At 45.8% G+C, this 53,836-nt stretch overlaps 2 protein-coding genes across 3 annotated transcripts; both read left to right on the forward strand.

Annotated features, from left to right (window-relative positions):
• The first annotated feature begins 1,646 nt into the window (after positions 1-1,646).
• LOC119458488 (neprilysin-1) lies at positions 1,647-17,547 on the forward strand. The gene is made up of 4 exons (XM_037720330.1): positions 1,647-2,594; positions 14,069-14,218; positions 15,800-16,088; positions 17,234-17,547. Exons 1-4 carry the CDS (start codon positions 1,647-1,649, stop codon positions 17,545-17,547), a joined length of 1,701 nt encoding a protein of 566 aa, XP_037576258.1.
• A 3,608-nt stretch (positions 17,548-21,155) lies between these two features.
• On the forward strand, positions 21,156-49,856 carry LOC119457756 (endothelial zinc finger protein induced by tumor necrosis factor alpha). Of its 2 annotated transcripts, XR_007466328.1 has the most exons (3): positions 21,156-21,522; positions 46,874-47,690; positions 47,849-49,856. XR_007466328.1 is itself a non-coding variant. In XM_049665243.1 (2 exons), exons 1-2 carry the CDS (start codon positions 21,189-21,191, stop codon positions 47,194-47,196), a joined length of 657 nt encoding a protein of 218 aa, XP_049521200.1. In that variant the 5' UTR covers positions 21,156-21,188; the 3' UTR covers positions 47,197-49,856. The 2 variants fall into 2 exon arrangements, 1 of the variants encoding a protein (XP_049521200.1); XM_049665243.1 differs by having other exon boundaries at positions 46,874-49,856.
• The last annotated feature ends 3,980 nt before the right edge of the window (positions 49,857-53,836 follow it).

A 53,836-nucleotide genomic window follows, 5' to 3' on the forward strand; every position in this document is an offset into this window, starting at 1 on the left:
AATTACGAATTGTAGCCGTGGAGTTCGCAAGGCCGATCCACTTGGAACGAATTCTCGGGATGACACCAGTTTCAAGATATTAATTCCCGAACTTTGCAGAGAAATGCATTGGCGTTCCAGTTAATTTTGTGCTTCAACGCATAAAACGACGTTTTGTTAAGAAATTAACTGGAACGCCAATGCATTTCTCCGCAATGTTCGGGAATGAATATCTCGAAACTGGTGTCATCCCAGGAGTTTGTTCCAAGTGGATCGGCCTTGCGAACTCCATAGCTACCCTTTGTAAATTGCAATATGGGACATCAGGTAATTAGTTAAAAATTTAATTAGTGAATTTTTGTTAATTATTCGATTATGCATTTCAATTTCTTGTGCAAGTAATGTCCGCCTCTTCGAGTAGACCAGCTCATGAACTAGAATTGTGCTTCCTGCCACAGGCAACCTTTAAGAATTTCTGAAAGTGTTCGCTGAAACACCCTGTATATATATATATATATATATATATATATTTATGAAGGAAGTAGATCCAGTTTTTTGTTCAACCGCTGGGGTGGCTTAGCGGCTATGGTGTTTCGCTGCTAAGCATCAGGTCGCGGGATCAAATCCCGGCCGCAGCTGCCGCATTTCGATGGGGGCGAAATGCGAAATCGCCCGTGTCACGTGCAATTGGGGCACGTTAAAGATCCCCTGGTGGTCAAAATTAATCCGGAGTCCCCTACTACGGCGTGCCTCATAATCAAATCGTGGTTTCGGCACGTAAAACCCCGAATTCATTCATTCATTCAGATCCGGTGTATAACAAATTGAAATTGCCAGCGCTCGTAGAAAAGCGAAAACAAACATTCAATTTCGACGTTTTGGCAGGCCGGGGTCCGGCCTTCATGGCCTGCACTTTATATATATATATATATTCAAAATTAAGCTTTACGGAATTTTTAGAAATCACCTGTGGCAGGTAGCATAATTCTTATCGTTAAGCTCGGTTATTCGAAGAGGCAGACATTAGTAACACGAGAGATCGAAACACATATTCAACTAATTAACAAACATGGCTGATGCACTTAGTTAATTACTTTACGACACATATTGTAATTTACGAATTGTAGCCGGTGAGTTTGCAACACGCATTCACTTGAAAATGAATTTCCAGGATGACACCAGTTTCGAACTATTATTTCCCAAAATGTGGGAGGAAATACATGGGCGTTCCAGCTACTTTTGTGCTTCAATGTATAAAACAGCATATTGGTAAAAAAGTAAGTGGAACAGTGCATTTTTACGGCGAGTTTGATGGCGCATATATCCAAACTGGTGTCATTCTGGAAATTCATTCCAAGTGAATTCGCCTGACAAGCTCACAGGCTACAATTCGTAAATTGCAATATGTGTCGCAAAGTAATTAACTAAGCAGTTAATTAGTGAGTTTTGTTAATTAGTTGAATATGTGTTTCGATTTTTCGTGCTATCAATGTCCGCCTCATCGAATAACCCAGCTCAATGATAAGAATTATGCTACCTGCCGCAGGTGATTTCAAAAAATTCCGTAAAACTTAAAAATTAACACCCTGTATAATAGACAACGCACAGTGATCTGAATTCTGTCGCAGCACGTCCTTCAGGCAGAGGTGGTGCGCGAATCCTTCACTATGCTGTTGAAACTAGACGTTCCCGCCATCAACCAACGGGCATCGCACAAAGCTGCAAAGCTGCTGCAAACTTGCCTGGCCGTAGCTCAGACCAGCCGCAGCCCGGTGGAGCCGCTCATTCGCTTCCTGCGTCACGTCGGCCTCCTGTGGCCTCTTCCGTCGCCCGTTGTCGTGCTCGACCTTGTGCTCGAAATGTCCCTCTACTGGGGCATTCCAGTATGGAGCGCCTTTCGCGTGGACACTTTCAACCGAGACATCCGTCACAGGCCACTCATCGTCTTCGGCGAAGCGCGCGAGTTCGACGAGTGGCTCGACCGGAAGCGCGCCATGCTCCAGACGGCGCAGTACGAACCATACTTATCTTCCTACTTGCGACTACTTGGTCTACCTGGCGACCGCATGAACGACACGATAGTAGCTATCGCGTTCGCCGACGGCCTGGTCGAACAAAGCCTGGTTCCGCTTCTGGGCGGCGAAGAGGGCGACGACCTCATAATTATGGCCAGCTTGATCGGGGGCTCAAACTTGACGGACGCTTTGAACCGGGTAGCCTACTGGATCAAAGAGAACTACACAGCAGACGACGTTCTCCGCGTGCATAACATTCAGCTCTTATTGGCGATCTTGCGGCTCACGGCGATGACACCGGCGGGTGTGCTCTCATTGAGTTTTGGATGGAACGTGGCTCGACAGCTGGGCCAGTACGTGTCTCGCGAACTGGCCATGGTGCAGTACTTCGCATTCGAGGCGGCAGACAAGAGCCTGCAGCAGGACTGCTTAGATTTCGTGTGGTCTTTCATGACTATCAGTGTAGGCACACCCTACGTGGTGCACACTGCTTCTACGGAACTCCGTCAAAGTGTTGCCGGCCTCATCAGGCAGCTTCGAGACAGCCTCGAGAGCATCATCCGTGGCAGTGCTGTGCTGACGCGAGACCACCACGAGAATGTCAGTTTTCGCCTGCATAGCATGAAAACGGTACGACCAATTTTTTTTATCTTTTTGCCAGTTGTTAGAACTATAGCGTCACCACTGAATTCTTGACTGACTGTAGAATCAACAATATGCATTTACGTAACCAATGTATTTATCATGTGTATGCCCAGGTAATAATTACAGTGACCGGCAGTGCAATAGTACCCGTTTATAGCTGCGTGGTTGGTTACATAATGTGAAACTCACCACTTTATTAAGCTATCTTACAGTCAGTCATCTATACAAACGTTACGCGCACGTAGGCCATCCAGTTAGTGTGGATGACTGGCATTTATAGTATTCGAACACACGTAGCATATTGATTTCCCCTTATGCCTGCGAGAGGAGTGCTTTGCAGCAGGCCAAAGACACCATGACGGGAGGCGCTTATTTCGCGGAGCGACGCTTGTGAATCAATGCAGGCGTATCTCCCGGCTTAATTGCTCTTGCGGCAATGCTTAGCCAGCCTACTTCTTTTGCAGCAGCCGCCACTCACCGGGATATCTTCACTTTTTCCTCAAAGGAGCGAACCCAAAAGTGCTGGCATGTCCTGCAGCCAAAGCGGATAGGGCACAGCACGCACATATGACACAACATAGGTGCTGTCACATGGGTGGCATACTTTTGCGCTGTCAAAGTGCGTCGCCGTACTAACTTGTGCGACTGGAATCGTGCTTTCAAAGTAGACAGGTGAGGTGCAACTCATTCAAGTCAGGAATTAGACCGTTGATTAGGGCGCGTCAGGATTAAAATTTTGATGTTTATGTTTTAACCGAAGTACATCGAAACCATCCCCAGGCTAAACAGTTAAAAAAGTAAAAAAAAAAAGAGGGGGGGGAGGGAATTTGTGAAACAACATACAACAACAACGACAGGATTCTGCTCTATACTCCTTTTGGAATTCAAATACATCATTCTAATGACCGTAAGGCAGCGTTGCTAAACGACCGCCGTGTATTTAAATGCCGAAAAGCGACAAATATCTCTTCTCTCCTTTTACACCTATTTACACAGATGGTTTCTCTGTTTTCTCTCTAATCCACACCACTTTCTTTGTCTCTTAATGTAACGCCTACCATTTCTCGTTCCACCATTCGTTGCGCGGTACTTAACTTCTTAAGGTTCTTATTTACCTTAAAGTTTCCTCCCATATGCTAGTACTGGTAAAATTAGATGACTGTACACTTTTATTTACAGGGATTATGGTACGAAGCCGGTCATGGCTATGGGAGTACCTGTCATATGCGCTCCGTACCCATTTTATTCGTCTAAAGTTCCTCATCATCATCCTGGTTTCCTATGACTAAGTGCTCTAGATAAATGTACTCTTGCGCAGCTTGTGGATGCTGACTGCCAATGATGACCTCTTGTCCTACTGTTAGCCTATCGAATATTGTCTTTCTGCACAATATTACTCAGGCCTACCCTTAGACTTTGCCGATTAAGGTTGTAGCTGTAAACAATCTCCAGCGTTGCTGAACAGGACAAAGTTATTCTGCAAATTGCAGATTGTTCAAATGTTCTCAGTTGATCCTTACACACCTAGTCGTTGTTTCACTGTTTAAATATTTCTTCCAATCATGCAGTGAATAGCGTGTGAGAGATTGCGTCTCCTTGCCTGGCACTCTTAGTCGGTATGTTTACGCTTTAGAGCGCAGCACTAAGGCGCCCGTTCCTGCGTTTCGCATCGGCGTCGTCCCTAGGCGTTACCGAGCGAACGAGCACAGTGAAGGATGAAAGAGCGAACGTGGAGCGCAGCGGGGGATAAAAGACGTTGATAGCGAAGAGAACGCGAGGAGGAAAGCGGTGGAGGAGGGCATGGCGAAAGCGTGAGAAAAAAAGCGTAGTGCCGCGCGAAACTGGTTCTGCGGCGACGACCTCTTGGAGATGGCGCCAGAGTAGCGAGCCGTAGTCTGTTCACCGATGGCATGCGGCGAGCGCGTCCACCGATACCATATATGGACACAAAGCGTTGCATGAGCGGATGTTTGTCTTCGGCGGGTGCTATAAATCGTGGCCACGAGGCATCCACGCGCTGCCTCGCACGATCTCCCGGCTAGCGAGGCAGTCGCGTCACACTTCGCTCCGTTTGCGATGTGCCGCACGAGACAGATTGTCTGCGCCAGCTAATATATCGCGAAATGAAAACACGTATAGAGCTGCACTCAAATTTTGCATTAGGGAGTATCGTAATCCTCGGTTAGTTTTTTTATTGTGAAAAATTATGGTAGCTGTCAAATTTTTGTTGATATTTCCTAAGATATATAGACGTATGCTTCCTCGATATCTTGAATATTCGTAGGTTCCTTCGTTTTTGGGTTTTATATATTTTGAAATTCAGGGGTAAAAATCGGGTAAATTTAATGAGGCAAACGGGGGAGAAGCCGGAGGTTTTGTTGTATATGACAGGAAACAGGGGGAAATCGAATGTTATGCTGTCTGGTGGTTCAAAGTCCGGGGCTTTTCTGGTAAGTTTTACAAATGATTAACACAATCAGTTCGCTCCTTTTGGACACAAATGTTCTATTTGAACAAGCGATTTCACAAGAACATGTAATGGAAAAGAGAGGTGCTCGCAAATCATGTGAAAAACTCATCGCCACAAATCCTCGTTGTCAGGCATTATGTTACATTTAAAATAAACCGCATTAACAAAAACAACAAATGAAGACGCGCTTGGCGATCCCTCTTTTACGCTATTCTCTGCACTTTTTTTAACAGAGGAATAAAGTACTAGTAGTGCACAGGGCCGTGCTTCGGAAGGGATCTCGGGCCTTGCTTATCTTACAAGTCCTTGCTGACGTACATTATAGTATGCATGCATTGTGAGCATTTCTGTGTTCATCCTAGGACCCGGCAGGCCTTTCGTCCTTGTGTGCTGTCATCTTTTTTTACTGGTTCCCAATATAAGCTCTTGAAACAAAATTAATGAAATATCAAGTAGGCGAATCAGCCACCCTTCTTTGAACGTAACGTAGCCAGGGAAACACCTTCTCAACGTCACAGCTGCTGTTCACAATGCGGAGCAACGTCATCGCTGCGTTAATTCGCTTACTAGCGCATTGCTGCGGTTTACATGTATGCGACGTGTGGGAAATGCGATGCAATGTCCCAATGTCGCATTCTTGTAAACGTGGCTACTAAAAAAGCAACAAGCTTGCGTTCACTCAAAGCCGGCAGGTGCTGAATATATTGTTACGGAAGGATAAAAGAGAAAAGAAGAAGATCGGAGACCCTGACCACTGCATGTTGTTGCTGGCCAGCCATCTTAGCCACATTAACTCTGCTTGTATATATATATTGTAAATACATTCTGTCTATACTCCCAACATCCCCGTAACATTTTTGTGGAGGTACTGGGTACCACGGCTGGAAACGGAGCTCCGCAGTGGACATCGCATCATCGTCCCCACCATGACTGACGGTGAGCGCGCGGGATCAACGTCGTTGCCGCCTCCAACGTCACCGTCGCCAGCTCCGTCGCTGTCCCTATTGGTTGTGGTTGTGCAACCCAAGGATCCCGGAACTTTCTGCGGGACCGATGGCGCCGACGTTGAAGAGTGGTTGGCTATGTACGAACGTGTGAGTGGACTCAACAGATGGGAGCCTACGCTTAGGCTAGCTAACCTGTTGTTGTACCTAAGAAGCACGGCAAATGTGTGGTACGAAAACCACGAAGAGGAGCTAACCAGCTGGGACCTATGCAAAGAGAAGTTAAAAGAGTTGTTTAGCAAACCAGCCGGCCGTAAAATTGCCGCAAAGCAGGAACTGGCCCCCCGTGCCTAATCCCTCACGGAGCCCTATGTCTCGTACATCCAGGATGTGCTGGCGCTTTGTCGTAAAGCTGATCGCGACATGACAGAAGCTGAGAAGGTCGCGCACGTGCTTAAGGGAATTGAAGACGACGCCTTTAATCTGCTCATGTGCAAAAGCTGCTCTACAGTAGATGCTATCATCAAAGAGTGCCGACAATTCGAGCAGGCCAAAAGCCGACGCGTCCTGCAACCATTCGCCAGACTTCCCAATATTGCCACTACGTCGTCGTGTGAAAATCACCCTGCACAGCAGCATGCGTCGCCATCAGAGGACGTAATGCGAATCGTTCGACGTTAACTGGAAGTGATGGCGCCCGCAGCTTTCTGTTCGCGTAGCCCTGATGCTACCCCTCTTTCAGTTCTCCTCGTACAAGCCATCGTTCGCCAGGAACTTTGAGTTGGTCTACATTCTGTCTGTGCTGTCGCCAACCCCAGAGTCAACGAACGCCCTTCTACAATTTTCGCTCCACCCCTACGCTCCTCTCCGGGCCAAGTTCACATGATTCCCGACCTCCTCCCATTTCTCTCCAGCCCTATCGACTTGCCCTCCGCGTGTTTCCGCCTTTACAACTCGGTCTATCTCGCGCAAACGGCGTCCTTATCCGACCAGTCCAGACGGGCTCTTTTCTTTCTCCCACGCGTCTACGTCTCCTTCGCACATTCGTGGAAGAGCCACCTCCGCGATGTCACAGGTGCGGCGGTCATCCCAATGGCTCTCACATACTGTGGTCCTGCCCCCCCCCCCCCCCCACACACACACACACGCATTCACCAACCTATCCCCTACTCCTACGGCTGCTTGGTTGACTTGCGCAGCATCATTGCTGACTCAGCGGTACCTGGCAACCTTCATCGCTGAAGCGATGAAAGGCGTGCCCGGTGAGACCCTGGACTGAGGGTTCTCCACAACTGCTACTCTTACTTTTTATTTAATAAAGTGTATCATCATCATCTCCGCGTTATCGCAACCCGACTGAGTGGAGAACTGCGGACCGCCAGTCGATATGTTTTACCTGTCGCTGCATTAGGCATGTCGCCCGATACTGTCGCAACTCGTGGCCAGGCCTCTACACCTCGCACGCCGACCACCTGAGCCGTTTTGATGGAAATGCCCGCCGTGTGACGAATATCGCGCCGAGTTTAACAGCGCCGACAACTCTGCCAGGAACACGTGGTACAGTCGCCCACCATCGCCGCGTGGACACCAGTCTCGTTCATCGCAAACACGTCACTCATCTTCCCGTTCGCCGCAGCCACGTCGCCTTTTGTCCTCTGTGGCTTTCGGCCGCACCCTTTCGGAAAACTAAGAAACGCAGCCCTCGGATGTGGTGCTGCATTGACTACTACTGCAGCAAATCCTCTGTCTGTGCCCACTAAGACAAGTGTAATTGATGTTCAAGTAGACGGCGCACCTTTCCAAGCACGCGTCGACACTGGAGCCCACGTATCGGTGATGAGTGCTAGCCTACGTAGACGTTTAAAGAAGGTCCTCAGCCCAGCAGCTGCACAAGTGCTTCGTGTGGCCGACGGTGGCGTGTTGGTTGTTCTTGGCATGTGTACTGCGCGTTTAAGTATAGCCGGCAACCCTACTTCTGTTCTCTTTGCTGTGATCGACAACTGCCCTCACGACGTTATCCTTGGGTTGGATTTTTTATCCAATCATTCTGCTCTCATCGTCTGCGCAACCGGTGTCCTTCAGTTGGAACTGCTTCAACTCGCCGATGCTCCGAGCACCGCCCCACCGCGCCTGTGCTCGCTTCAAGATGTGCGTCTGTCAACTCAGGCAGTCACTGACATCGCTTTGACCGCACAGCCACAGGTTCCTGACGGTGAATATGTGATTAGCCCCATCGTGGACGTGCTTTTGAACCGGAACGTTGCTGTTCTGCATACGCTGGTCACGGTTACCAATAACGATGTCGTTCTTCCGCTTCTGAATTTCAGTCTGTGCCCTCAAGTGCTTCCGGCTGGCATGTTCTTGGCCAGCGTTTTTAGTACTTCCGAATTTGACATTGAGAGTCTGAATGCCAAGAGTGGTTTATTAGCACCAATTGCAGCTCCCTGCTCTGGTTCCTTCACGGATGACTTCGCGAAAATGATTGCGCCTGACCTCACCTCTGATCAGGCCCAGGCCATACGTCTCCTGCTCGAATCGTACAGTGGCATCTTTGATTTCGGCGACAGGCTTTTAGGCCAAACATCTGTTGTTCACCACCGTATAAACACTGGAGACACGAATCCTACACGTCGGCGCCCCTATCGTGTATCGCATGCTGAACGTAGAGTCATACAATCAGAAGTGGACAAAACGCTCCGCAAAGGGGTCATCGAACCATCAGCCAGTCGTTGGGCTTCGCCTGTCGTCCTTGTGAAGAAAAAATATGGTACCTGGCCTTATATTCCCAGACGTTTACACCCCCAACTGCCGGTGCTGTGGCACTCACCCGGCTACGCTTTCGCATTTGCTGTGGGAGTGCCCAGCACAGTACACACACATTAACACCACGACCCTCTCGTCGAGGTTGCGTGAGGCTCTGCGGAGCTCCGCCCTCGACGACCAAACCTGGGAGACCCAGCACGCCCGTGAGGCAAGCTCTCGACGTCCCATCAAGGGAGGCTTAGGCCCGGCCATCATAAAGTGCTGGTTCTACAATAAAAGTTTATTCCTCCCTCCTCCTCGATCCTTTTCTTTGCGTTTTTGCGTCGACTATCGCCACTTAAAATTACCTGAAAAGACGTATACCCACTACCGCGCATCGATGACGCCTTGGACTGCTTGCATGGAGCTAAATACTTCTCGTCCATTGATCTTCGATGCGGCTACTGGCTGTAAACCTGTTGATGAAATGGACCGCGAGAAGACTGCCTTCATAACACCTGATGGTTTATATCAGTCCAAAGTGATGCCCTCTGGCCTATGCAATGCTCCTGCGACATTTGAACGAATGATGGACTCTCTTCTGCGAGGCTACAAATGGGTCACCTGTCTTTGTTATCTTGACGACGTTATTGTTTTTTCTCCCACGTTCAGCAGCCACGTACCTTCGCCGACTCGCTGCAATTTTTGCGGTCTTCCGAAAAGCCGGCCTTCAACTGAACTCTACGAAATGTCAATTTGGGCGCCGTCAGATTACCGTGTTGGGACATCTCGTTAACGCATCCGGTGTACAACCAGATCCGGAAAAGTTCGCGCCGTTCGCAGTTTCCTTATGCCACGTTCTGATTCTGACGTGCGCTGCTTCGTCGGCCTGTGTTCTTACTTTCGCCGTTTCGTCAAAACTTCGCCGACATTGCTCGGCCTTTAACAGATCTAAAGAAGAACACGCCATTCTCATGGGGCCCGGAGCAGGCTCACGCGTTTTCCACTCTCATCGGGTTTCTGACCACCCCTCCCTTACTTGCCCACTTTGATCCATCTGCACCCACCGAAGTCCACACTGACGCAAGCGGCCATGGCATCGGCGCTTGCGTCATACTTTTTTTTATAAATGCCGGTTTTCGCTTGAGTACGTACGTGTTAGGCGAAAACGAGGCATATACCACATTGTATTAATAATACTAATAATAATATGTATTGACCACTTGCCCACAAAGGGTCGGCAGCGTTCATTAATTTCGTAGCCCTACATTTATCATTGCCTTTTACGAAAGCGCCAACTTCGGGGAGAAATCGAGTTTAACACGATTTTCATAAATTTTGTTCGGGGTGGAAATATTGCGAATTATCGGGTTTTACTCGAAAGCGAAGGATCCCTAAAAATACGCAATGCCTTCGTGACTGCCAGTATCTCTTTTGAATCGACGCCATTAAGTGATATATGAATGCCGTATAAAGAGGTTAGTTATATTCCACGGGCTTCTCAATGGATCACATTCGAATGTGATCCATTACAGAATATTCTTTTCCAATTGATTGAAGTGAATAGTTGCCCTCATTTTATTCAAAATTACCTTAGTGAATATTTTGTGCAATAATGAAAGAAGCTAATGGGCCTAAAGTTCATTTTTTAACGTCTCCCTTCATGTGAATTATTATTTTGGCATTCCTTGAAGTCTGTGGTACGCATGACGTCATGAAGCGTTGTGTATAAAACGGTCGCAAGCTTTTAGAGTACCCTGCCATCTTTTATCAGATAGACTCTTATATTTCCTCCTGCCACTTTTACCTTCTACATACCTTGCAATGCCCTTCTAACTTCACCCCAAGTTACTTCGGAGTGTCTGTTTATTCTTTGCAGTTACGTCTAAGCGGGGTCACGAGGTTGCTTTTGGTACTTCACCGTCATAGGATGACTCTGCTGCCCTTATTATATCATCGAAATTGCTAGTGGCATTTCCCTGCTTGTCTTTTACTGAACACATCTTGTTCCTTTCAATATCAAGTTTCCTTCTGGCTGATTTCATGCTTCCCCCATTCGGTGATTTTTCAATCTTTCTAATGTCATTGTTTCGAATATCACTTGGTTTCCTCTTGCTGATATTTCAAGTTCAACCAGTTTGATCTGGCCTCTGGGGTTGGTCACTTTTATGCTCTATCATTTCTTTATAAGAGTCTGTTACTTGGGAGAGGTTGCCCTTTTGCTGTCTTGATGCCGCACGTCTGATTGCGACAGCAGCCTCTGCGAATTATTCTCGTTCATATTCCATTCATTACTTTTGTGTAATAGTCATCCTCATCTTCAAAAGCCTCACATTTGTTCTCCAGCACCATCATGAATTCATCCGCCTTTGCCCAGACTGTTACGAAGTTGGCATACATTCCTTTCTAACTTTCACTTTTCTTTCTTCAAATTGAGGGCAATCCTGGACCTTACTAACGTGTGGTCACTGTCCTTTGAAACGCGCGCCACAAAACGTGCGCCTCGTCTTAATGTCATTTGAAGGTTTAACAATCTTCATGAATATGAGATTCTTGAACGACATATCCTTCTTTATTTCACTACTATCGGAATAGCGCGTAAGTATGCGCAACTTGACCACCATGGTAGACTAGTGACTATGGCGTTGTGATACTGAGCTCGAGGCCTCGGCGGCCGCATTTCGATGGGAGAAGAATGCAGAAACGCTCGTGTTCTTAGATTTAGGTGCGCGTTAAAGAGCCCTAGAGACCAAAATTAATCCAGAGTCTCTCACTATGGCGTGCCGCATAATCAGATCTTGGCTTTGGCACGTAAAACCCCAGAATTAAATTAAAAACCGGTAGGTACAGCCTTTGTCAAAAAAAGCCGGCAGATCCCACGCCCTGTGCGGGGAGCGTATACCAAGTTAACGAAACGACCATGAGAGCAGCAAAACGTAGACGGCTGTTTCATGACCTACACGACACGCATTTCATGACATTCATGTCACGAGTCCTCAAGAGTCCCTTTAGCTACACTTAAGAGACCTTAAGGCGAAAGCCTTATTCATGCTCATGACTATGACTTCGACCATCAACCTTTAGCCTTTTCCTTCACCTAGTACCACAACGGAACCCATTCCATTGGTTTTTGAGTGTTAATCTTTTTTCACGGAGTCATTCTCATTTTTGCTGAGTCATGGTCATGACGATGGCTTTTACCACAATCCTTTAGTGTTTCCTTCACTTGGTGAAGGAAACACTTTCGAACCCATTTCGAACCCATTTTGAACCCATTTCAGTGGTTTTTGAGTATTAATCTTTTTTCGCTGAGTCATTGACGTTTTTGCTGAGTCATGCTCATGACTATTTCTACCATCATCTTTTAGTGTTTCCCTTAGTGCCCACGTCCGAACCCATTCCAGTGGTTTTTGAGTGTTCATCTTTTTCTCTGGGTCATTGTCATGACCTACATAACATGCATGTTATGACATTTATGTCATGACTTATCATTTATGTTCGTCATATACTCGTGTCATAGTATGACAATTTTGGTACATACCAAGTTAAGGAAACGACCATGAGAGCACAAAGACGTAGGCGGCTAGATAGATAGATAGATAGATAGATAGATAGATAGATAGATAGATAGATAGATAGATAGATAGATAGATAGATAGATAGATAGATAGATAGATAGATAGATAGATAGATAGATAGATAGATAGATAGATAGATAGATAGATAGATAGATAGATAGATAGATAGATAGATAGATAGATAGATACTGTCAAAGTAGCAAATGTTCGCCAAGAAATGCTTCGCATTTAACAGCGCATGACCGCAGCTGAGTCCTGAACGACCAGCCGTCCTCTTGCCGCGCACCTTCTTGAAAAGCTCTGGAGAAGGTGGCAAGCCCATGTCCTCACCATGGAGAACTTTCAAGGGCCGGTAGTTGCACGGTTGCGACACGACATAGTCACCCAGACCATACATTGCATTCATTAGAAAGTTGTTCTTCAGAGACGTGAATTGTACTTATGTTGGTTAATGAGGACTGTATTTTTTTTTTCTCACAGAAGTGCGAAATCTGGGCCCGTATTCACAAAACCATTCTGTGGTCACTTGTAAGTGCCGTTTGCGACTAGTCACTGCCACTGTGGTATCGTTATCACGCCGGTACTTACCATGAGTGGAGGATGCCCCAACACCGTCCAGTCACGAAACGTTTGTACGCAAGCGAAGTTTTGTGAACACGGACCCAGTTTATGAACAGAACGTTATTATCCTATTTTAATGCGAAAGCATTATATGGCTCATGAGGCGAAAAATCCGACTGTGCTTGTCGGCGTTGGCGTGACCACCGATGGTCCAAAAAAGTCATCAAATCCTCAACCTTTGGTGGGAGTCGAACTCACGACCTTTGATGTTAAGACGAAGTTAATTAAGGTACAATTAATTAATATGTAGCTAATTAGGGTACTCGAACCCACGACCTTTAGTGTTAATTAAGGCGAAGTTAATTAAGGCACAGTGAATTAAGTAGAGTTAATTAAGGCACTCGAACCCACGACCTGTGTTGGGAGTCGAAACCTCGACCTTTGTTTCGTGGGAGTGGAACCCATGGCCTTGCGTTGTGGCACAATGTCTAAGTATCGCGCGGTGATCTCAGTGCTTTCGCATTCATCCACGCAGTGATAATTAAGTGCCGCCCCTTGAATTTTTTAAATACATTTATAGTGGAGTCATCTATGAAGAAAGTCTGGTTTTCATCGTTCACGCTAATCAAACTTGCACTTCATTAATTTTGCTATGCGCTAGTTGTGATGTTGTTTGTTCATATAATCACCATCTTTTTAGAGTTAAGTTCAAGTAAAATTAGTTTTTTGGCAGGAACAATACAAAGCCACCGTTTAAGGAGACAAAGATTTGAGACTTGGACGTTTTACTAGGTCTGAGCCCCCGGACGAGAGGCGCAGCCTGCAGCGGTAAATTTGGCTGAATATTTGTTGCAGAAAAGAAGATAAAGAAGTTAAAGGTACGCAGAACAGATGCTACTATTAAAATACTGCAACTGCATGAGATGAACCATAAAAAAAACACCAACTAATGTAAAAAACAACGTCCGATCAATACCGCAGTTACAAGACACTATGACCGCAAAAAAAAAAGGAAATCTTAAAAATATCGTAAGCGTGCCTGGCAACAGCTCGGCATGGTTGTTGAGTGTGGGTAATTCAAGAAAGGCAGGCGCCATTCTGGTACTCGCTGCGCTCTTGCTTCGCTGACTGCAGGTGCTCTTCTGGCCCGAAGGCGTCCGGGGCGAACGTGACGTGAACAGGCTTTTTGGAGACGTGCCCGATTTGCGGATGCCTGCGTTTCTGGACAACTGGTTCCTGGCCCGTCGAGCGATGCGGAACTTCACCTTGACCGCCGCGGCGGAGGTGTCCACATTCCCTCGAAAAGCTCTATGGCCGGCGCCATGTTCGCGAGAGAGCTGTAGGGGCGGGTGATGGTAGAACTGAAGATTTGAAGCACGACGAGGAGCCTGCACGAGCCCGAAAAGTGCGCTCAAGTCGCACTTCAGCCGCTCATACTAAGGAGCATGCCCCATGCATTGCGACACCTCCAGAGCTTTCATATAGCTTGACAGCGCACACTTATTTATTCTATGTCATCAAGAGAAATGAACGACGAAACTACACACGCATCGCTGAGTTCTATGATTTCGTGCATGAATTTTTCACCGCGTTCTATCATTATTACTTCTATCTGGAACTCAAGACAGCAACTTACCACAGGAGCTGCTATTTACCACAGGAGCTGCTACTTGTCTTACCACAGGAGCTGCTATTTCAACTTTTTATTTTATATGCAGCATATCTCATCAAATTCGACGCAGTTGATACCAAGCCGAGCAATTTCTTCATTCACACGTATTTACGTGGGAACGAAGAAATTGCTCGGCTTGGCATCAACTGCGTCGAGTTTTATGAGATACATGCTGCATATAAAATAAAAAGTTGAAATCTACCGACTGTAGGAAGTGAATTTCTAATTGAGGGCATGACTTTTAAAGAAAAATTCGTAAAAGAAGAATCATTCCATCTTAAAGCTTAAAGGATTATTTCATCATACTTTAAGAAAACCTCGAGTATCAAGTTTCCAACTCTGTAACGCAGCAATAAAGAGATATCACAATTCTGTAAACTTCACCTAATAAAACATATAAAGCGCACAAAATTGATGTGTTATAGACTTCTCTGTAATATACTACTGATTGGTGAGCAGGACTTTTGCAAAAACCTTGTAAACATTGTAACAATTTTACTTGAGGGTTAAACTTTTAGATCGATTTGGGGTCCGCTTCAGACGATTTAACAAATGTAGTTTACTTAACTGCGATATATATTGTTCGTACCGAGCTATGGATTTATAAACTTCGTGCTCCAGTTCTTTTAAGTTATTGTGGTCAATTTTGTATAAATATACTCTGGCCCTAAGTCGAAATTTCGCTTCCTACAGTGGCCAGAATTAAGCATTTTCTCTTAAATGCAACAGATTTTATTCCAATCACTTCAGGGTTTGACTAATGAGAGTTATTCGGCCTTTCATTTCTACTTGAATATGAAAACCGAAGTTGGCCCCGACGTAAAGCTTTTATCTTAACCTTGGCTCTACTAGCAACAGAAAAAAAAAAAAGTTCAGTGAGTCGATAAGCGCACATTATTACAGAATAGCTTAAACGAAACGGATGCCTAAGGATAGGGACAAGACAAGGACGCCTTGTCTTGTACCTATCCTTGATGCATTCGTTTCTTCCCTAAACATTCTTTGCGCAACACTTATTTTGGCACAAATAATTATGTCGCTTATTTTTTTGGAGGATTGCCATAGTTTCCGCGCACGCGCGGCACTCGTCGACAGGCTATGCAGCGACGCTGTATAGCTTGTTGACACACGTGACCATATGTGGTATACGGGACTGCGGCCGCCAGCCACAATGCGCATATGACGACTCGCAGGTATACCACTTCCCATTGCTGAGCACCGCGCCGCTTTACGACGCCGGCAACAACGTGATCGCGGTGCCAGTGGGCGCCGCCGCCTTCCCCATGTACTCGCCGGCGCTCGTGCCGGCCACCAACTTCGGTGGCCTGGCGCGCACCCTGTCTGCCACGCTAGCCGGTGCCCTCTTCTGGGAGCGCCACCCGTGGGTGCGGGGCGCTGCGCTCTCGCTGTACCGGCGCCGGCTGGACTGCCTCGTGGCCATGTACCACACGTACCAGGGACGCGCCCTCCTGAGAGCACAAGGCAAGCCACCGAATCCTTGCCGTTCCCAACAGCGCCTAGCCAGCGCTATCACGGCACGCTGTGTCTTGCTGCCAGCTGCGAAGTACTGTATGGATGTAGCAAGACGCTGTTCCAACTACTCATCTTTGGAGTACTTACAAATGTTGAAAGACCGTCTACGCCTTGTCAGCTGCCATTATACCGACGTGGCATTTATCTGATCCCATTTTAACGCGATAGCGTTAAGGGCCCTGTGTCGCACAAAATCCGGTGTCGGTGCCGACCGTCGTTTGGCGAAAAATTATTCTGAACCACAACCACGCAGGCCCTCCGTAGACACTAAATACTTTTTACCACTAAAGTTGCTCACACCTTGTCTTACATTCTTTACAATGTTATTCCTCGGAATTTTGAGAATGACAGACCACATACAACTTTCATGGAACAAAACACCGACAGCGCATGCCTTTTATGTTAAATCTAATTCTCAGACTGAAATATTAAAAGTGCGAAACAATAACAGAAGATCGGTCCACGCAAGAGGCCGCGTTTCTACCAGGAAGCGTGCCTTCGTGCATAGCGTTCACCGCCAACGTTTCCCGGTAAACATTACGGTTACATGAGCTGCAGTTGCCGGGAAGCGCGAGAAGCGCTGTCAAGGATCTTTGAATGCTATCGCGTTCCACTAAAAGCGAAGCTTAAACGTCCTCCAAATTTTTTTTTCACCGTTGTAGATACGTAATGTGCTATTCCATATGACCAACTTGAATCTCCTGTCCGGTATCTCAATGAGCTAGTCACTCATAGCCAGAAGTTAATCGCAATACTCGCGGACAATTTTCTGCGGCAATGAAGGGGAATCCATGGGGGAGGAACTTCTGCACGGGTGCTACTGCACCAAGTGCTATATACTGCGCCAAGTAGTCAGGCAGCGTCTGACAGCGCTTTTGGTTGCTTGTCACAGATACTGAAGGGGGAGGGGGGGGGGGGATTAGCGTAGCTTCCAGGATTGAAGGTCTAGCCCTAAAGCAAAAGAGAACGCACACACAAAACAATAATAAACTCAAATTTAGCACTCAGTGGTCTACTTTGTTTTATTCTGCTTTTGTAAATAAGAAGTTTATGTTTTCTCTTCCCCAAATTAAATATCTCGCTGCTCTGCGCAGGGCGCTCCCACGCCATCGATGGCGTGGACGAGTTGGCAGTGTTCGCCGCCTCTTGGAGCCTGGCGCCGTTGCACCGTGCATACCGCGCCGCCGCCGCGCACTCCCCACGCAACACCCTAGGTGGAGAGCGCAGGCTCGACTCGGAACAGCTGTTTTTTGCGAGTTTCTGCTACACGCAGTGCTCGCGCGAAGACTCGCTCGACAGTCGGCTCCAGTGCAACGTGCCTCTCCGAAACTTCCCGGCCTTCGCCAGCGCCTTCCGCTGCTCTAGGGACTCCTACATGAATCCGCACCACCGCTGCCTCATGTGGTAGACTATGGAACGCCGGCCACTCGTGTTCTGCAGTCTTCGCGACACTGTTTTTCCCCCACTTAATGTCACGTTTAGTAGAAGCGCACGTTGTTAGATATCGCAGGTAGCTGCAGGAAATCTCCCGCGGAAGCATATCCTGTTGCAATTATTTCCTTAATACGTTAGACTAATTGGGCCATGCGTCAGGCTGTGCGTTGTTTGTTGGAGCAGATAAGAAGTGTTCTTTTGGTTTTAATGATACTGTTACGGTTTTTGAAAGTAAAACATGAATGACCAAACTTCTTACGTGATCCGTTGATGTGATGAAGCGCACACTATCATGAAGAATGCATTCTTATGGAAATATATTTATGCTTCTATTTCCATCTCCTTAAGTACAATCAGGTGCCTTATTTCCAATCCTGTCCCCTCACCAGTGCATTTAAATCATGGAACCACTAGATGATTTGTGCCTTCAGCATAACGCACCTTCAGCATAACGCAGGTGAACGCATCTGACCCCTTGCCAGTCCACCACTGTACCAAGAGCACTGCTGACAATGGCCCGATTTCTGAATTATACCTCGCTTCGAGAATACAACTCGTATTTTAATATAGGAAGACTCCGCTCGGGAAAATACTTATATACTGTTAGTGTGAGTCATAGTTTGATTCCACGCACTGGCATATCGATTCACCTCTTGTGCAAATTCATGTTCGTTTTCTTTTGTATGCGACCACATAAAGGCATGTTAGCACAACCGACGTCCTAAGTGTGAATAAATGGCTCATTGTCTGTAATACAAATTTCACGTTTCGTGCTATAGCTAAGCAGCGCTAGCATCATTGCCTGGCACATGTCACACACGTCTCGCCTACTCAAGAATGCTGACTGACCTATTCAGCGGCGCATTATCTTGGGAAGAAGGTTACGGCGTTAAAGGCGAGCAATTAGCCCCCTTCTCCAAGTTGCGTCTGGATGGGGATATAAATAGTGTGCGTAGGAGAAACCCCTCTACGCTACACGTCTTAACTGGCAGACCTTGCAGATAAGCTTGGGGAAGGGGAGGGCGGCTGGACGCGATAGCCGAGCTTCGCAATTTTTATCGCTTCCTGTCCGGATGAAGGATAAGGAGTTCGCGTGAAATGTGGTGATTTAATCATTGCACGCTGCTTGTAAATTCCGGGTCGTTGGTCCTGATCACGAAAAATATTTCGTTTCTCTTGCCTTTGCTGGCGTTTGTTTTATTGCCGAGTCTATATTAGTGCTTATGTGAATGCAGAAGTACGGACAAAATAGGCAGAAGCTTAAAATTTCAATTTCGATGGAGCGAGAAGCCTAGAGAGGTCGTACCCATGTCGATAAAACAACGGCGTCCGCTGTCGTAAATGCCGGACAGGCATGCATGGATAAAAAAGGAAAACATGCGTACGGGCTGTTCCGTGAGTGTCTCCTACGTCCTCATCGCGAATCTAAATCTGCTTGCATTTTATCAAGACTAAACGTCAGAGGAAACGTAGTGTGTGGCCATTTCACTTGAGCGTGAACGCGGCGAGTATGGTGCATTCTCAGCACACAAATCTTTGCCGTTAAAAATGATTGCGGCAACTCTCAATTCTGCCAACCAGGCGCCTATTTCATTCGTTGACAGGGATCGAGCTTCCTTATCGGGGCTGTTTCTCGCCTTCACGCGTTCCGTTGACACTCGAGTAGACTTTCTGTCAAAGTTTTGCAGCTCACTCAGCGCTCCAAAGTCGATGCTGGTAAGCAAATATTTCGTTCGGCAACAGTTTTGAAGACTACATGGATCCAGGTGCTATTGTACCACTTCAAAACTGATGCCACTATCACACTCCATGGACAGTGTGATAGTGGCATTATTGGCATGTAAGTTCCTGCTGTGAGAATACTGAAATGGGTCTGTCAGCTACCGCGTTGTCATGAAAGGCGTAAGATACCGTGCAGTGTAACGGCAGAGAACATTGATTTAATGGACCGGCGTGCCGCCAATGCACTAGCACGCGCGAGCCCTTCATGATGAGCAAGATGACATGGTGATGAGTGGGCATCTGCTAAAAGTACGAGAAGTACTTTCAACTAGGTCGGTGTGGTAGCGCATACACAGTAACTGTCGACAGTTTCTCCCAAGCGTTCCTGCTACCGTGCGGACCACACTTATCGCGCGTGGTCAACGAAGTGTGATTAGCACTGTTACAAACTAGCAGTAAATACGGATACTAAGCAGGGCACATGCACGACTACGAAGGTATACATGAGCGCCGGTTCGCAAATTCTTGGTCGCCACGAAAAACGTTTATTCGTCGCCGCCTAAGCACGTAGCCAAATATCGAGGCGGGCACGCGGAAGTATGACGACATTCCTCGATTGTGCGACCCGGTGGCGTTTCTTTTTTGATATTCCTAAATTCCCCATTCCAAAACTTAGGTGGGCGGGTGTACGTATTTGAAGACTATTTTAGCACTTTCATCACCTTTATAGTACAAAAGATAGGACAATTAAGAACCGAAGAGACAGCGAGGGGTATAACACGTTTCTAAGCTATAAGTCAGAAACGTACTGGGACTCTCGCCCTCTTCATTCCCAGCTTGGCAGAAGTGAAAGTACGGAATATATTACGAAGTAGATCCCTCGTGCAGAAGAGGAAGAAAAACCTCCTCCTACACTTTTTAGCTGTAGAGCTAACAGTGATATTTAGTCTGTGGTTCTTTGTTATGCTCTACAAAAGTATACTTGAATTGTTGGTGGCATCGTGTGAACAATATACTGCAAATTAAAGTCGCGTCATCATTTACGTACTGCATTGTGCGGCTGTTTGCCTTTCAGAAACTTTGAGGAGAAAGAGTAAACGTATGCACCATACAACGTACATCACATATCAGTTTGATGCTGCACGTGGCGGATTATCGTAGAAACCGCATGACGAAAAAATAAATAAATGAAGAAGTCGGTAAGACTAGCACTCGTCTTGTCGAGCCCTTCGTTGCGTCCGTGTTATTAAGGTGCATACAAACCCACCCAACTTTCCATGCTTGTGAAAATAGCCCATAGCGACTCGAAAAATCGTCGCAACTCTTAGCAACAATCGTAAGATTGTCGACAGCGTCGACACTCGCCACCTCGTTTCTATTGTATACGGTAACGACTCTCGAAACCTCAGTCCACCAAGCGTACATATGCAGCAAATCGCCAAAAGCGTCCTTTACAGCGAATCGCCGATATGCACGTAGAAGGAGCGGTTATTATTTCGTGCAGGGATCATCTTGTCCAGGCAAGCCGCCAGGAAGTGGTCGACATTTGACGTGCGATCACTCCGCACGTGACCACGACCTCTCCGCGCGAGGGGTTGCTGCCAATCAATCCGATGCCGATATGCGCGCAAGTGAAAACATAGACAAAACACCGGGCTGTCAGTGGGGGAGCGACAGCGAGGCCTCTTGTTTCACGTGGGGATGCCACTCGAGCTGCGAGATAGCCGCCGTCTCGCTTATTGTTCTCTTATCGAGCCTGAAAGCGCTCGTTAAAGAAGAAAGAGACTCTATCGGCGCTAGTGGGCTCGGCTTCACGCCCCGAAATAAGCCTTCATAAAGCATAATCTGGGAAGGGGTTGTCGCTCGCGGCACATCGCTCGGGCCGCGGCGCCGATGGGACGGTGCGTACTGTCCATGGAAGTAGGGGGCCTCCCGCACGGCTCGACCGCCCTCGGGCAGCGCGCCCCTGCGGAGGACGTGGTCTTCTGGAGGCCCTTCGCGCCAGCCGCCGGCCTGCACGGCGGCGCGGATTCGTGCCTCGACGGAAGCGCCGCCGACGAGGCGCCGCGGCCACCTGACGCTTGCCGCCGCCGCCCGCCCGTGGGCCTGGCTCCGTCGCCCAATTCGGCGTTCCGTCCCGTCAGGGTCAAGCGCCTCCAGTGTTCCTACTGTGGCGTCTCCTTCCTCAACAACGGGGAGCTCGTGGGCCACCTCCGGGTGCACACAGGTACCCGCGCGCAGATGGCGCGCTAGCGGCGCTTCCGCGCGTGCTGCACACGAATGTGGCGAGGACGGGTGTTTGTCGCCTATACAAGTGGTCCTGCTTTAGCGTCCAGTTTACCGCAGTAGCCTCATCGCGATCAAGCGTGCAGACATGCGCTTGTGACGCGAACACGCGGTTCTTGTCGATAACGCCAAACCAGTCTCGAAACGTGTCGCTTCCCAAGCTTTGGCGGGGCGCCAGAACGTGTGCCTGCTGTATCGGTCGCGCTCGGCGACCATGCGCCATGCACTCGCCGGCACGACCTCCATTTCGGCATTTGCGTATAGCGTGAAGGAGTGAGAGTGAGGTGTACGTGACTTGTCCGTCTGGTAATGATTGACTTAATTGTAATCGTGGACCCTGCATGAAAAGCTCGATCATTCAAGCTTTTCACTCAAGCTCACTCAAACGGACGTTGTAATTCATCTCAAAAGCTGCCATTATAACACAGAACCATTATAAAGTTCTTTAGCGCTGTCCGCGGGCGTTTAGAAAAGACGGTGTGCTCGGCTTACTTGCATGCATTCGGTTATAGGCATGATACCACGCAGGGTTAGAAGTATGCACGACGTACGCTAGGCATCGACTTCCTTTCCTGTAATTTTGATCAATGCCGCATGCCGGCGTTCTGTGAGAGTACATGATGTTACACCTAAGCTCTTTGTTTAAGCACGAAATTCACGTTTCAGTGTATCTACGAGTAATTTCTACCGTAGTGTGGATACACAATATTTGAAGAGTTCGCACATGGCATGTCAGAAGAGATTTCCGCTGCTTCTTTGCGCACAGATTCAGTAGAAACTGCTCTCGAATAGAACACCTTAGAGAGCTGAACGGCATACCTGCGGTTATTGCCTCAAATACGACTGAGAGAAAACAATGCCTTTTTCTAGTTATTTTCCCATACACCGCTTTCTGGAGCGTAGGCAAATTTAGCGGTGTACCACAGGAGAGTGTTTTCTCCCTTATTATTTAACTTCGCCTTGGCTAGTCTCTCAGAAATAGTAAACCATCGGACACCAGTAAAGATGTATATATATATATATATATATATATATATATATATATATATATATATATATATATATGCCGATGATATCTGCATATGAGTCTCCGGTTACCAGCATCGTCGCGTCACACGAATAGCCCAAGGAGCAGTAAATGCCATTCAGGGCCACTTGGCAACGCTTGGTCTATCACTATCAGCAGAGAAATCATTATTCATACTATTTCCTAGAATTAAAAGAAAATCTACACGCTTTAAGCTGAATTTAGACGGATATCAGATTCGACAAGTCATCAACGTCCGATTTCTTGGCATTACCTTAGACCACGCGCGGCGCTGTTGACCATTTTGTGTTGACTATCGTCACAGAGTCTACTTGTGCTCAAGCTAGTCGCTGGCATACGCTGGGGCAACCACCCGACGTTGGTTACCAGTCGGATCCTATACCAGCTACATCTGATGTCCCCCTCAGATAGTCAATACGACCGCGTAGAAGCCATTCACAGAAAAGATCTTCGACTGTGCCTAAGAGTCCCTCAGCCGGTTTCGAACAAAAAAGCGATCTACGAAGCTGATTCACGTACTTTGCCACTTCAGGCTTCTCAGACTCTCAGGGCCCATATACTACGTTTAAGTGAGTCTTCGCCCGGCAAAGCCCTCTAAGACTTAAAGGTAAGAGGCCGCGCTCACATTTTTATGCACCCGTGAACACGCTTCGAGTCTTAGGATTTCGCTGCTCGAGGCAGAGTGAAAAGATAAACGTGCCCTGGAAATTCGAAGATATTACATGCAAATGAAAGGCACCACGATCTGGAGATTCATCTGCAGAAGTCAAGTCACTAGTTCTGGAGCATTTGACCACGACTTATCTGAATCACCTACAAGTATACACAGATGGGTCTGTAAAAGTAGACTAAGACCATTGCGCAGCTGCGTTCTATATTCCCTATCTGAGAATTACGTGGTCTCTCCGTCTGGACTGTATAGTCTTGTCGACAGTTGTGGAAGGCGTGGCAATAGCGGCTGCTCTACGCAAACTCAAGACTTTGCCTCCACAGAATGCGGTTCTTCTTACGGACTCAAAGGCTACGTTACAACAACTCTATCGTGGTCTACCGTCCATCAAGTTCCCGCGCAAATCACTAGCCCTCGTGAAATAACTCGGCAAGAATAACTGTATATAAACACCCATCACATTCTGTCACCACGTTTGAAAATTGCAAGAGCATAAGGGACAGCGTTCAGAGTTTTCATTTTATTGCACAAAGTTTTTTTTTTCTTTCTCTCTATATGCAGAACAAAGTGAAGCAAGTTCTTAATCTACAAGTATTGATAGAACAAAGTTCAGACGTTTTCAAAACTAAGTACAATATCACTTTGCACGAGAAAAAAAAAAAAAAAAAAAACTAAGCACAATAGACACGGAGCAGCCATATACCTGAAACAACACAATTAAAATACAACTTATATATGCCTCTAGATGACCATTAACCATGACTATAGTACAGCGAAGTTAGGAAATTTGCAGGCGCAAGTTGACATCAGCTAGCGCAAGACAGGGGTAATTGGAGATCACAGGGAGAGGCCTTCGTCCTGCAATAGACATAAATATAGGCTGATGATGATGATGATGATGATGATGATGATGATGATGATGATGATGATGATGATGATGATGATGATAGTACAGCGCGCAACTCTGAGCGCCGGCAGTTGCATAGACGAAAACACACGAACGTGTATTGCGTTTACCGCGACGTCAAGATTTCTCCGTTCCGTGCAGGTCGCAGTGTAGCACTGTCGTCTGCGCGCTGAACATCAAAATCGGGCCTAAATATTAGGGCCACGTAGCGTCCACCTCCGCAAAGAGAAACGATTTCTTAAAGCGATTACCACAGTGCATGGGACCAGCGCATTTTCTTTACAGGATGAGTGCCTGTCTGTAAGAGGGGAGGGGGGTGTTGGTCCGGAATAATTTTTTCTTTTTTGAGAGGGGGACGTCGGGATCCTCCTCGGGGGGTTAGGGGGGTGTTGGATCTGTGTATATAAATCCCTGATTGTAATGATAATTATATAAATGATAGGGATGAAGGCCATAAAAAGCGTTTACAATATGCTTGATAGCTGTTATACAATGAGTGAGTTTGTGTCATCAGGTAAGCAAATGCAATACCTCCGTTGTCATTCACAGATTACCCGCAAGAAGTTTTCAAACGCCAGAGCCAGTATTCACAAACAGCCCGGTTTAATTGTTCGTAAAATCAAATTTCCGCCAATCCTGATGCTGGACATCCTAGTAGCAAAGGTGGCCGTCCAATGGCATTGACCACTTACAAAAAAAAAAAAAAAAAAGCTTTGCGAATTGGGCAACGAATTATTTCCACACACCATGATTGGGTTCAGAAGACATCCCTCCACGCAAGACGCCCTTCTGCAACTAAAACACCAACTCATAGACAATCCGGGGCGCTCGACGAGAGCCATCCTCGGGCTGGACCTGAAGAAGGCCTTCGATAGCGTTCGCCACGATGCCATATTACGACAAATAGACAAGCTAAATCTCGGAATGCGAACGACAACTACGTCCGAGACTTCCTCACGGGAAGAACAGCTCGCATGCGAGTGGGACAACTAGACTCAGATCAAATCAACATCGGGAGATCGGGCACCCCGCAGGGCTCGGTGATCTTGCCGATGCTCTTCAACCTCGTCCTGCTGGGGTTACCCGACCGATTGCTGCAAATCGAAGGACTGCACCACACGCTATACGCGGATGATATTACGATCTGGACGACAACGGGAAGCGACGGAGCGATCGAGCAACGTTTACAGCAGGCCATCCAGTGCGTGGAAAACTACCTGGTGGGCACGGGACTCGCCTGCTCGGCCGAAAAATCCGAACTGCTGCTATATAGACCAGTCAGAATGGGGCGCCCACCTAAAGGCTACACCTCCCCGAAAAAGGAAGAGATCCATTTAAGAACATCAAACGGCCTACCCATCCCGATGGTAGACAAGATGCGGGTACCAGGATTGATGATAGAACACAAGGGAGGCAATGGCGAAGCACTTCGCAAGATAACGGCAAAGGCCACCAGCACGATGCAGCTCATCCGACGCATCTCCAACAAACACGCGGGCATGCGCGAAGGCAACGTCATACGACTCATACAAGCCTTCGTTATTTATCAAATAACGTACACGGCAGCGTTTCACAACTGGACGGCTGCGGAAAGAAACAAGCTCAACGCCCTCATACGCAAGGCGTACAAATGTGCGTTGGGACTTGCGCCCGGAGTGAGCACCACCAAGCTCCTAGAACTAGGCTTGCACAACACGCTCGAGGAACTCGCGGAGGCGCAACAAGTGTCCCAACTCGAGCGCCTCTCCAAGACCCGCCCGGGCAGGCACGTGCTCGAAAAGCTCGGCATGACATACCACCCGCAGCACGGCATCAAAGTGGCAATTCCAAGAACCATACGCGAGCAACTATACGTGCCCCCATTGCCTCGCAACATGCACCCCCAACACCACACGGGGAGACGTAAAGCCAGGGCACAACACATGAACCAAAGTTACTCCAACGACAAGGAGGCAGTCTTCACCGACGCAGCCCGTTATCGAGACACGAAGAGTCTCGTGGCGGCAGTTACTAGCCACCGAGGTAACCACCTCACGAGCGTAACCGTGAACACGGCATATGCCGAAGCGGCAGAGGAAGCGGCCATAGCACTGGCCCTCACACAAACCAAGGCTACATACGTGATCTGTGATTCGCAAACGGCAATTCGCAATTTTGCAAATGGGCGCATATCGCAAGAGGCGTATCACATACTCAAGCGACATCCCATACACCAGGGAGAGGCCGACGTCGATAACCGAAGGCACTTGCTATGGATCCCGGCACACACTGGACTGAGCACCCCCAACGAAGCGGCTCACCGCGTTGCTGGAGGCCTCACTCACCGAGCATCATCGGAGGAAGAGCCCCCGCGGGGTACTGCAAACGTCTGGGCGTGGGAGGATCGTTTGACCAGGTTCCACGACATCACGACACACTCAGTGACCAGTTACAGAGACGCGTATACCCATTCCCTCACGCTAGGTTAGACAGGGCGCAAGCAGTATACTACAGGCAATTACAAACTGATTCTTACATAAACCCCAGACTCATGCACGCCATGTATCCAGACATGTACACTACAAACAGATGCACATCCTGTGACGAGGTTGCCATACTTAATCACATGTTATGGGAATGTCAGGACATAACAAACAATTCGGGCAGTGCCGACACCTCCGTCTCTTCCCCCGCCAGCCTCCGCTCGCGTTGGAAGACCGCACTGCTCAGCTCGAACCTGACAGTACAACTCTGGGCCGTCCAGCGAGCCGAGGAAGCCGTTTCGAGACAAGGTCTTGGAACCGCGTCCGCGACGGGTGCCCAGACCCACTAAAAAGACGCCGGACTCAAATCTGATTGATTTGATAACAAAGTTTACGTTCTTCTTCTTGCGAATTGGGCCCCAGATTTTCAAGATAAGAATTATTGAGGAATTCCTGAGCATCTTGCGGTTTGTATGGGCACCGCCCTGTTTGAGTACTGGAGAGATAACTTGCAACATACAGTTGAGGACAAGAATATAGCCAAGACACAATGGTAGCCGTTATGTGCTGCCTAATTTATATTTTAAAGTGTCTGGCCAGGAGACAGCGGTTAAGATAATAAAGTGAACAACTGGTAGTAGTGATCCAAGTGCAATTATCGAGGAAGATTACTGACAGCAGGTCCGAATCATGAAAGAGAAGGCAGAACAAGAATGATGATTATGGTTGAAATTTACCGGACTAATGCAATACGACTGAGCTGTGTAGACAAGCCGTAGAACGACCTTTGTTTAGCTTTTCATTGACTCTACCGAGAGCGCTTCTCACAGCCCCAGCACCACAATCTTGTGCGCAAGGTGTACGTACGTTACAACACCGCCCTTTCCTCCAGCGCGCACATCTAGCGAATTTTCAGTGTCGCTGTCTGGTGTCTTCGGAAGAGAATGATAAAAGATGACAGACGAAAATTTTGAAAATCACTTGTTAGGGAAATGGATTGAATTGATTATTTACGTGCACAAAAACAGCATACAGAAGCCTTCTAATTTCGCGCACAATAACGAAAAAGACAAAAAGAGATCATAAACAAAACATATATAACTTAGAAGAATAATTCAGTAGCATATTTAAAAATAACGGTATCATTTATGAAAATGTCAGCACTGTCATTGAAGCCAAACAATGTCTGAAAGGCTGCAGAGGGCACATTGAACGAGACAGGCCAGATAGTTATATTTAATGTATTTGTGCAATGTTAATAAAAGTTGGAAGGAACGTAACGGGAAAGTTATCGATTACATTTTAGTAATCGCTCATAAATTAATTCCGTGGGCCAGTAAATGGTCTTTGTAATCGATGACATTTTTTTGAATTAAATAACTGTAATTGTAATCGGTTCCTTTTTTTTTCTGCAACGTGTACGTCTCTGCTTGAAATGGCCTCCCACCATAAACTGCTTTGTAAACTCAGCAATGTAGGAATAAGCCCGCAAGTACTCGGTTGGATTGAAACATGTTTGTCACATCGTCAGCTATCCATTAGAGTAAAGAATAGTGTATCGAGTAATCGGGAAGTATATTCAGGGGTACCGCCGCTCTTGTTTCCGCTATACATAGATGACATTTATTCAGTTGTCAAACGACCTAGTAAAGTTAAGCTTTTTGCCGGCGATTGTTTAACTTATTGCTCTGTTATGCCGAGAGGATCAGGTTAAAATTAGCCAGTGCCTTCAGTCATTAAGCTCGTGGTGTAGCAAATAGGGGATGGAAATTAATTATAAGAAATCTACTTACACTCATATAACAAAAAAGCAGGCTCCGCTTTTGTTCGAGTATAATATTGTGGACAAAATTCTGGTTAAGGTGACATAGTTTCAAGTACATTATGCGTAACAATCACGAATGCACTAAATTGGCGTCAGCATGTAGATAATGTCTGTTCGTCAGCTTATCAGAAATTGTATTTTCTTAGGAGGAAATTACCGAACGCGACGAGAGAAGAGAAGCTTATAACACTGACATTCGTCCGGTCCTAGAATATGCTAGCGCAGTTTGAAGCTCGCATCAGAACGTTTTAAAGACGAATCGGGAACGTATTCAGCGAATTTCAGTACGCTTTATATGCTCGAAGTGTAGGCGCACTGACTCGGTTACTGGCACGTTAAGGGCTTGTGACTTGGAGACGTTAGAAATAAGAAGGCAGAAGTGTCGACTGACAATGTTTTCTCAAATATTGCAAGGCAAGGTTAAGATAAATTAATACACACATATACATAGCAGCAGCTTCAAAAGCGATGCTTTCGAACAACCCGCGCGAGGCCGTACTGATTTGTCTCGCTTTTCTTTTTTTTTTTTTTCCTAAGACCATAAACCTAATAATAATAGCTTACCGGAGGATGTTGTGCAGAAAAACGACGTATGTGATATTGAACTCTGCCTAGATAAGTATTTCGATACGTGTGCTTTCGGTTGTTAGTTGATGGTGAGATTTATGTTTATTTATGTAAATTCCATTTATTGTACCCTCCCTGTAACGACCCTCAACAGAGGGTTAGTAGGACTAAATAAATAAACAAATAAATAAATAAAAACCGTAGTTGAGAGTAGCGCTTGCCTGCGTACGGTTGTTCCGTTGACCGTTTATGCTCTAGCCAAGAATATATGGGTAACCTTGTTAATCCCTGACGTTCACTGTATTATCAAAAGTACGCAACTGGTCAGTAAAAAAGAAAAAAAAAGAAATGTACGCCCATTATACTGATCGATAACTGTGACAATGGCTGGGTGGCAGTGACCGTGGACTACTCGCATGTGAGCGACTGTAATACCCAAGGTTGCCCTTGCAATCTAGCTGGTTTATCGCAACGATCACTAACACCAGCCACACATTTGCAAATTAGTTCGAGTGCCCTGTCACCGGATTGTTCGTAAACAGATGGTGTGCTCCTCACAAATAAAATACTATGTTGAACCTGGAAAAACAACTGTCCTATAGTTTGCACTCCGCCAAGATAGCTCGGCGCGTGGGGGCATCTACGTTTCACTCGCACGAAACAGCATTCGGACCTAGCGTGAATTACTAAAGTTGACTTTGTATGTGTTCGCAGTAGTGGTAACACGCTATACATAGTAGCATTCTTGATTGTTTAAATATGTCATGTTTTGTATTAACTCAATTAAACATAGCATATGCTTTTTTCCTTCGCATAGCGTCTATTTACCGAGGCGATAAGCTGGCCTAGTCGCCGAGTAGGTTAAACCAGTGTTAACATGTCATGTTCACAGGTAGTTCGGTGTTAGCTGCGACATCACGAAGGAATAGTTTAATCCTGAAGGTCAACCGGCCGTATACAAGGTGATCATTTTTAAGTTTTATAGAAATTTGAAAATTGCCTGTGGCAGGTAATATAATACTTGTCCTCGAGCTGGATTATTCAGAGAGGCAGACATTACTTGCATGAGAAATCGAAACACCTATTCAAATAATCAGCAAAAATTCACTATCTTTTGCATTAATTACTTGACGGCACATATTGCAATTTACGAATTGTAGCCGGTGAGCTTGCAAGACGTATCCACTTGAAATGAATTTCCGCAATGATACCAGTTTCCAGATATTATTTCCCAAAGTGTGGCACGAAATACATGGACGTTCCCGTTACTTTTGTGCTTCAATGTATAAAAGGCATTTTGTTAGAAAAATAAGTGGAACAACAGTGCATTTTTACGGCAAGTTTGATGGCGCATATCTCCAAACTGGCGTCATTCTGAAAGTTCATTCCAAGTGGATACGCCTTGCAAGCTAACCGGCTACAATTCGTAAATTGCAATATGTGCCATCGAGTAATTAATGCAAAAGATCATTAGTGAATTTTTGCTGATTATTTGAATATGTGTTTCGATTTCTCGTGCGAGTAATGTCTGCCTCTCTGAATAATCCAGCTCAAGGTCTAGAATTATATTATCTGGAACAATCTATATTAAAAAATTCCATAACACTTAAAAATGATCACCCTGTTTATATAGTCTCTTTAATAACGCATATCGTTGTAGAACTGTAAGTTCTACGACATGCTGTCGAGCTTCGCGACAGGCTGAATTGAAGATTGCCCTACATGGCAATTTTTGCTTCACTAGACCTCTGGAATTTGATGTCACTAAAAGCACTCAGTCGACCAGTTTTTTGCCGAATAATTGCGACTCGTTGAGACATCAGTTGCTTCAAACTTACAATTTATTCTGTATCTCATCACCGGCTGACGTTACACTATGGGCTTTTCACGAGTATACATTCTAGGAACCATAGCCCGTATTCACAGAAGCTTTTTTACGCCAGAACTGTACGTGGGAGCATATGTCAACCAATCATTACTTTGGACATATTAAGGCGGCCGGCCAATAGAAAACAGCACTTAGGAATGAAAACTTTTGTGAATTCGGCTCCATATTTGTGCGCATCTAAATCATGACATAAAATAAAAGTTAGCTTTGTCAGGTCAGAGTTGGAACCGGAAGGCAGTTGGCGTTAGCATATCACAAGGCGTTAGCATATGTATACGTATACGAGTGTGCACGTGTTGGACTCTCCAGACGAACTTCTGTCAGGATTTTCTGGCGGCGATATTGGCTTCTTATTTGACACCAAAACATGACGCTAGTCGTGCAGCAGTTTTTTGCTAAGAAGTCGTACCACCAAGCGCTCATTCGCTATTCTCACTTTATCCGGCTCCTCTACTTAGCTTTGAGAGGCTACTGACACTTCACATTTCTGACACTTCAGGTAAACGCAGGCTATCATCGCAATAAATCGATTCAACTAGAGTTGCGAGGACCTGTACACATCATTTTAAGTGCATTGGCTTCAACGGATAATAAAATATGAGTCGATAACGCATAATTTCCAAAACATGACCTCATATTCTCTGGTTACCTGCGGCGATGGCTCATATGGCTATGGTTTTTTGCTGCTGAGCTCGAGGTCGCGGGTTCGGTAACATTTTTTTACTATTAATTACACTTTGTTAACTATAATACATTTTGCGCATTGAGCTTCTATTTTTTTTTAACGCAGTCTGCTTTATTTTATTTTTTTTATTTGCATGTACACTTCGGTATTCTGTGATGACTAACGTTAAGCTGATGAGGATCACTGTTACATTTTAGGAAGGGCGGCGAGGTCAGACATACTGCAGATAACTTTGGCTTGCGTTGCACGGAAAGCAACGTAACAAATTCTGCAACTCGTACACAGCATTGACATTGCTGAAGCCCTCGCTTGGACACTTTCACTGCAGTCAATTTGGCGTTGGCCAAGCGCCTTCCGTGGCCCGCCCCGTGTCAGCTGCTCGTCATGACGTCGCATACTTATGGCCGTGCGCAGACCTTGACCGGTTTCCAGCGGCGCAGAAATCGGCAACCCGCGTAGAAGGTCGCAAAATGGGAGCTGCACGCCAGTTATCCAGGTCACCATGTTCGCCCTTTGTATCAGGCCGACTCCGGGTCGAAGGGTCTGCAACTTACATGCCTCTGCATTCTAGAGGCAGTATTATACTGGTTTCAGGCTGTAGAAAGCAGACCGAGGCGTTGGGCGTCGCTGTAATGCGGTCGTTCCGCAGGAGCGCGGCTCCTTTCGCCAGCGTTGCGCATACAATCCCAGTTGTACGAAATGGCTCTATTTTAAACACCCCTTGTCCTGCGCACTTAAGGTTAGTCTGTCGCTGCTGTGGTCCTTGAGAACCAATAAGACGGTTGATCTTCGGTCCAGTGTCAGGCTAACGACTAGTAACGCTGCAGCTTATAGGATAATACGACAGCCTCTGGTGGCGAGAAAGGCAGGAGCGTTCGAAGTGCAACCTGAGAGTGCGGCAGGCTTGCTCCCATGGGCAGCACTTGGGAGCATATCAGTCAGCTGCGAATTTCCCTCGCCGTTACACCAGCAGTACGACGTTCTACACATCTGCCACCATAGACGGGAGTGGTGCTGCATGGTTATAATGCGTTATATAACGTTATAAAAAAGAGTTGTAATTTCTGCGTAAATGGGGTGACGAGAAAGGAATACCAGAGCTTTAAAACAATGTTCTAAAAAGTTAGTGCGATTCGAACCAACACCTATAGGTTGCGTGGAAACTCGTTATTTTAACTACTGTAAATAGGCCGTCAAATCGGCAAGAGGTGGGTTAATGTCCCAAAGCAACAATGAGGCTATGTGAGACGCCGTAAGGGAGAAATGCAGCCGCCGTAGATGGGAATCGAACTCGCGATCTCGCACTCGACAGTATACGCGTAGTGAGCCGCCTACAGAGGTGCCACTGATAGCCACCTATAGCGGGCGCTTTTGAAAGTACGCTTGGGATGCAGTAGCAGACAACAACACATTGCACAAAAGGATGGCCGAAGTTCGCGGCTGCGATTTCACCTTTTTTCGGGTGCCCTACCACTTCTTCAACGGGGACACCTGCAGGAAAGGCGCAGGTCTCCATGACAGCGCACATGTAAGCGATGTTAACGGAGTTTGGGACCAGTCTGCAAACGTGCCGGGTGCGTCCCGCAGACAAGCGCAATGAAGCCCAGTTTTATACGAAGTGGAGCTCGTGTTAAGTAGCCGTTTCGTTTTGTTGAAGAATGGGATATATCAATAGTTTTTTTTTTAACTTCTACCCTTGCTGCGATACTGTTTCTGTACCTCGTTAACAGGCTCACGCCGTTGGTACAGGCGTATACGTATATCTCAAACGACTCCGCGCGGCGCGATGCCGGCACCCATTGTATTGATCTCGCTATCGATTAATACACATGACATCGCCGAGTAAGTGCCATCAAAGTCGCCTCAAGAAGAGTAATTATGAATTTGTTAATGTGAATATGTACACTAGTCGACGAAGTCATCAAATGCACGGGTGAATAAAAGCGTGAGTTAGCGCTGCACCGCCGATGCACTTCCGCTGCAGTTCTCGCAATCTGAAATTGCCTCAGTGGCCTGCTTGGAAACGTGAAAAGCTAAAGCCTTACGAACTTCTCAGTATCTTTTTCTTTTGTTACGGAAGAAAGAAGCCACGCGATATATTTAAAGGTGAAGCAACGCGGCCAAGGTAGATAGATGGGCGCTGGCGGCAAGGCCGCGGGTTTAGTCCTTTGCGGCATAGGCATTGCACTCCCACGCCTCAAAAGATAAGAAAGAATTCAATTGAGTGCAAAATGCGCACGTAGAAAGGCACTCTGCGTGGTAAGTCTGCTCAGACAGCATTAAGGTGTAACGACTTCACAAACATGACGCGAAATTTTCAGCGAAAGTCGAACAGCAATACCATATGCAGCAGCTAACAGCAATCCTCTCTCTGAGCTGCGTCTTTTCTAACACATTTCCCAAGCAACCAATATATCGAAGATGTTCTTGGGCAAAACAAATAAATCTACGGAAGGAGCACTTGCCTGTTATCATTCCGATAACACACAGCGTGATTTAAGCGCCTTACAAGCAAGGAGAGGCGGAAACCTATGCATTCAAAAAAAGTTTACAACAATGTTGCATGAAGCAACTAGAAACAGTACACCGTGCGCAAAGCCACGCATAAAATAGATCCAAAAATTATAACTGGGTGACAGGCGGTGAGCCGGTTTAACGGGCCGAAGAAAACCAACAAGATCAGTCCTTGCAAGCCGCAGCAGCTTAAACACTCAATACGATGTAATGTACTTGTACAATCGTGCACCCTAGTAAAAGCGACACGCACAGAAGCGGCAAACGGTCAAGGCGGCAAGCGATATTCAGAGCCTAAACGAAATGCCTTTAACCCGCATACTGCACTGAGGACAAACCGAACCAAAGCATGAGTAGGCTGTGATCAACTTCATCGGTTACCCGTGTAAACATGATCGAGTGCAACAAACGCCGAGATGGCAAAAGGAAGCGTGATCAAAAATTTCCTGCCGAACGGAGGCGATCCATTGCTGCCGTTGCCCCCGCTCAAGAGGCCTTGCTAGAATGATTAGAATCACGTCGCCGGCAAGCTTTTGCAGGTATTTGAGCACCCCACTACGCATAGTTCTTCGACATGCCTTAAGCTTTGGCTACTACACACATGCGACGGGTGCTGCTTATTTCGCTCCGAAAACGTGAATCAAATAGAGAAGGACGAGCTATGATGCAGAAAATTACGGCGGCGGGCTGCCTTCATTCGTACAACAAGATCTTCAACAAGATCTTCAACAAGATCTATTTCCTTTGCTGTCCATTGTGAGCAAGGCACTCGTGCGCACCCCGAAAAATTGTCCTTCTAACTTTTTTTTTTTTTTTTTTTGGCGAGTGTTCCTTTTATTTCCCCACAATTCTAAATGTGCTTGCGAAAAAGTAAAAACTGGTGGTCACATTGCCATGACCTAATTCGCCAATAACATTCCAGCCGACTACGAAGACGGCGAGAAGAACGCAACGGCAAATAAACTAAACAAGTGGTGGAAGACTGTACTTGTCGGACGACGGGCTCTCGTCGTCTGCACTTTGTGGCTGGATGACACTGCGGCGATCGCGTGCGCGTGACTCATTACACGGGCCAGCTCTAGTTGGTATTTTACAAATGTTCGCCCTGTTCTCGGCCGCCCTCTCACTGCCGAAAGCAGAGCCAACTATCGCGTCACGCGTTGTTGTTAAGTAACATCGTCACGGTGTTGGTGTTTTCCGCCGCTGTCAGTATTCGCTTAAAACCATTCAACAATGCATGCTAGTAAACTTTTCATTTCCTACAGGTAATGTTCTCCGTGGTGCCATGCGTTTCTTTGCGCTTTACCTTCTCCGTGCATGCAGTAACACAGTCGAACCCCGGTATATCGAATCTTAAGAGGATCACAAAAAAAGTTCGATATATAGGTATTTCGATATATAAAACAAAAATTGTATACAAAAATTTTCAAGGGGATTTTACTGCTGTTCGTTATACACAATAATTCGTTATATGTAGGCTCGATATATCCGGGTTTGACAGTACTCGATAGCTGATCTCCGCGGCAAGGCAGACTGCAATGGTATTCCTTGTCTGAGGAAGGAGACCCTGCATGGAATAGTTACTTGAAGTTTTGTGAGTCGCCTTCGGTTTTTATTTCTGACTACTTTTTATTTTCTTTGGCACGTAGCCGCTTAACTCACTTTTGTCACTGTTTCAAACAAACGCTCAGCAGTAGCTCATGAAACTATGAGCCTGAACAGGTTTTATTGCTATCCACTGCATGCTACACATAGCAACGTATAGCGTAGACTACCACTGGTGTTGTCTGATGCCTATAGAACGACGCACGCGATAATCTTTGCACTCAGTTAAGCGCATTACTGGTGGTTCGCCTGCACCATAGATGCCTCCATGGCAGGGGCAATCAGCGTCTGTACTTTCCGGAAGCATACGACGAACGTCCATGTTCTCGGCTAGGAGAGGCTTAATGGTTAGTAAGCATGCAAGTAGATCTGTCGTTGCCGTTGATTCAACCTCCGCTGTGACAACGCAACAAAGAAGCAAACTTTATCGTTTCTAATTTCTCGTTATAAGTTGCCGGAAAACTTGTCAAGCTCCTGCGCTGATATGTACACATGCACATGGCATTTCATCAACAGTGTCGTCGTATGTCCACCGTAATGACACCGGACGAAGCACCGACGTTGTCTTGGTTCCTCACTTACGAGCGGGACCCCCCCCCCCCCCCCCCTAGAAACAAAAAAATATATATAATTGGCAAAAAGAAATAATTTGGCAGCACGTTACTCTCCCGTAACGCGGGAAGGCAAAAGTCCCGCTGCACATGTGGTAATGCATTAAGTTATACGATCGGGGTCATACTTGCAAGACACAACGAGGCGCAGTGTGAAGTAAACGTATGGCGCTGTAGGTCGACCTTCTTAACGACACATACGAGCACCCAATGCACTACCTAAAGTTCTTTCCTTCTTTCTTTGTCCTTTCGTTCTTTCTTTCCTTCTTACTTTCTTTCTTTCTTTGTTCTTTCGTTCGTTCTTTCTTTCCTTCTTTGTTCTTTCGTTCTTTCTTTCTTTGTTTTTCGTTCGCTCGTTCCTTCTTTCGCTCTTTCTTCTGTTCCTTATTCGTTCTATCCTTTTTTCGTTCCTTCATTAATATTCACCCATTGCAACTTTGCTTGCTTACGTGGGTATAAGCCATTCCTGATGATAATTTCGCATCATAATTTTTCGGGTATGAGCCATTGCTGATGATGATTGTTTGTTTCACTCGTCGTCTTTCTTTTCTTTTTTTTTTTGTGTGTCACTGGACTACTCGCCGCATTTTTCAGGTACGAGCCATTGCAACGAGCCAAGGATTTCACCTTAAAATAGCATTTTCATTTATGAAAAAAAAAAATCACCTAGTTCCCTTCAAAATAATTCCTATTGGAGTCGATACACTTGTCCGAACTGAGAGTCTAAATTAGAGCACTGCACGGGTTCGGGCTTACCCGAAAGCCCGAGCCCGGCCCGGCCCGTGGGCCGGGCCGTGCCGGGTAGAACAGTTTTTTCACGGGCTCGGGCCGGGCTCGGGCACGGCGTGGGCTTTTTGACCCGGGCCCAGGCGGGGCTCGGGTTTTTTGACGCGGGCCCGGGCCGGGCTCGGGCTTTCTGGTGGTGTGCATGTAACGTGCAGCGAGTTATTCTCGGGCGTCTCAACTCTGCAAAACATTATTTTCGGTCTCGGGCCGGGTTCGGGCCGGTTTCGAATCGGGCTCGGGCCGGGCTCGGGCCTAAGGTAAAGGGGTGGCGGGCCGGGCCGGGCGGGTAACGTAGATTATTTCCGGGCCCGGGCCGGGCCCGGGTATCGCCATAAAAGTTTTGATCGGGCTCGGGCGGGCCGCCCAACGTAAAAACGGGCCCGGGCCGGGCCCGGGCTGAAAATATCGGCCCGTGCAGTGCTCTAGTCTAAATACCACATCACAGAAAAAGCAGTAGGAGCGGGTGCGCTGTCGTGATGGAGAAACCAATTACACGAGCTCCACACTCTTGAGCGTTTCCCTGGCGCATTTTCGAGCAATACCTCGAATTAAAATTTCTAATTGGCAGTCTGTCCAGGAGGAACACATTCTCGCTGCACAATTCCGCAAACACCGATTTAAAATAGAATAAAAAAAGAGAGGAACGGTGGCCATCGTTTTCAGACAAGCGCACTTTTGCCGTTTTTTTTCGTTTTTTTTTTTATTTCAATCGTGGGGAAGAAGGCGTCTTCAATTGGCTCGAAACCTGTTTGGTTTCGGAATCATACTCACCACCAGCTTTCGCCACCTGTGATGATTTTATAAAGAAAATGTTGGTCACTTTGCATGTGAGTTTTCATATCCTGACACAAAATCAAACAAGTGTTCCTCGTTTTTTTTTTTTTTTCTCCTTATCTTTCTTTCTGTCATTTGTGAGCACGCGAGGAACGAAGTTCGTCGCACCTCGTCTGATGCCGAAGTCGACACTCAAAATTCAACTCATACCAGCAGCTTCTCAAATCTTGTGATTTGCGTAGCGGCGACTCTCGTTGATATTTTGCCGAACGTTTACGACTGCCTCGTATAGGTACGGCTGATTGAAGGTCGGCCGAAATGAGCATGCATGGTCTTTAACGCTCCTTTCTCCCCTGGGAACTACCCAAGAGAGAGAGAGAAAAAAAACAAGAGGTGAAGGGCAGAGAGGTTAACCAGATTAACTGCCCGGTGGGCTAATCTGGACTGGGGTACGGGCCAAGGGCAGAAACGATGAGGAGAAAAGAACCGCAAATACTTGTGTGCGGCGCAGTGCCTCCTCACTAAACGTCGTTCGAAGCATTTCAAGTGTTTGTGTGGTAGTTTTTTTTTTTTTTTAAGGAATCAAAATATCAAGGAGATTCACTGTCGGTTACGAACAGACGTCATGATTTCGAAAGACTAGCTTGACAACAGCTGGGAAAACTGTCACCACAAACCCTGAAGACATTCTACGGTGGCGTCGGTTTGGTTACTGACTTCGAAGTGTCAGCCTGCACCACCTAGCCAGAGAACACAGCAACACAATAACGAAGAACTCCTTAAAAACCGCCCAGCTTTTCTTTAACTTTTTTTTTCGAGGGGCTGGGGAGGGTGGTGTCTTACACGCGTGGATCAATCGCGTAATATTTCCCTAGTGAAAGTTCTGGCAAAAAGCTTCGGTTTCTATGACACGCAACAAGTGTCCATTTTTTATATTGTCGCATCTTGTCACGAACCTCTTCCTGCTATTTTGTGCTTTGTGCAATGCGTAGCCTTCACCTGTTCGTGATATTTAACACATTTTTCATACTAGCCAATGAAATTTGTGATACTGATTTTGTAGCTCCATGCTAACATCTTAATTTTAGTGTTCATTATTTGTTCGCTGTTATACTTTTTAATGCATTATCCACTTGCGGTTTGGGACCTTGGGAGCTCCTTCTGTATATTCTCCCAAGTACCACAACTTCTGTATTCACAATAAATATTGATTGATTCAAATAAATAAATAAAATTAGAAAGACATTCCAAGTGGTTTCACGGCCCGTTTAATACACCGAGCTCAAGCTCATGAACATAGTGTTGAATATATTTAAAGTCTTAGCTATGGGATCCTTTCATCTGGTTTTCATTTATCCGTAATTGGCTCTTGAGAATTTCATTGTTAGTCGGATTCATCGGATACTGCTTTCGTCATTGCACCAGGAAGCTTTTAATTCCTTGAATATGTGCCCGTCTTGCGCTAAAACGCTGCTACTTCACAGTGACGCGACTTCAGAATTGCACAACTTCCAACCACAATAGTTTATGCTTATCTTTCACATTTATCTGAATTTCAATTTTCAATTCAAATTACTGACAACACACACACACACACACACACACACACACACACACACACACACACACACACACACACACACACACACACACACACACACACACACACACACACACACACACACACACCACACACACACACACACACACACACACACACACACACACACACACACACACACACATACACACACACACACACACACACACACACACACACACACATACATACATACATACATATATATATATATATATATATATATATATATATATATATATATATATATATATAGAGAGAGAGAGAGAGAGAGAGAGATGAGAAGCACAATTTCGCGGTTATCTTCGGTTTATTTACCCAAGAGTTTCGGTCGGTGGACCGACCTTTTTCAAGGCATGCAGGGAATTCTCGCAACCTTGAAAACCGCGAAGTTGTGCTTCTCATCTTTCTAAATACGCTTGGCCCATTGAAAAATCCAATTACTATATATATATATATATATATATATATATATATATATATATATATATATATAGTATCTGTGTGTATGTTTATACATGTACGCAAAGATAATTACACAAATATACGTATAAACACCTGTATATATCTGCATGCACGAAAAAAAAAAGAAATCCTTACGTTCTTATGGGTAATAAGCTCGAAACAAGAAAAGCCCTTTCCATTAGATATACAGGACGAACAGAAGAACGGTGTACATAATGTAAGCGCTGTTAGTTCATAATTTTCATTGTATACAAACACCCTAATCTCAGACATCATCTTATTTCGCGTGGTCTGGCTAGGAGCTGCCGAATAAAAGCGTCGGTTTTACAAAACCGGCTCTTATTTCCACTTGCTGCAAGCTTCTTGAGCACATTATTCATAAACACATGGTTCAGTACCTAACCTGTCATAATCTGCTTTCCGAAAACCAGCACGGCTTTCGAACCGGTTTTTCTACTGTCACGCAGCTCATTCAATTTACGCACGACATAGCTTCTGCACTCAACAATCGCGATCAAATGGATGCAATTTTTATTGACTATTCGAAGGCTTTTGACTTAGTCTGCCATAAAAAGCTTCTGTGTAAACTGCGTGCAATATTCTATGGGTCTAAATTACTAGACTGGATTACTGACTACTTACAATTAAGAACTCAGTTCGTCACTTTTAATCGCTCACAGTCATCATCAGTCACAGTCACGTCAGGTGTGCCTCAGGGTTCGGTGCTTGGACCTCTGTTATTTGTAATTTACATTAATGATGTAGTAAATGTTACTAGTAACACCGCCGTCAAGTTGCGTCTGTATGCTGATGACTGCGTCCTATACCGCACTGTTACCAATGCTAATGATCAACAGGAATTAAACAATGTTTTTTCATTGTTCTGCGAATGGAGTAACACTTGGCAAATGAAAATTAATTTCACTAAAACAGTCGCAATGACCTTTGGTAACAAAAAGAAACCGCTACATTTCTCTTACAATGCTAATGGTAGTCACTTGTCCCACGTTAATGACTTCAAATACCTGGGTGTGATCTTTTCACATAACTTAAAATGGCATGCTCACATTAATCACATCTCTGGAAAAGCACTTAGGAAACTCGGTTACCTTAAACGAACCTTAAAACATGCAACAAAGGAATGTAAACTAACTGCCTACAAATCGCTAGTTCGCCCGATGCTGGAATACGCGTCAACTGTTTGGTCCCCTCACTGTGCTTGTGACATTGACCTTTTGGAATCAGTTCAGAAAAAGGCAATCAGATTCATCTGTGGTCGTTATGATAGAGACTTTTCACCTTCATCACATGCTCGCATCTTATCATTGCAGACTTTGAAACATAGGCGCACACGTGAAAGAATCATCTTGCTTCACAAGATTATTCACACGTCATCCGGTATTCAGGCTCCCTTCTCTTTTAAATCTCCTAGCGCACGCGCAACCCGTCATAGCCATGCACTAAACATTGTTCCTTTCAGGACACATATTGACTGTTTTAAATTTTCTTTTTTTCCGCACACAATTGAAATATGGAACAACTTGGATGGTTCACTACGCGCATTGCCTTTTGCAGAGTTCATTGAGCAATTACCTAACCTTATCGCCTGTTAGTTTGTTTGTATAATCTTAGTGTTTGTTCGTTTGTTTGTACTAAAATCTTGTACCCACTCCTGCTATGTCTGCTATGTCTCGAAATAGAGACAGCAGTATTTGTAAATAAATAAAAAATAAAATAAAAAAGTAGTGGAGGTGCGGAAATAAGATGGATGAAAATTTATGAAATTTATGGAAATTTGAAATCTCAGAGCGTTTTGCTATGCAGGTAGCATTATAAAGCACGAAAAGCAGTAGGCTGTGCAGTAAGAATTCAAAACATAATTGAAATTCATTAAAAATTAACATATTACATAATCGTCTGCGCGAAGGATTATATCTCTACTCACACAATTATCAAGAATTGTCAATTAGACACATCTGTAGATTGTATGCTAACGTTTTCTTAAAATAATTGGTTCTATGGTGCATCAACAATCACCTTTCACGCCTCCGTGCTATAGTCGAGTGTTAGAACGTTCTACAAGATTGGATACGCTTTTTAGAAATTGTGCAGTCTTTCTGTCCGCAAAATTAAACTTCTGGAGCAGGCGGCGCGCGCATGCGTAAAAGTGCTCAGTAATAATTATTTGGTGTTGCTTAAATAGTTATTTTACTGTGTGTAAATAATCCACGTGACTTACACAGCAAATAGCTTTCATTTTTATAAGCAATAGCCTGCTAAGGTTGCCTATTGTCCTTGTGCCCCAGATAGATGAACAAAAAAATGTATGTGATCGAAAAGATGAATGATAAAGTTGAAAGAAAATTTGAGAGGGGAACATGTACCGACACCGGAACGATATGCCAAGAGCGGACTTTTTAATAACTATATCTTTTATTAACCATTTTCTTTACCCGCCGTGCCCGAGGGCGCGGCAGCCGCATTTTGATGAGGGCGAAATGCAAAAACGCCCGTGTCCCGTGCATTGGGGGCATGTTAAAGAACCGCAGGTGGTCAGAATTATACAGGAGTCCCCCACTACGGCGTGCCTCATAATCATATCATGGTTTTAGCATGTAAAACCCCAGAATTAAAAAAATATATATTTAATTTATTGTCTCCTTGGTGATAATATTTCTGTATATTGACATCTTTCGGATCAAGCTCTATTTCATAAAATTACCTTTGTGTGCATTTTGTAGTTTTTTTTTCTCTTTGTCTTTCTTATTTTCCCTGCATGTGTGTGTGTGCGTGTGAGTGTTTGTGTGCGTGCGTGTGCGTGCGCGTGCGTGTGTGTGTATGTGTGTGTGTTCGATGGGGAACGGTGAACCCTGCCAAGTTTTCTTCGTTCCAACGTTATTTCCAGGCACAGAACTGCCACTCTGGCTTTTCCGTGTCCTTCGTGGTTTTGAATATCTTTCGGTGTCATCGTTTTTTCTCGGCGGATCTTTTTCTGCTGTTGACGTCGCGCAGCCTGCATTCCCTCGGAAGCACCGTGTAAACGTTTGCCTTGACGCGCAGGCGGGACGGCTCGATTCACCGGTAATGTCAACGCAGTGTGCAGCAAGGCCCACCTGTTGGCATTCTCTGCCATGGTTACGCACTCGGCACACGTTCGGCGATCAGTATTGTGAACACGCATCGAGGCGATCAATACGGCCGTGGGCTCTATTTTACTCCCACTCCGATAAAGGCGGCATTTGCGTGTGCACGAAGCAAGAGAGTGGAGACCGTGCGTCATTGTTTGCCTTGATCAGGACTATAACGGATATGATTGACTGATTGTCAAGAAGCTATAAAAAAAGGGGGAGCTTGTAATTTATCTTAACTTTTATGTCTCCTAGGTTTTTTTTTTTTTTTTTTTTTTCACCTCAGTGATGCTATGACGGTGGCTTTCAGCTGCAGCTGTTCACATGGAGCCTTGAGAGGATCGGTTGGAGTAATGGCATCTTCACATGACCGCAAAAATAAGTTTAGTGAAAAAAAACAACGTGTTTTACTCCTTCAATGTAACAACATTTCGCTGGACGCCTAACGGAGGTTGAAAGCCGTGCTTAAATGTACGATCCTGAAGGCACCTCTCCGTATTATCGTGGATGAATGTTTGCCGACCACGATTGTCACGATGAAAATTAGACATTGCTGATATGTAGGCGCACGGCTTAAAATAGGGAGGTGCCACCCTTTGAGACATTAAAAAAAATTCAGGCCGCGGCTCTCAACTTCGAGCTGCGTTTGCTAGGTTGCCCTTGGTTGTTTTCGTGACAACCGTGACCCAGAAACGTCTGTCCGCTGTGGGACATGGTGCCTAGCATAGTAATTTCTGTGTCGTCGCATTTGGATATCAGCCAGCAAGCACGGTACAACGCCCGCACTTTGTGACTATGCTGCTCGGAACATCCGAAAATATTTTGCAGTTTCCTGTATTTACCTTTATCGCAGCTAGATTTCCTTGACGACTCGGATTCCACCAGTTATCTCGTGCCTGAAGTTTCTCTCCTAGCTCCGTACAAATTTCCTGGAATTATCCTGCGTCTGATTTCTTTTGCCCTGTATTTATAAGTGCCAACTTACTGAGCCTTGCTGTTTCGAGGCGCTTGCACTCTTAACCATTTCCAACTGCGTTGCTCATAGTATTTTGCGCAGTGGCACCATCATGAAAGTCACTTTTATATTTAGGCACACTTCAACGAGTTATTTTTTAAGCAGCAGCTGCAACACCTCCATCAACGGTGGCTTCTGATATACTTGAATGGGCTCAGAATTACGTGACATCGCTATGTATCCGCATAAGGTGGGATCTGATAGGCGAGCACGCACCAACAAAAGCCAGAACACAGTATCAACTGTGTATCACAGTATCAATGTGTATCACAGTATCACAGTATCAAACACAGTATCAACTGCATGAGGTATAACCGAAATGTGTGCAATGGACATTGAAAGGACTCGGACGCAGCTTGTATATATTTCCCGCTTTCCAACGCTCATTTACTCCTCGTCAACTCAGCGCCAGTGAGCAGCTCCGCATATATTGTTAATCTAAGTCCATCGATTGTTAAAATCGAAACTGGAGAGTATATCCACGGCGACGATATCTGCGTCCGGCAATCGGCGGCGCGCTGGAGAGGAGGCGCGTTCCCCGAACCTCGAGGTCCTTCGTGTAGAAAAAAAGAACGAAAAAGAAAAAAATGAAACAAGGTGATTAGGGGAGAAGGTGCGTCTGCCATTGCATACGCGGAAATTCAGAGCACTTGCATCGTGGTGGCGAGCGATAATATTGTGCAGTTCGCTTCCTTATCTACGGCGACAAAGCGGGAATCCTCTCGCCTTCGCTGCCGGTCTTTCTTCTTTTTATTCGAGTCCTGATCAGCCTATCTCTGCCGTCCCAACGCTTTCACTGCGGCCTTCGTGCCCAGCTGTTTAGAAGTGCTTGTCGCGTGCTGCGCAGATTGTAGTGGAACAGCCTCTAGTTTTGACGCGCAATCTCATCTGCGCTTAATAAATAAATAAATAAATAAGTTCTCGCATCGTACGAGAAACCAGAAAAGTGTTTTGCACACTCCCAACTTGGTGAATTGGACGTTAATATACTGGCGCATAGTAGTTCAGTGACGCGCGCACCTCTTGCCATAATTTTAATATAGGGTGTCTCAGCTAACGTTAGCCAGTCTATTCAAGGGGAAAAAAAGGTTATAACTACACGGTGCAAGAGACAATTTTAAGACCTACGGTGTTCAGTTGTCAGAGGTCCGACGACTGAACACCGTAGTTCTTAATTATAATTGTATCTTGCCCCATTAAAGGGAAAATGAGACTTCCACCCAATCGTAGCAATTGCTACAAAGGAAACCCATACAGGTTCCTCGAAAGCAAAGCCTTGCAGTTGAAGAAAAATTCATACTCGAACCCGGGACCACCGCCTTTCCGGGGCAGCCACTCTACCATCTGAGCTAACCAGGCGGCTATAGCAGATGGCAGGGCGAAGTCGAATTTATCAACTCGAATTAAAGGCAAGTGTTTGACGTAATAGTTTAGCGGAAACCCGCTAGGTGGAGAGAAGTAATTAAAGGGAAAATGAAACATCCACCCAATCGTAGCATTTGCTACAAAGGGTGGATGTCTCATTTTCTTTCGAGGAAGCGGTATGGGTTTCCTTTGTAGCAATTGCTAGGATTGGGTAGATGTCTCATTTTTGCTTTAATTGCTTCTGTCCACCTAGCGGGTTTCCGCTGAACTATTATGTCATCTTGCACCATGTTTTTCAATAATATTTTTTCTTTGAATAGCTTGGCTAACGTTAGCTGGGACACACATACATTATTATGTTCTGTAACATGAAGAGGTGAGCAATTCTAGTTATTTTTCGCACACTGATATCACTCGGATGTCGATCCTTCACGTTCCTGGCTTTGTCATTTTGTCGTTTGCCACGACGATGTTCTCACGTGGTCACCGCAACGAAAAATAAACCTCTTGAAGATCTTGCTATTCGGACATATTTCTCCGCTATTGCTACCTTTTTCCTGTAATACCAACAAATGTGAGCGCACTAGTTCCGCAGAAGGTTTGCTTGCTCAGAACTCTAGCTTGAGGAAGAGTTCTCATTTCAGTTTTACAATAGCATGAACGGTGCACAGCAGTGCTCATATTTTCTATCACTGATGGGGCCAAATCCACGCCTGGCTATATAACAGAGGTCGTATATGGTGGTCGGATTAATACGGCCATCTTCAGTTCTTTAAAGTATATCGAAGTGTGAACACATGGGCTTTATTGCATTACGCCGTTGCTATGCCGTCACTGAGAGCAGGTGTAACACAATAAAAGTTGTAGGGCGAATTCAACCTATGGCTCACGTCGATCAAAGATAATGAATGTCCTCCTTTGCGAGTTGGGGGTGAGGATGTGGCGGAGTAACTGCGCACAGCACTCTCTCGCGGCACCCCTCCCGCGAGAGGTAGCAGCAGAAGCGTGGGACTGCTTAAATCTTTCGATTGCACTACCTTCGGGATCGGCCCGCATTTTTAGACTGCACTATATCCGGGATCTGCCCACGAAATAGGCTAAGAGCACACATATCCGGTGCAGAAAAGTGAAGGTTACTCGCTGAGAAAGAGAATATCTTTAAAGTTTTCCCCTCTGACAGGCACTTACGTGCAACGGATACGGCGTAGACATCCACGAATGCTGCAATATCGCCAGACGATTCAGAACCACAATCAGCCACTCCAGTCTTACAGCGGGTCGCGTACGAGTGGGTGTTCCGTCGTTGCTGTTTCTTAGTTCATAAAAAAAAAAAAAAAGGCTGAGTGAGTCCGCTGCCTTTTCTCCTCCTGTGCACAGGCGACCGGCCGTACAAGTGCGAGGCGTGCGAGCGGGCGTTTGCGCGCAACGAGGAGCTGACCCGTCACCGACGCATCCACAGCGGCGACAAGCCGCACGCGTGCGACGTGTGCGCCAAACGGTTTGCCCGCAAGGACCACCTCAGCAAGCACCGCAAGACGCACCTGGACGAAGCACACAAGCGTGTGCACGTGTGCAGCCAGCCAGGCTGCGGGCACCGCTACACGCGCACCGACGCGCTCACCCGGCATCAGTGGACCGCGCACGCCATTCGCCGTTGCAACCGCTGGCCACCAGACGCCCCGGGACAACACGTGATCTGAATGCACTCTCTGTGACCTTTGGTACCCAAATGCAAGGGACGAAGATGCTCAAGCTTTTTTTTTTTTTTTTTCATCTTCCGTTGTGATATATACCCATCAGTTAACCGACCATGTCTGTCCCTTCAGGCACTGTTTGTCTTTTATTTTATTTTTTCCTGATGAAAGAGAATGTGTGATTTACGGTCAGAAGGCGATAGGTTTTCCAGGTATGTTGCGCAGGCAGTAGTCCTTTGTGCATTTCGTCTGTGTTCTCGCTGGTTTTGGTCAGCATCCTCCTTGCAGCAAATAATGGCACTTACCTCCGGGTGTAGAAGCAGATGAAACACGCTATGGTTGACGTAAGCCCCAGTTTGCACCGGTGACCTTAGAAAAATGAACTGTTGGGCGAGTTAATGCATTACAAATTTTTGATTTTTTCTGGAACGGATTTACCGGCTCTACGGTACTCCCCAATGGAGATTCATCCAAGAGGTCTTACACTTTCTTCGCGTCGTGTTTACGTGCAGTCCCAGTGGAAAAAGATTAGCACAAGTCACTTGTGGCCGGAGTGGCACATTCCATTTTTCAAAGCACGGGTGACCGTACGTCAGAAAGCGTGTCGCGGTTTTGCCGCTCCGGTTGTCAGTCACTTGTGCTAATCTTTTTCCGCTAGGGCTGTAGGACGTCAAGTGGAAAGACCGTTATGTGCAACAAGTGAAGCACTCGTTGGACTGTATCCCGGATATGAATGCTGAACCAAATAGAAAATTTCTCCCAGATGAGATTCGTACGTGTGTGTTTGTGTGGGCATGTGTGTGCGTGCGTGCATGCACCCTCGGGCAGGGCCCGGGAGGGGGGGGGGGGGGGTGGATCGGGTTGGTACGCCATAGGATATGCGATTTTGTTGTTATTCCGTGTTACGGTATATCTATGGCTAATCGAATTCTATCTTGTGGCTTTTTACCTTTTACCTTTCGGACCTTTCTTTGTTTGTTCTTTGTTTTTTTTTTTTTTTTTTTTGCGTGTTGGTACGCTTCGTAATGTAGTACTAACACTGTCTAATAATTACGGTCCCTGTTCGTCCTTGCGTGAGCATACCTCTGGTTTTACGAGAGGACATTATCGAAATCTCGACGGCCTGTGGCCGAGCATGTATCACCTTGTTGCTTACTCTGGGATCATCATGCATACGACAAAGAGGAAGACTGTTATCGCATAGCCCGTCGTTTCAAACCTGCACGGAAAGGTTTTGTACAACCATCTGTTGTCTGTTCGCAAAATATGTCTTAATATTTTTATGTTAGTTACTTGATGTTAGTTACATTGTCATGGCATGTTTGCTTAGCGATGCAGAAAGATTTATCCGTGGTAATTCAAGACAGTTCCGCGAGTTCTGTGAGAGACAGGCAGGCAGGTTCTGTACAGATTGTTCGCAGGAACTGTGAATCATTGTTTTTAAACAAAGTTGTTATTCACTAATGTGGGCATTTCCGTTACACGATACTTTCTTGAAAAGGTAAGCTAGGTTTGGTGCATTTTAATTCAGTTCGTTTAAACCTCACGCCCGATTACTACTAATCGCCTCAGGCCACTTGTTAATTGATGACAGAGACTGTACATTCGGTATCCAATGTAATTATAGTTAATCACGGAATAAGGTCAAATACAGCCTAAATACATTACAGAAGAGTTTTTAAAAAAGAAAGTCCCATTAAACGGCTTTAAAGTGTGCGTCAAGCTGGAGACGTTGCATTACGTGCTTAATTGTAACCCGTGTACAGCGAGATCAAAGAGGCACGAACTTGGCCTAGTGCTTCGCCCTGCTGTGGTCTGAGTCTACATGGGTCTGATTTTTTTTTTCAAGTTTTTCCAGTACTTATTCGAATTATACCACCGCCCCGGAACGTCTTAAACCAATTTTGGTGGAGTCGTGACTGCGATCTGTAGATCCAAAGTGAAGAGGGGGGCCAACAGATGGAAACACACTGTGGGATAAAAGTTGGATAAAGAGGGGCAAAGTGCCTCAGACAGGCTGGACGATGTTCCGATAGGTGAACCTATCTTTGTCGAAAGCAGCCTTGTCATCCTTGGCGTGTTAGCTTTAACGTGTTAGCTGCCACCGACGGAAGCCACGCGTGACGTCACTCTACGAACCCGTTAAAGCTAACACGCGATAGATGACAAGGCCGCCTTTGACAAAGATAGGTCCATCTATCGTAACGTCGGCCAGCTTGTATGAGGCACTTTACCCCTGTTCACCCAACTTTTATCCCTTATTTGTAGAGTGACACCGGGCCTGCGCCCAAAGTACATAGTCAGTCGTTGTGTAAAAAGCTCTGCGCTGCCTGATTTTTGCTATTCAAATGTCGCAGGTTGTTTGTTGTGTTGGCTTTACGAACGACCATTCTATCAGTTATAGTCAGATATCCCGTTGTATAAAATACATATCGTATATATACTTGAAGCCACTTGTTGTCCTGCAGAGCAAAGCAATTCGTTTTTTGTCGAGCTCGAATTATACGGCCCCTCGTAAGGTTATCTCTACTGCCTAATAATGACATCTGCTATTAAGCTACGCAACTTTAATGATGGTGAACAACTGTAAGGCTAATAATTATTCACTTCACTATTCAGCATTTGTCTTTCCTGTTCAGAACACGAATCTGCAAATCCCGTGACTTCTTTCAGTCACCAGTAAAAAAAGAAAAAAAAATGTTTATGAATATGAAAAAAGACTGCTACATAGGGCGAGTAGTATTTTATGTAGCATTCTTTCACTTCACATAAAACAACAAAAGCTCTACATAAGGCCGACATAAATAACATAAATAAATGTATTAATTGCTGAAATTTATTGAATTTTTACGCTGAAACGTAATGTATATAATACAAGATGTCTTCTGCTATGCATGAAAAAAAAAGAAAGTTATATTGTCTTTCATTTATGTATGTACTAGTTTTTGTTGTTCATTCGATGTATGGATCTATACTAGCATGATGCTACGCTTCCATATTTTCCTCAACTGTTTCTTGTACTTCTTTTACCTCAGTGCGTAATAAAATTGACTTCAAATTTAAAAAAAAAAGCATTTGCGTCGGTACAAGCACTAAATGATAACTCATTTGGCATTGTATGATCAACAATTTGATCATCTAGCCGACGCAGATATGATCACATTGTTCATTATATACCTTGCCGATTTGTGGGCAGTTTTGTTAACTTGTACTGAAACAGCCCCCCAGGATCTTGTAATGATACACTGTCATTGTTGTGCTTATCCATGATTCTGGTACATGTGGCGCTTGTTCTGCGTCTGCAAAAAAGAGCATTTCTAGTGCCTAATTTTGTATGAGTTTTGATTTAAGAGGAAGTTTAGGACAATCGTAAAGAAGAATCCATGCATCTCCTTACGCTATAGTTGTACAGCAACATTTTCTTATAACACATACATCTCTATATAGTTAAAACTTGAAATGTTTGCTTGCATTTTAATTGTTCATTGAGTGCTTGACTGGCTTACTAGGAATTGTTTATAGGCTTCAAAATCGTGCATTCAGACTTCCGCACCGAATTTTCTATTCCTCTCTCTCTCTCTCTCTCTCTGTGTGTGTGTGTGTGTGTGTGTGTGTGTGTGTGTGTTTAAATACCCAAGAAATAGACATAAATACCCAAGAGGGGGGATGTTGAAACAGCTGCCGCCATAGCACAATTGGTAGTGCGATGGTTGTGCGTTCGGCTTTTGTCTGCGGCAAGTTGTTTTTTGCCCACTTTTATTTCTCTTTAATTTATCATATTCTAGACTTCAATTAATACTACAAATGACTTCCCCTATGCTTACCTTGGCTTCATTATCTGTTGGATTCATATGGTTGTCATTAACAAGAATCGGGCCCCTCAGTTCCCCTTCTTCTCGTTAACATATCAAGCGAGAGAGGAAGACAGTGCAAAGGAAACGGCTTTTCCCAGCCCCAGTGGATATAGAGGCGGCCGGGAGCCAGGCAGAGGGACCAGGGATCGCCTCTACTCCTTTTCAAGGACGGGCCACTGTTCATTCTTCCTTTCTTGTATGTCTTTCTTCTTACGGGTAGAATTCATCGTAAACGTTAGAAAAAAATTGTGTACATAACAAAAATATCTGTGAGAATTCTTTATCGTCACGCCTAGTCCGAAACAGCGAAGTACAGACCCCGCAAGTGCACGCATGGAGACCGCAAAAGGCCGCCTGTCAGGGCCACTGCCCCGAAACTTCAGCCGCTGCTCCAGTCCATGAGCAGGTCCACAATACACTCTGAGTGTGTACAGCTGGGGAAGCCGAAAGCGCTAAGTAAATGACGTCTGAGGGGATCTAATTTTCCCCGTGAGTCATGCACCCGTTCGCGGGGCCGTGCGAAGCCCCGGCTGTTGCTTGGTAACGTGGACGCACGGGCAGCGTCGGTGTGGCACAGCTGTTGCCCACCGTACGCGCAGGCAGGCACCAATCAGCTCAACGTTATTGCATTATGCCAGCTGCAAGCGCGGTGCCGCAGCCCTCCACCACGTATACGTGCATCAGGACCCCTTACGACGACTCACACGCGCCGCAGACGTGCACTGAAAAAAACGTACAAAGCCTCTCCTGGGTACTGTGAGTGCGTGATTAAGCGGGGCACCTTGTCTTTATTCACAGCAACGTGTATTTACAAGAAGTCGTTGGCACTAGATTATGGTGCCGGCACCAATCTTCGGCGCAAGAAACAAATGTAACATATTACACTGCTCCCAAACTGGGCTTCAACACTCCACACACAGCACGTGTAGTTACAACAAAGTTTACATGCCCAGGTACCCAGTTTAGTTAGTATACCTTAAGAGCATATTATAAACGACGGAAGAAGGCGAAATTCCGGATGCAGTGCACGAACCATTAGGCCAACGTATATGCAGCGCTTTTCGCACTATATGTAGAATTGGGAGCACAGCTCTTGCTCCATTAATGGTTTAAACAAAGGTGTCGTCGAGAGGCACTGCCAGACGAATAGCGAAATCGCCTGTGCCAGCGGAAGACGATGTACTTTTGATTTGAAGAGGAATGAAACCAGGAGAATTAGTGTTTTTTGAAAATGTTGACTCACTTTTGGAAAGTGTGTGCGAAGCGAAATCCCTTAGTTACGCGCCTGTCGCCGCGTAACTTTCCTCTCCTGAACGGACCTTACAACTGTGGGATGTGCTGAATATGATGCATAGCCCGTATTCACAAAACAGTTCTTAATCTAGAACTGTGCGACAACAATGATGGTGCATATCAGCGAAGGAAAACAGCACTTAAGTACAAAATGTTTCTGAATTCAGCGCTAGGGTGCGTATTCACAAAAACCTCTTACGCTGGACTGTTTGTAAGAGTAAATACCCGCTAATCTAGATGCTAGACATTATATTACTGAAGGTGGCCGGCAAATGGCAAAGAGCACTTATACGAACGAAAAGCTTCGGGAATTCGTCCCCAGGGCTCGAGTCACTCGAAAGTATTTACAAATTTCCTGTTCCTGAGAATGTTCCTACGTTGGCCGACGTTCGAGCACCTTCCACGCATGATGGCGATCGGCGCATGGTAACGGAAGGATCGCCGCACTGGTGGCTAATCGCGGACGGCAATTAAGTAATAGAAGTTTTGTTAATATGTGAGACCATGCCCCATGTTCACAAAAAAAAAGGGAAAAAAAGTTCTTACACCAGAACTGGGCTGGTGTAATGTTACGATTTTATTCCTTTCTTTTCCGTTTCGTACTGCATCAGAAGTCCGAAGAGCGCTTCACCTACGTTAATGTCATCACAGGGATCAGTTGTTCGTGAACGGTGGGTGATAAGCATGGAATTGAATCGAGCGAAAGGTAACCTTTCATAGTATTTTCCCTGTTCGCAACAGCACATTCCAGCCAATCGTGGTGGACGCGCACATATTATTAGTGAAAGTGGCTGGCCAATGGCAAACATGCACTTACAGAAAAAAAGTTTTGTGAATTCGCACTCACAGCATGTATTCACGAAGCTTCTCTTAGATAAAAGCGCGTATTGATTGGCACTAGATAGGCTGCCTGCCACTCGTATAGTGATCGGAATGATAGCGACATGCGTCGACGGCACTTACGTAGGAGAATATTAGTGAATATGTGCCCTATTTTGCTTCTGTTTTGTTTTGTTTTGTTTCGTCTATGTCTATAGCAGATTGGGGAGACGGAGGATGCAGGCTATCTAGCCTTGCAGAGTCACGCCGGCAATCGCTCCACTCGAGCGACTCTGTGCGGGGATAAACATGCAAATGGATAAGCAGTTCATCGCAGCACACAGAGGTAGAACGCTATCACTCGACTAAGTTCAGTCTGTATCCAATGAGGCTATCAATTGCATTGCACGATTGATAACGTATAGCACTGTTTGCTAAACTTTACCCGTCGTTGAATAGATCGGCAGCTTTGCAAAAACTTTAGGAGGAGGCAAAAGACATCTCTCCCTAAAATACAGTATCATTGCTTGAAGATCGATTCCTCCACGGTAGCACACGGAGAAACTTTATATTTCAGTTCGTCACGGAGAGTCTTGCGCTCTTCCACAAAATCTGGGCATTTTAGCAAGTAATGTGTTATATCACTATGGGCGTGACAGAACGAACACGTTCGAGAGCGA

This window comes from Dermacentor silvarum, chromosome 1 (genome assembly GCF_013339745.2).
Source record: "Dermacentor silvarum isolate Dsil-2018 chromosome 1, BIME_Dsil_1.4, whole genome shotgun sequence".
In the NCBI taxonomy this organism is placed as follows: Eukaryota; Metazoa; Arthropoda; class Arachnida; order Ixodida; family Ixodidae; genus Dermacentor; species Dermacentor silvarum.

Bases quoted from the DNA above. Each gene is read 5' to 3' on its own strand.
- LOC119457756 (XM_049665243.1), top strand. From the start codon at position 21,189: ATGGGACGGTGCGTACTGTCCATGGAAGTAGGGGGCCTCCCGCACGGC. The intron at 21,523-46,873 runs GTACCCGCGCGC...TCCTGTGCACAG, and splicing joins CCACCTCCGGGTGCACACAG to GCGACCGGCCGTACAAGTGC.
- LOC119458488 (XM_037720330.1), top strand. From the start codon at position 1,647: ATGCTGTTGAAACTAGACGTTCCCGCCATCAACCAACGGGCATCGCAC. The intron at 2,595-14,068 runs GTCAGTTTTCGC...CGCTGACTGCAG, and splicing joins CGCGAGACCACCACGAGAAT to GTGCTCTTCTGGCCCGAAGG. The intron at 16,089-17,233 runs GCAAGCCACCGA...TGCTCTGCGCAG, and splicing joins CGCCCTCCTGAGAGCACAAG to GGCGCTCCCACGCCATCGAT.